This window comes from Aquarana catesbeiana, linkage group LG03 (genome assembly GCF_042186555.1).
Source record: "Aquarana catesbeiana isolate 2022-GZ linkage group LG03, ASM4218655v1, whole genome shotgun sequence".
NCBI lineage: Eukaryota > Metazoa > Chordata > Amphibia > Anura > Ranidae > Aquarana > Aquarana catesbeiana.
The window spans coordinates 450,380,148-450,452,236 of NC_133326.1; the positions used below are offsets into that span (position 1 = coordinate 450,380,148).

The following is a 72,089-nucleotide window of genomic DNA, read 5'->3' on the forward strand; positions in this document are numbered from 1 at the left end:
CAGTACCTGCTTGCTGATCGGTTGAAGTGGATGAGGAAATCTCCCTAGATCGCTACCCAGGTGGTAATCACAGAAGCCGGCAGGCTAATGCAACAAGCCCATTAGATCTCTATGACTTAAGATCCATCTGATCCAGTAAGCGGTCAATTTTACCATATCTTTAGCGAGAGGATCATCGATTTATCCATAATTAGAAGATGTATGATTCATCATCAACATAATATATCTCTATGTGGACCTTTTAGTTTAAAATAATTTTTTACACAGGATAATTAACAGGAGTTTTACTTTTAATTTCATGGTATAGATGTTTAAAAGCTCTCACTGATAGATTATTTTTAAACAGCACGAGTTTGATGTGTTGAGTGGGTGCGATATTGTTGCTGGTTAGAATTCAGCAACATTGTGGTTTGTATCACATTAACACATTATTAGGTGGTCACAATAGTATATATATATATATATGTATTTTCTGTTCTAACAACAGCGCTTGAAGCTTGTTGGTATACTTGTAAGAGTGGATACAAATACAACATCTTTTTCACCAATTTTTACTTATAAACTGATGTCACAGTAACTGCGTTGAAAACACAGTTTTTGTTCACATACATTGTATCACTATATAGTTTGGCTGCGCGCTTGTCACTTTATATGAATTAATGATTATTTACAACATATTGGTGCCGTCCAACTGACCAGAAGGAGCACTGAGGTTTAAGTACTAGAAGTCAGTGGTGGCAATAGCCCTGCATGGTGATAGAAGACATGTGAGGACCCAGAAGCTGTGACTTTGGAGTCTGATCCACAAAATGAAAACATTTGGAACCCCAGAGCTGTAATCTGGAGATTGGAAGACTAAACGGAAAAATGTGCTTTGGACCAGAAGACCTGAATGGTGTATTGCAGGAAAAATTTCAAGATTGATCCTCAAATGCGGTAAGTAAACAAAAATAGGATTTTTAAATACAGCTTACCTGTAAAATCCTTTTCTTAAGAGTACATCACGGGACACAGAGTATTCATTACATAGTGAGTTAGATAGGCACCATCGGTGATTGGACACTGGTTAAACCCAATTAAGGAGAATTCCTCCCCTATATAACCCCTCCCATACGGGGAGGACCTTAGTTTTGTAGCAAAGCAATAGGTAACCACGTAAAACCCATAGAAGGGCTGGAGCTCTGTGTCCCGTGATGTACTCTCAAGAAAAGGATTTTACAGATAAGCTGTATTTAAAAATCCTATTTTCTTGATCATACATCACAGGACACACAGTATTCATTACATAGTGGGACGTCCCAAAGCAATGCTCATTTGAGGGGAGGGAGACACAGATCAGAAAATATAGACCGTAAACGGACCAGAGGAACTAAACTGCAGCCTAAAGTACACTGCGCCCAAAGGCGGTATCCTCTTGCCCTCTTACATCCACCTGATAGAATCTGGTGAATGTATGGACTGAAGACCAGGTCGCAGCCTTACAGATCTGAGCCATGGAGGCCTGGTGATGCACTGCCCAAGAAGCACTAACAGCCCTAGTTGAGTGCGCTTTCAAATGAAAAGGAGGAGTCTTCCTCTTTATATCATAAGGCCCCTTTCACACGAACGATCCGTTCGGGTCCCCCTGTCAGTTTTTTAGGCGGACCTGAACGGACTCCCTCCATAGACCTCTATGGAGCATCGGATGTCAGCAGTGACTTGTCCGCTGCCATCCGACCCGCTCCGATCCGGAAAAGTGTAACGGAGTAAAAACCTACTTTTCCATCTGTTTTCGGATCGGATCGGGTGACGACGGACTCTACGGTCCGTCGTCATCCAATCCCCTATAGGGGAGAGCGGCGCTCTGACAGGTCCGTCGCTGCAAAGTGAGCAGCGAAGGACCTGTCATCTGCCTGCTGATGTGGCGGGTGTTCACGGGGCGGATCATCGTGGATCCGTCCCGTGTGAAAGAGGCCTTAGCCTGAAAAATAACCTGTCTAATCCATCTAGAAAGAGTGGATTTAGACGCTGCTTGGCCTTTCTTATGGCCATCTGGCAGAATAAACAAACAATCAGTTTTCCGTATCTGAGCGGTTGCCTGCAGATAGACACTGACTGCTCTAACCACATCAAGAGTGTGCCAAGATTCTTCCTCCGCGGACTGCGGATCTGGAAAAAAGGATGGTAGGATTACATCTTGATTCAAATGGAATCCTGAAACCACCTTAGGTAAGAAAGAACGATTAGGATGCATAACAATCCTGTCCTTGTGAATAATTAAATATGGCTCTTTACAAGAAAAAGCTGCCAATTCTGATACTAGCAGAGGATATGGCTACCAGGAAGACTAATTTTTTAGTCAAAAGCGCTAAAGGAGCCAGGTGCAGTGGCTCAAATGGTTGTCCCTGTAAAGCCGACAACACCAAATTCAAATCCCATGGGCATACTGGAGGTTTGACTGGCGGATTCAACCGCAGTGCCCCCTGAATAAAGGCCCGGACCAGGGAATGTGAAGCAATTGGCTTCTGAAAAATAGAGACAAAGCCAAAATTTGGACTTTGATAGTGTTCAAAGCCAATCTCATTTCTAGGCCTGACTGAAGAAAGGTCAAGATTCTGCTAATCATATACCTTCTAGGATGCCATCCCCTGGGTTCACACCAGGAAACATATGCCTTCTAAATTTTGTAGTAAATAAACCTGGAGGCCGGCTTTCTGGCATTGACCAGAGTGGAAAGGACTGACTCCGAGAGCCCACGGTCTTTTAAAATGTGGGTTTCAGCAGCCAAGTCGTCAAATTTAGACTTCGTAAAGCAGGGTGGCAAATCAGACCCTGTGTGAGCAGATCTGTCCGGAATGGGAGGACCCAAGGCCTGCCCACTGCCATCTTTACGATCTCTACATACCAAGGTCATCTGGGCCAAGCCGGGGCTACTAAAAGGACCGACTTTGCTTCCCTTTTGACCCTTCCTAGGAACCGCGGAAGAAGTGGGTTCGGAGGGAAGGCATACATTAGATTGTACTGATCCCATGGGATTGTCAGAGCATCTGACCCCTGAGCAAGTACATCCCTTGTTCTGGACACAAATTTGTCCAGCTTCCTGTTGAATCTGGATGCGAATAGATCCACATCTGGTGTTCCCCACCTTTGACATATGGTTTGGAATATGTCGGGGTGTAGGGACCATTCTCCTGGGCATAATTGCCGGCAGCTTAAGAAATCCGCTTGCCAATTTTCCACTCCTGGGATGAATACTGCAGACAGACAGGGAACATGGCTTTCTGCCCATGCAAGAATGCGATTCACCTCCCTTTTGGCATCCAGACTTCTGGTGCCTCCTTGGTGATTGAGGTAAGCCACAGCCATGGCATTGTCAGATTGTATCTGAATAGGTTGACCCTGTAGCCTGTAGCAAAGAGAGGACACAAGGAGAGGAGGGAAAGTGCTGCTCACCCCTAGAGTTGCATAAAAAAAGAGAAGGGTTTCCCCAGAATGGGGTTTTTAGGCAGCAAAGTGAAGAGATTTGAGTCAATGGAGTATGAAAAAGGTAACGTATTTATTTTTACAAAATTGGTATAATATAAAATTTAAAAGAAAATGAGCTCCAGTTGGAGGCACTTTCAAACTTGATAAGCTAGACATACATTTGCAGACAGAATTCCATAGCAACATTGAATAAAAGTTGTTGACAATATGAAAAGTGAAACTGACGCATTTCAACCCATATACCAAGGGTCTTCTTCAGAGGAACAGTCTGCTAGAAAATATATATAGAAACATATGTACACATGTAACAATTTACATACACAAAGTACAAATTAGTATATAGTGCATATATGTACTATAATTACCCAACAATGTGTGTCCAGCAAGGAAAAAAGGCTCCTGTGTGGAGATCCCTTTAAAAACTACTTCTTCTCCTTTCCCAACGGGTCCCAGGGCACCTCCACCGCCACAGTAACCGAACATGGGGCAGTAGTCCAATGATGCGACTTACGAGAAGACACACTTAGAGTCGCCCCCAGCCAAGTCACACGATCGGTCGGGGAAAAAGCCACATGTGATGGTGCATAATTACAAAATGCCTAAGGTATCCTTCACCGCACTCGATCGAATTCATATACCGGACCGAGGCGGTGATTGGAACAAAGTTTTATTGCAACACGAACAGAGATAGATATTTAAATTGGATGCCACCTCCTTTCCAGGATTAAATGAGGCCATATATTTCGCCCCATTTTTAAAGGACTTTGCTTCTGGGAAAACACAAACATAATTTTCCCAGAATATCTGTTCAATAATAAAGATTTTTTGGCCATTTCCCATTTCTCTCTCCTTCTCCCCTCTCTCTCCCCCCCTCCCCTGGCTTACTCTTTATAGTTACAATTATATTTATTCATTTTTTTTGATTCCTATCATTATTATTACCATTTTCTGTCTTTTGCTTTGGTTTTTGTTTTGGTTTGTTTTGATTTTGCAGATGTATTAAGGTATGCGATGGATGCTACTTACGTATATTGATGTCTCAGGTATATACTGTATGTGATGCCTCAGCAGCATCGCTGTTGAGGCTCAATGCTTATTATGTTTACGTAATACTTATGACTTATGCAAGTCTGGGTGAACATACCCATGCATGTTATATACCATTTTATTATCACGTTTCTGTTTGCCCTTATGTTTCAAACTAAACAGCTCTTTCCCTTTTCCCTTTGTGAACTTGGCGCTTCGGCCGCTGCCGCCTCTGGATTGGGGGTTTTCCTGTTGATGTGCCTTCCCGGCAAGGGGGGGGAACCAGGAATCCGTCTAGCGGCCCCTCCCTTTTTTGCCCATCAGGCACCCAGGCTGGCACCGGCTGCCAAATTGAGGATCATTGGACTACTGCCCCGTGTTCAGTTACTGTGGCGGTGGAGGTGCTCTGGGACCCGTTGGGAAAGGAGAAGAAGTAGTTTTTTAAAGGGATCTCCACACATTGTTGGGTAATTATAGTACATATGTGCACTATATACTAATTTGTACTTTGTGTATGTAAATTCTTACATGTGTACCTATGTTTCTATATATATTTTCTAGCAGACTGACCCTCTGAAGAAGACCCTTGGTATATGGGTTGAAATGCGTCAGTTTCACTTTTCATATTGTCAACAACTTTTATTCAATGTTGCTATGGAATTTTGTCTGCAAATGTATGTCTAGCTTATCAAGTTTGAAAGTGCTTCCTACTGGAGCTCATTTTCTTTTAAATTTTATATTATACCAATTTTGTAAAAATAAATACGTTACCTTTTTCATACTCCATTGACTCAAATCTCTTCACTTTGCTGCCTAAAAACCCCATTCTGGGGAAACCCTTCTCTTTTTTATGACCCTGTAGCCTGTAAGACCAGTCCATGAGGGCCAAGTAAATTGCCCGAATTTCTAGAATATTGATGGGCAAGCGTCTCTAGGTTGCAGACCATCTTCCCTGCATGCATGTTTCTTCCAGAACTGCTCCCCAGCCTGTCAGACTGGCATCTGTGGTTACGATCTTCCATTGTAGTGGAAGAAAGGCTTTGCCTTTCAAAAGATTTTTGGTTCGTAACCAATTGAGGCTTTTGCGTATCCTTGGGGATAGGCACATTGGAAGATCCAAGGCATGAGTCTTTTTGTTCCAAGCTGCGAGAATGCTTCTCTGCAGGGGCCTTGAGTGAAACTGGGCAAATGGAGCAGCCTCGAAAGTGGCAACCATCTTTCCTAACAGTCTTATACATAGCCGAATGGATGGACTCTTTTTGCTGAATAATAAGCGGACTAGAGCTCTTACGGCCTTGACCTTTGGCTCTGGTAGAAACACCCTGTCTTGAGCGGTGTCTATGATTATGCCTAGATACTCCAACCTTGTTAGAAACTGATTCAGATCCTTTAGATCTAGGATGGGTCTGACATCTCCATTTGGCTTTGGAACGGTGAAGAGATTCGAGTAGAACCCTGAACCCTGATCTTTTGGGTTCATTTCTACTATCACTCCCTGGGATAGTAAGCGATCTAAGGCCAGTAGCAGCGGTTCTCGCTTTACTGGATCTTTGGGAACTCTTGACCTTAGAAAATGAGCTGGTGGAAGCTCTAGGAACTCTATTTTGTAACCTAGAGAAACTGAAGAGACCACCCACTTGTCTTGAACCTCTTCCCTCCAGGCTCCTGAAAACTGTAGGAGCCTTCCCCCCACTCGGCCGAGTGGGGGCGCCCCTTCACAGGGATGTTTTGGGGCTCTGCTTGGCAGTCTTTCGTCCCCAAGCCTTTTTCTGCCCTTGGGTGTGACCCTGGGCCCTTCCTCTGAATATAGATTGGGAAGGCCGTTGCCACTGCTTAGAGCCTGACGTTCCAGGGGAAGGGAAAAGAGACCGTTTGAATGGTGGAAGTTTACTCCTCTTAACTGGTAGGAGTGTAGATTTACCACCTGTAATTTTTTGGATAAAATTATCTAGGTCATCCCCAAATAGGCGTTCCCCTTTGAATGGGAAGCCAGCTAAATATATTTTGCATGAAAGCTCTCCTGCCCAACTTGTAAGCCAAAGGGACCTGCGCATGTGTACCAACAGGAGAGACAAACGAGATGCTTGCTGGGCAGAATCCAGAATGGCATCAATCATAAAACACAGCACCTGTGGAAGGTCTGCATAGTTCTCCACTTCCTCACTGGGAAGGAGGCCAAGCATCTACTTAACCTGTTCCTTGAGGAATTGACACAAACCCACAGTTGCGACTGTAGGTTGGACTACAGCGCCAGCCATGGAGAAGGAGGCTTTTAATAAAGTTTCCAGCTTTTTATCAGTTGGATCTTTAAACACCTGAGCATTGTCCAAGGGACAGGTCAGGTTTTATTCACACAAGAGACAGCCGCATCCACGGATGGGACCTCCCACTTCTTGGTGAAGCTTTCCTCCAGAGGATAAAGCATAGAAAACCTTTTAGGAGGAGTAAACAGTTTATCGGGCTGTCCCCAGTCCTCGTACAACAATTTATCCATTAAAGGATGAATTGGAAAGGAAAAGGCAGTCTGTGAGATCCTTCTGACCCCCAGGGAAGAAACAGAGGATGTAGCGGCCTCAGCAGAGGGCATTTTAAATGTAGAACACACTAGTTTAGTATAATACTATACCTGCTTCTTGAGTGCCTGAGAGGAAGAAGCTCTCTCCTCTTCCTCTGCATCCTCAGACTGCTCTTGATCCCTATCTCTGGATAGGGATCTCTCCTCATTGTCAGAAGAATCATCTGAAAGAGAAAGTGCAGCAGAGGGAGGGGATGTACCCCTTTTTCTGCTATCTTTTAAGGAAGCTGAAATAAAATTCATAATTCTTCCCTCAAAACCCTCCAATGTAGCCCTAAGGGAATCCTCTGTGACATACGCTGGGGCTGTAACATTAGGAGAGGCTGCAAAACTGACTCATCCTGTGATGCTGGCTCCAGTCTTGCAGGGGGGGATGGTAATCTGCAGGCATCTTTAGGACCCCTAGACACAGGCGGTGACTTTCTTGTGCCTTTGTTACCTCCCCCCGAGACCCTCTTACAAGGAGACATAGTCCCAAGCTACAAAGCAGAGGTACTAGTACATATGCAATCACTGTTGTGCTAAAAGTCTCACAATATACATATATGCTTATTACCGCACAACCTGATGCCGAGTAGGTGTCTTAGGTTTAACCTGGATCTGACCACTTTAAGATGCTCACTGCCCACACTCTGTGTCCATCTGTTTACAGAGCTCTGAACGCTCTGGGCTTTTAAATTAGCCACCTGCACACCTGCAATGGAGGAAGTGAGCGGATTGGACACCAGCTTCACTGAGTGTGTATCTGAAAAGCACGTAAGTTTGCTCCTAAGACATGCAACTACTCATTGAAGAAAATCCATTTGTAATATAAATATATATATATAGGATTAACTTCTCTTACCTGTCCCCACCGCAAGAACTGCTGAGAACAGACAGTTTGCAGCCTTTACCCATCACGGCGGGTAGCGTTGTGCCAACCTTCAGGGTTTTTTGGGTTCCTACTCAGAGAAACCTCTTACCTGGACCTGTAAAAGACTCTGCCAGAAACTTTCGTGCCACTGTTTTAATAGTACACCAAGCCTGGTTTTCTCAGAGCCCAGTCCTCCAAAGAGAGACTTACAGGCAAAACCTTGCTTCTTTGGATGACGAGGCCCAGGTACCATACCATCTTGGGAGTCAAAATATCGGCCCGAGATATGGATCCGGTCAGCATAGCCCTTTAAGCCCCCGCAGGAACCAAATTGGAGCTTTCTTCATAGCACTTGTTTTACGTGACCAACCACCTTAGACACTGGTGAAAAAACTGAGGTCCTCCCCGTATGGGAGGGGTTAAATAGGGGAGGAATTCTCCTTAAATCGGGGGTCCACCTATCTATCGTTTTTTTTTTTTGGAGTTCATTCACAAACTTTTCTTCTCATGATTATCTACTCACATGTTCTGTGTAATAAGTCCGCCTGTGTCCGATTTCGTTGTAAAGAATAACATAAAATTCACTGAAGGCGGTTTCCATCTTCATTGTGGGCATTTGAAGCCCACAAGCATGTATTTCCTGGATGCTGTGAATGCTGGGAGCAGAGATGTTGTGATGACGCTGTTGCACAATGCATGCTGGGAAGCCTGAGACTAGCTCCCAGGGACTGTGGGAGGTCTGGGAGAGGCTAGAAACACGCCTACTCCCATGGGAGGAAAACCAGGAAGTGCAAAGAAGATTAGAAAAAAAAAGGTAATTACGGCGATTTAAATTTTTTTACACAGCATGTCAGCATCTAGGCAAGGAAGAGAATGCATAGAGATAATGTTCAAAATTTGGGTGGAACCCCGCTTTAATTGGGGTTAACCAGTGTCCAATCACCGATGGTGCCTATCTAACCCACTATGTAATGAATACTCTGTGTCCTGTGAAATTTTCTTTTGTGAAATTATTCGTAAGATAGAATACTTACCAAGTGTGAAGATAGTGTCTTTTCTGACATAGTGAACAGATAGTTGTTAAAATGTATTAAATGGCATGATGGTCCTTATGGTTTTACAGAAAAATGTAAGCAAGCATGATCCTTAATGAGAGAATTTTTAGAGAATTTTTTTTTTTTCAGAAAGTAAGAGAAAACTCTGTTTTCTGACAGGCTCCATGGCAGCATATGTTTGGGTAGCCCCGCCTCCATAACTACCCAATAGGACCCCTCTCCCATAAATCTTTGCTCTAGGCTGCTATCCATGTTCCTTTTTTGTCCTCCTCCGTAGGACCAGGTGTTGGTTCTCCTACCTGAAGATAACCTCCCTACGATCGAATCAGCCAAGTGCCAAATTTATTCCTCTGATAGGCCCTGTTAAGCAGAGTATGGAGTGTATAGCAGATTAGCGCTGAAGATTGGGATTGGTTCATCTATGTGCACACGGTCTGTTTGCCTAATGTTCCAGGCGACCATTATCTGCTACCAAGTCCGGTGTGTGTGTGGCGGTTCCTCGGCCCAGGCGATCGTAGGTGGAGGGGTACGTTTTTATATTCATATACACATGGTAGCAGTGTTTATGTGTTGTTTGTACCTTTTCCCTGTGTGTTTCTCCCTCATCACTGGTGTCCTAGTTGGCGCTGACGTTTCCTGCATTCCAGCAGCCGCTCTCTCTATCACTTCCGGGTACCGGCGTGCGCTCTGCGCATGCGCGGACCCGATACGAAGTCGAGGCTTGGTTCATGCATGCGCGCGAGCGTCTCGCGTCTGGCGCCGTCGATGACATCACGGGCGCCACTTTTAAAAACTGTGGAAAGCTTACAGAGCCCCAGGAATGTTCGTGGGTGATACTGCGACTTCCCGGGGCAACTATCTTGGCGGTTCAAGGTAAGACAAGCTCTATTGTCTGGGGGTTGAGGTCTTTTGTCAGCCAGCTGATGTGTGAATCTGTCTCTGCAGTTTCCTATTGTGTTGACACCATGGACTCCTCACTGCCCCCTAGTGGCCAGCCCGCTTGTAGCAGGTATGTTTGCAATTATGCTTTTCTACCTGTACAAGGATTGAGAGTAGGATTTTAGGACACTAGCTCATTCCTGTCCCTATCTTTTTTGTGCTTCTTTCCTTACAGCCCTTCTAGGTCTGATCCACACCGTAGTTCCCATAAAGGAAGTGGATCATCAAAATCACACCACTGGCAATCTTCCTCCATGTCTAGCCATCATAAATCTCCTTCCAGATCTGAACAGCGCAGTAAAAATCCTTCTCACCCCCCTTCATCTCACTCTAGCAAGAGATCAGAAAAATCATGCTGGGGGTGCAGGATGCCTGTTCCAGTAAACAAATCTCTCTGTGATCACTGCTTCTCTAAAGCCGCAAATGAGAGGGATGGTGCAGACCTGCGTTTAGAATCTATGGTGAGACGGGTTGTGAAAGAATCTCTACAGGAAAGATAAGCTCAACAGTCCCGTGATTCCCCATCAGACCCATTATGCCCTCCAGTGGGAGAAGGTTCAGTACATGAGACATGGGAGTCTTCCCAGCCAAGTCGCCATTCTGCTCCTATTTCAGACAGCGAATCGGATCTGGAAGATCCTGGCGTGGGGTTTGAATACGCTTTAGTCCCTTCTTTGGTGAAAGCAGTAAGAGAGGCTTTGAAGTGGGAAGACCCTGTTACTTCCCCCCCCCCAAAACAGAGTGAACTTTTTAAGCAGCTCAATAAGGAGCGACAATATTTTCCTTTTCTCTCTGAACTGGGCGACATCATATCTGATGAATGGAGCAAGATGAACAAAAAGAGTTCCATGCAATCAAGTAAGAGAGGCTTTGAAGTGGGAAGACCCTGTCCCCCCCCCCCCCCCCCCCAAAACAGAGGGAACTTTTTAAGCAGCTCAATAAAGAGCGACAATATTTTCCTTTCCTCTCTGAACTGGGCAACATCATATCTGATGAATGGAGCAAGATGGACAAAAAGAGTTCCATGCAATCAAGTAAGAGAGGCTTTGAAGTGGGAAGACCCTGTTTCTCCCCCCCCCCCCCCCAAAACAGAGGGAACCCTTTAAGCAGCTCAATAAGGAGCGACAATATTTTCCTTTCCTCTCTGAACTGGGCGACATCATATCTGATGAATGGAGCAAGATGGACAAAAAGAGTTCCATGCAATCAAAGGTCTTGAAACTGTATCATTTTAAGGAAGAGGAAGTAAAACACCTTGAGTCAGCTCCTTTGGTGGATGCAGCATTGATGAGACTAGTAAGATATGTAACTCTTCCCTTAGAAGACACTGTATCTTTTAAAGATCATCTGGAAAGACAAATTGATTCAGATCTAAAAAGGATTTACCTGACGTAAGGAATGGCATGCAAGCCAGTACTTGCGATAGCTGCAGTATCCAAAGCTTTAGAATCTTGGTCTGATAATGTGGATGGGTTCCTAAGAGGTATCTCTATTGAAACAGCTAAAGATTCTCCTATCCAGGAGATCAGGCTGGCGTCCGCCTTTCTTGGGATGTCATCCGCCTGATGTCCCGGGTTATGTTGGCGGCTGTTTCAGAACATCGTGCCTTATGGGCTCCATCCATGGTTGGCGGATCCGGCTTCCAAACAAGCTTGGTGCCGAATCCCTTTTGAAGGAACTTCACTATTTGGCAACAAGCTGGATAGTGCCATAACCCGGGCCACAGGCGGTAAGTCTGGTTACCTCCCTCAAGATCGGCGCCTACAAAATCAGAAACGCTCTTTTCCTAGAAGACAAAATTCTGATCGCGCTAGGGAAGCGCGCAGCTATAGGCCTGGTCGGGAGTTTTCAAGGTCCTGGAAATATAGGCAGTTCTCTTTCAAAAAACCCACAAAAGTTGGTTCCCCTGGCAACCAGGACTCCACTAAGTCCTTTTGAGATTGGGCCCGCTCAGGCATGCCAGGTGGGGGCTCGTCTTCGCCACTTCAGGCATGTCTGGGCGGCCTCAATCTGGGATTACTGGACCGTCAAGACGGTCTCCTCCGGTCACAAGTGGGTCTCCAACAACGCCCCAAGACTCAGATTTGTTCCTACAACTCTTCCAGGTTCAGAAGAGAAAAAGCAGGTCCTGTTAACCTACGTGAATTGTTTATTGGTCCAAGGCACAGCCATCCCTGTTCCAGAAGATGAAAGAGGCAAAGGCATGTATTCGCCTCTGTTCATGATACAGAAGAAAAACAGTACATGGAGACCAGTAATAGACTTAACCCATCTCCCAATTCCTTTATCCGAAAGGAAAAGTTCAAAATGGAATCCTTACAATTCAACAGTCAGTACATCTGGGAGACTGGTTGATTTCAATCAATCTAAAAGACGCTTACTTTCACGTACCGGTGGCAACGGATTTCCAACAATTCCTCCTCTTTGCGGTAGGCGATCAGCATCTGCAATTCACGTGTCTACCTTTCGGTCTAACGACGTCACCTCGGGTCTTTTCCAAGGTCCTATTATCTGTTGTAGCTCTGCTTCGCATCAAGGGGGTTCATCTCTATCTAGACGACCTACTTCTCCTAGCTCAAAACAAAGACCAACTTTTAGAGCACAAGAGCTTAGTCATTTTCACCCTGCAAGAATTTGGGTGGCTTCTGAATTTAGAGAAGAGCCCTCTAGAGCCGACACAATCCCTGGTGTTTCTAGGGGCTCACTTCAACACAATGGAAGGCACCATCTCCCTTCCAGAGGAAAAAATTGGAGTGATTCAGAACAGAATACACGTAGCCCTTGCGTCATCTCACCTCTCCGCTCTCCAATGCCTGAAAGTAATTGGCACAATGACAGCCACCATTCCTATGGTGAAGTGGGCCCAATGGCATACACGGCCCTTCCAAAAAGGGTTCCTTCAACAATGGAATTCTTCCAGCCAAATCCAGCGCATACACCTTACTCCAACCATGAGAACGCCTCTCCTTTGGTGGCTTCAAGAGAAAAATCTGCGCAATCACCATTCAATCATTCCCATCTCATGGGTCACAATAACATCGGATGCCAGCAGTCGGGGATGGGGCGCTCACTGCCTTTCACAAGTGGCTCAGGGCAGATGGAATTCCCCTTCTCGAGGGATTGTCTCCAACATACTGGAGCTGAGGGCCGCCTTTCAGGCACTCCTGTCATTTCACCATCTAATAATGAATTCATCAGTAATGTTAAGGTTGGACAATATAACTGCGGTGGCTTACATAAAGAAGCAAGGTGGATCTCGCAGCTGGTCCCTGATACAGGAAGTAGAGCCAGTAATGAGCTGAGCTCAGAAGAATTTGTCCAACATCTCCGCGGTTTACATTCCATGGATTCAGAATGTACAGGCAGACTTCCTCTCTTGGGTTCAGATGGACAACGAGTGGTCTCTCCACAGAGAGGTGTTCGAGTGGCTTCTGACCCTGGGAGTATTTCCAGAGGTCGATCTGTTTGCTTCCCCATGCAATCACAAAATTCCCAAATATTATTCGAGGTTCAGAGACCCTCAGGCATATGGAATAGATGCTCTCTCAGATCAGTGGAGGTTTCAGAAGGCTTATGCCTTCCCTCCGGTACCGGTGATTCTTCAATTTCTCCGGAGGCTCAGAACAGAGAAGGTGGAGATCATTGCAGTGATTCCTTTCTGGCCCAACAGGCTGTGGTTCCCTCTGTTATCACTCCTCAGCTATCAAGACCCAGTTCCCCTACCTCTCAGGACGGATCTACTGTCTCAAGGCACGACATTACACCCATATCCATCCTGCCTACACCCCAGGGTGTGGTTCTTGAGAGGGGAAGGCTCGAAGCTCTAGGTTGTCCTGAAGAAGCTATTCCAACTCTTCTCAGTGCCAGAAGGAGAAGTACTAATAGGGTATATGAGCGTATATGGTCTAGATTCACTGATCATATGTCTTCCAGGTCGAATCCTTGTAACTCTCCAGCAGTACAAGACATACTGAGTTTTCTTCAATCAGGACTTGACCTGTCCTTAGCAGTCAGCTCACTAAGAGTTCAAGTTTCAGCCATCTTGGTCTTCTTTAAAGGAGCTATCAGGCTTAGACCTCAAAGAAGACCTAGGTTCCCCAAATGAGACCTCCGTCTTCTATTGGATTTTCTCTCCAATCTCGGATCAGATCCTGACAAACCTCTTTCCGCGAGAGACCTCACGCATAAGACCACTTTTTTAGTAGCTGTGACTTCGGCTAAAAGAGTGTCAGAAATTAGAAATTTAGGTTCAGAAGTGCCTTTTCTGACCTTTTTCCCAGACAGAGCAGTGTTTATTCCCATGTTAGGGTCAAACCCTAAAGTGACCTCAGTCTTTCATGAAAACCAAGAGATTGTGCTTCCTACTTTTAAAACAACAGATAATCAAGATGTTCATCCTCTTGATGTAGGCCACACTCTAAAACAATATCTGGAGGTCACGGTTCCCTTCAGACAAACAGAATTTCTTTTTGTCCTTCTCCATGGTAAAAACAAGGGAATGCGAGCTTCGGTCAGATCAATTTCTTCCTGGATTGTGCAGACCATTCAGAGGGCATACAAGGCAAAGGGCTTGGCTCCTTTCAGAGGCAGTAACGGCTCATTCGACCCTGAGTATCTCGACCTCTTGGACAGCTTCTCGGCATGTCGCACCTGAAATCATTTGTAGAGCGGCCTCTTGGTCTTCTATTAACACATTTGTCTCTCACTACTGTGTTGAACCTGCTGCTCTGTCATCCATTAATTTTGGTTTACAAGTATTGTCGATTGACAATGTTGAATAAATTTTGGTTTCTTTGCTCAAACATTTTTGCCCACCCGGGTGTGTTTGGCGAGTTATTTCCCACACGTATGCTGCCATGGAGCCTGTCAGGAAAACGGAAAATTTATATCAAATACTTACTGTAATTTTCCTTTCCTGATAGGCTCCATGGCAGCAGGAGTCCCTCCCATATGTCTGGAGTAGGCTAGTTAAGGAACATGGATAGCAGCCTAGAGCAAAGATTTATGGGAGAGGGGTCCTATTGGGTAGTTATGGAGGCGGGGCTACCCACACGTATGCTGCCATGGAGCCTATCAGGAAAGGAAAATTACGGTAAGTATTTGATATAAATTTTCCGTTTTTGTGCAGGGCTTGTTGTCTTGTTTAGCTTTAGAAGATTCCATTAGGGGTAAGGACAATGAAATCGCCAAGTTGTGAGATGTAACAAAACCAATCAGAAACCAATAATGTTGATTTAAAATTGCATGCAGTTACTATTGGAGAAGCATTGATTGAGAAATCCAAAACAGTGCGATCGGTTATCAGAGGAAAATAAGAAACTGGAATTAAGGAATTAGAGGGGGAAAAAAGAAGAATGCAGATATGAATCAACTAAACAATTCTGCAATCTACAGGAAAAGACAAACTCAAACTATTAAATGGAAACAATTCTCTTAAATGTGAGATGGATGAAATGCTTAACCACTTCAATACTGGGCACTTTTACCCCCTTCCTGCCCAGGCCAATTTTCAGCGCTGACGCACTTTGAATGGGAATTGCGCAGTCATGCAACACTGTACCCATACTAAATTATCATTTTTGAAGTTGTAATGTTTTTGTCATTAATATTTAGAAAGATTAAAAAATTATTTTCACAATTTTTTATACAGCATCATCATATAACTGGTGTGGTGGTGACCAGGGACACGGACAGTACAAAAAAAAAAAAAAGTGTTTGTTTTTCTCTGTTTTTTTTTTTTTTTACGTTTTATTTGTTTGTTTGTTTTTTTAAACTGTGACCAGAGCAATATAACATTGCCATAGTAATCTTGTACTACTCTAGGGAAGTGATCAGGATTTTTTGTTTTTTACACTTTTTTGCTTATAGCAATCAGTTACTTTCCTATAAGCAAGCATTTTACTGAATGAAACTGAATCATTCAGTTTGTTTTGTTGTGATTAGCTGTGAATGGTCAAAGCTAATCGCAGGGTACAGATGGGCTGTGATTGGCCCTGTCTGTACCATTTGATCAAATTGACCAATCACAGCTAGCAACACAATTGTACACAATAGATGGCATGAAAGGAAGCTATCCATTTTGTATAACTGTCATGTGACCTACTGTGATTGGTCACGGCGGTCACATGTGAGCTGGTACTCTGATCAGTCATCGGCTGTGTCAATGCACGATCAACGCTTCCTGACAGGATGTCATATGGCGTCCAGTCAGGATAGGAAAGCCACCGCCCAGCCGTCAATTGTCTATTGGCTGGGTGGGAAGTGGTTAAAGAATTACAGGTTCCTTACCAAGATGTTAAAGTGTTTGTTAACCCCCCCCCAAAAAATAGAGATCCTAGTCCCTTAAAGCAGATTAAACAGCACAGTGCTTGTGCTGTGTAATCTGCCCCTCTCTAAACTGTAAAAAACACCTGGCTGATCCTGCCACTTCCATTATCCCCGTCTCTGCGCTGACCATGATAATCAGGGTTGCTGAGCCCTGACCACCATGGTCAGCGTATGTCCCTCTGTCATCCACAGCCCTGCTCTCCTCTCCTCCTCACCGCTCCCTGCCTGCCTACCTGTCAGCTCTATGTTCTTTGTCTCTGCCCCCTCCCCTATTAGTAAAAAATAAAAAATTATAAGTGGTCACTGCCAACCCCTCTATTATAGACAAGCAGTGGTGTCACTAGGGGGTGGCTATTGAGGCTATAGCCCTAAATCTGAGGCCCATAGCCCCGAGTCCAGGGCTGGCCCTACCATGAGAGTGTCCTGGGCTGCCTGACACAGCGCTTCCCTTCCTGCACAGCCGCGGCACTCTCACTGGCACTCTGTCCGTGCTTCAGTGACAGCCAGAGAAGGGAGATGAGTGTGAGAGCGAGTCTCCTCCTTGCTCCGCCCATATCATAGAGTCAGGAGGAAGTTTCTCACACTGAGCTCCAGAGCAGGTGAGTGCAGACCATGGAGGTGGGGGAGGGGGGAAACTCTGTACTACCCTAGCCTATCTTCTGTTTACCCAGCCTCTCTGTATTCCCCAGCCTCTCTGTATTCCCCAGCCTCTCTGTATATACACGAGCCTCTCTGTATACCCAGCCTCTCTGTATATACTTAGCATCTCTGTATATACCCAGCCTCTCTGTATATACACTAGCCTCTCTGTATACCCAACCTCTCTGTATATATACTAGCCTCTCTGTATATACACTAGCCTCTCTGTATATACCTAGCCTCTCCTTATATACCCAGTAGGGATGAGCCGAACACCTCCCGGTTCGGTTCGCACCAGAACCTGCGAATGGACTGAAACTTCACACGAACGTTAGAACCCCATTGACGTCTATGGGACTCGAACGTTCGAAATCAAAAGTGCTCATTTTAAAGGCTAATTTGCATGGTATTGTCCTAAAAAGGGTTTGGGGACCTGGGTCGGGTCCTGCCCCACGGGACATGTATCAATGCAAAAAAAGTTTTAAAAACAGCCGTTTTTTCGGGAGCAGTGATTTTAATGATGCTTAAAGTGAAAAAAAAATGAAATATTCCTTTACATATCGTACCTGGGGGGTGTCTATAGTATGCCTGTAAAGTGGCGCGCGTTTTCCGTGCAGCAGTATACAGGCGGTGCAAACAAGACAGGGACTGTAGATTTCTTGTTAAGTAGAGTATGTTTGTAATTTTGAACTGGTACATTTTTAAAGTGTAGCTCCAGCCAAAAAAATGTATTTTTAAGCTTTTTGGAAAACATAGGGAAGGGTTATCACCCCTGTGACATTTGTTTTGCTGTCTGTGCTCCTCTTCAGAAGAGTTCACCTCACTTTCTGTCACAATGACAAATGTTTTTAGAAAATTTGGGGTTTTTAGTAAAACAATGATTGGTGATAAAGCATCAGTGGAAAGGAGAAACGTTTTTCCCATATTAACTCTTACAGGAGAGAATTTCCCTTTCTAGGGGTAGATTTCATCTCACTTCCTGTTGTCTCCTTCCGTTTGCAAGTAGGAGTCGTTTGTAAGTTGAATGTTTGAAAGTAGAGGCCTGCCCTATATACTCTGCAGAAATTGTGGCCTTAGGTGTTGGTGTTGCCACAACACTGTAAGCCCTCACAGGGCCCTGCTGTGAAATATTAGATCAAGAATTGTAATTACATGCCCCTGTTGAATAGGGGCAGAAAAATTGGGCCTTTGGTGGTGGTGGTGGTGCCACAACACTGTAAGTCTTCACAGTTACTCTTGGTGGGCACTGGAACGGGTCCTGCTGTGAAATATTAGATCAAGAATTGTAATTACACGCACCTGTTGAACAGGGGCAGAAAAATTGGTGTGATCCATCCTCAAGACCCAGTAACCCAGAGGATTTTCAGCGGGAAAGGTGTCCAAGTCAGATCTTGCCCCTAGGTATTCCTGCACCATGTAAAACAGACGCTGGCGATGGTTGCTGGAACCGATCATACCTTGGGGCTGTGGACTAAAAAATTGTCTGAACGCATCGGTCAGATGGCCACCTTCTCTACCGCTCCTTCTTTGACTGACCGAAGCCTCGGCAACACGTTGTCCAGGAACAGGAGTTTGTAACCTCCCAGTCTCTGGGAACGCGGTACACAGATCTTTCTGCAAGGCCTCCCGAAGATGTTTCATCCTCTGCGATGGCAAAATAAGGTCTGCAACCTTACTCTTCTAACGTGGATCAAGGAGGGTTGCCAGCCAGTAACGATCCCTCTCCTTGATACCACGAATACGAGAATCCTTCCGCAGGCTTTGCAAGATCAGGGAGGCCATGCAGCGTAGGTTTGCTGAGGCATTCGGTCCGGAGTCCTCTGGGTCACTAAGGATGACATGATCCGCTGCCACCTCCTCCCAGCCACGTACAAGTCCATAGGTTTCTTGGGACTGTAAATGATCCCTTAAAGACTGCTGCTGATGCTGAGCGCCAGGCTCCACCTCCATGCTGACACAATCCTCCTCCTCCTCGTCCTCTTCCTGTGTGATCGGCGGGCACGCAGGAACACTGGATAAAGGGGGCCTTGAGAGCTAAGGAAGTCCTCTTCCTGCTTCTGTTCTGCCTCACGTGCCCTGTCCATTATTCCACGCAGCGTGTGCTCCAACAGGTGGACAAGAGGAACAGTGTCACTGATGCATGCGCTGTCACTGCTCACCATCCTCGTGGCCTCCTCAAATGGTGACAGGACAGTGCATGCATCCCTGATCATGGCCCACTGGCGTGGGGAAAAAAAACAAGCTCCCCTGACCCTGTCCTGGTGCCATAGTCGCACAGGTACTCATTGATGGCCCTCTGCTGCGTGTGCAGCCGCTGCAGCATGGCCAACGTTGAGTTCCACCTGGTGGGCATGTCACAGATTAGGCGGTTCTTGGGCAGGTTAAATTCCTTTTGGAGGTCTGCCAGCCGAGCACTGGCATTATATGACTGGCGGAAATGCACACAGACTTTCCTGGCCTGCCTCAGGACATCCTGTAAGCCCGAGCACCTGCTCAAGAACCGCTGCACCACCAAATTAAGTACATGAGCCAAACAGGGCACATGGGTCAGTTGTCCCTGTCGGAGGGCGGAGAGGAGATTGGTGCCATTGTCGCAAACCACCATTCCTGGCTTAAGTTGGCCTGGCGTCAACCACCTCTGAACCTGCCCCTGCAGAGCTGACAGAATCTCTGCCCCAGTGTGGCTCCTGTCCCCCAAGCACACCAGCTCAAGCACCACATGGCATCTTTTGGCCTGCGTACTTGCGTAGCCCCTTGAACGCCTACGGAACACCGCTGGTTCCGAGGACAAAGCACAGGAAGAGGCCATGGAGGAAGAAGAAGAGTGCCAGAATCACCAGTACTGGCATTTTGGAGGCGTGGTGGCGGAACAACCACCAACACTACTGCACCTTGTCCTACATCCTTCCCAGCTGCCAGCAGATTCACCCAATGCGCCATGAAACTTAGGTAACGTCCCTGTCCATGCCTGCTGGACCATGAGTCAGCAGTAATATGCACCTTACCGATGACTGCCCTGTCCAGCGAGGCCAAGACATTGCCTTCCACATGCCGGTAGAGAGCCGGATTCGCCTTCCGTGAGAAAAAGTGGCGTTTGGGAACCTGCCACTGAGGAACCGCACATTCCACAAACTCACGGAAGGGGGCAGAGTCTACCAACTGAAAAGGTAGCAGTTGAAGTGCTAGCAATTTTGCCAAGCTAGCATTCAACCGCTGGGCGCAAACTTCTTTCTGCGGTGCAACAGCTGGGGCAGGGAAATTTGCCTGGTACAATCTGACGTCGGAGTACCGATAGCGGATTACCCACAAGTACTTGGCTGTGACACACCTAATGCTACACCTTCATTCCTCTCAGTGCAGGTCTCAGAGGACTGAAGGTATAGTGGGGTTGGAGATCCCAGTTGATGAGGAGCAAGGAGAGGTCCTCTTTGTTCTTTGGTGTGGGTCTTTTAGGTACGCTTGCCAACAAACTGCATGGCAGGTCAACATATGTCTGGTCAAGCATGTGGTGCTCAAGCGGGAGATGTTTTGGCCACGCGAGATACGCTTGAGACATATGTTGCAAATAGCAGCGGTGGGATCTGATGCACTCGTCTCAAAAAAGGCCCACACCAAAGAACTTTTGGAATAACGTGCAGAGACAGCAGCGCCCTGCACATGCGGAGCAGTGTGCTGCCCTTAGGCTGGCCCCTGGAGGGCATCCTGCCTCGTTGGTGATGTGCCTCCTCCTCCTCCTCTCTCCTATCAGGCACCCACGTGGAGTCAGTGACCTCATCATCCCCTCCCTTCTCATTACTGGAGCAAATCTGGCAGTATGCTGCAGCAGGGGGAACATGACTGCCAGATTGCTGTCCTTCTTGGGCACCCCCTCTGTCTGGGCTCACGTTACTGCCTTCCTCAAGCTGAGTACCATCATCGGAGCCTTCAAAACGCTGGGCATCCTCCTGGAGCATGTACCCAACACTGTGGTCAACTCCTCAGGAGGACATGGTGGGGCTAGGGAAGGAGTGACTGATGCCATTGAGCCGAGGGAAGAGGCCATGTTGGCAGCTGCTTTGTCAGACAAAGTACCCTGAGCCTGGATGAGAGAGGATGAGGAGGATGAGGATGGCTTGGTCATCCACTCGACCAAGTCTTCCCCATGTTGCGGCTCAACACGGCCAGCTGCCGAAAAAAAGGCCAAGCGTGTCCCACGGCCATGTGCTGATGAGGATGCACCGTGTCCACGACCAGCACTGTTGCCTCTAGACACAGAGCCTGCTTGCCATCTTTTATTGGCTTGTGACTGTCTGCCTCTCCTTGTTGGCCTTCCAGACATACTATTGACCTGCAGCGAGATGTAGCTGCACAAAACTGGGATGTATATATATACCGATTATACTGCAGCTAACAGAATTACTGCCTGCCTGTAGTATTATTAGTATGAGAACACCTGCACTTGTCTTCAGGTAGCTATACTGTAGGTGCAACTGTGCAGGGTACACAGTACAGTAACTGGAAATACGTCAAGAGCCTACACAAGCACCTGGCTTCAGGTAGCTATACTGTAGGTGCAACTGTGCAGGGTACACAGTACAGTAACTGGAATACGTCAAGAGCCCACACAAGCACCTGGCTTCAGGTAGTTATACTGTAGGTACAACTGTGCAGGGTACACAGTACAGTAACTTGAAATACGTCAAGAGCCTACACAAGCACCTGGCTTCAGGTAGGTATACTGTAGGTGCAACTGTGCAGGGTACACAGTACAGTAACTGGAAATACTGTAAAAACACCTGCCTGCCTGTCAGTATATTAGGATCTAGCTAAACCGAATACAGTATATATATATATATATATATATATATATATATATATATATATATATATACACACATACATACATACACATACAACACCTGGGATGCATATATATATGCACAATACACTGTAAGTGCAGCTAACTGACTCGACCTGCCTGCTCTATCTAACTTAAATCAAATGACACTGTCTCTCTGTCTGTCTATCTCTCTCCAGTCTCCACCGCAACACACTACACAAGGCCGCCATGGAGGCGGCCTTATATAGTGTGGGGAGTGTACTAAACCCCCTGAGCCATAATTGGCCAAAGCCTCCTTGGTTTTGGCCAATTACGGCTCTCTGTACACACAGCGCTGTGATTCGCCAAACATGCGGGTCATAGTGCATGCTTGGCCAATCATCAGCCAGCAATGCACTGCGATGCCGCAGTTAATTATGGGCCGTGACGCGCCACTCGAATTTGGCGCGAACGGCCCATATCGTTCACAACTCGGCAAACAACCGAACACACGATTTTCGAGTCGAACATGTGTTCGACTCAAACACGATGCTCATCCCTAATACCCAGCCTCTCTGTATGCGCAGCCTCTGTGTATACCAAGCCTCTCTGTATATACCCAGCCTCTCCGTATATACCCAGCCTCTCTGTATATACCCAGAATCTCTGTATACCAGCCTCTCTGTATATACACCCAACCTCTCTGTATATACACTAACCTCTCTGTATGCCCAGCATCTCTGTATATACACCCAACCTCTCTGTATATACACTAGCCTCTCTGTATGCCCAGCATCTCTGTATATACCCATCATCTCTGTATATACACTAGCTTCTCTGTATACTATAACCTCTCTGTATACCTAGACTCTCTGTATACCCAGCCTCTCTGTATACTGTATACACTAACCTGTCTGTATACACTAGCCTCTCTTCTATATACCTGTCAGAGAGGATCTCGGTTCAGGACACTTGCTGGGCACTCTGGAGTGCGCCGCGTCATGCTGGCTCCGCGGGTGCGCACCTGGGCGTGCCGACACGGTCACGGTGTTTGGCGCCGGTTGCCCTATTTAGGTTGCTGGGATGCTGTGCTTGGTGCTGTCCGATCATCAGCTTCCTGTTCCAGTGCTTCCTGTTTCCTGTGTACTGTTTGATCTCTCTGTGACCCGGCTTGTTTACTGGACTCTGCTCTGCTATCCGCCTGCATCTGACCCCTGGCCTGCCTCCGACTTTGAACCTGCCTGACCCCTTTGTACCGTGCCGACCGCCTGCTGCCAAACCTGCTTGTGACCTGGACTTTGTATCTGCCTGCTCCTTTTGTACCGTGCTGACTGCCTGTTGCCAACCTTGCTTGTGTTCGGATCTGCCTGCTCCTGCTCTGCACCTGTAGCTGACCTACAGCCTACCTATCATCTCCTGCCAGCTTGCATCAGGACTTTGGGCCTCATCCCTGCTAACCACCCGCCAGGCTCTCATACCATTCTGTGCTCCCGTGCCTTCTGTGTGCTCTATCAGGGGCCGGGAACCAGATACGTACGGGAGGCCATCCTCTGCTATATCGGGTTCGTCAGTCTGATACGGGTAAGTCTGACAATACCCTAGCCTCTCTATATTTAACAATCCGCATCTGGTGGTAGGTGACGTGGCAAGTGACAATCTGCATCGTGTGGCAGGTAATGTGATAAGCTCTCTGGTGATCCCAATGTAAGGGGGAGGCTCTTTGGGGAACCTGTTGTAATGATTACATATAATGTTTTATATATATATATATATATAAATCATTATATATCTTCAGGCCGGTCACGTGACTCTCAGCTGGTTTCCAGGGCTACTGCAGGATGGGCTGAGTGGCCATGTGACCGCCCCAGCTGACGTCAGAGGGAGATCTCGGTCCCTCACAGCAGAAGCCATGTATCAGATATACAGCGGCTGCGAGTCATGTGAACGGCCTGAAGATCGCACTAAAAAGGTATTTACATGCCTCTTTTTTTATAAAAGACATGTACAGTGTGTTATGCCTAGCTCTAATAGAGGGGCTGGCAGTGATTTTGATATCTGGTTAAAATCAGAATATAGGGGATGGCGCTGTGTAAAACAAAGAGTGTGAAAGTGAGTGTTTTTAAAGTGACAAGTGCTTTGGTGCGTGATACAATCCTACATAAAAAGAAAAATTAAATAATAAAATATAAAAAATAAATGATATAAAATGACAGAAATAAATTATATAAAAAATAAAAATGTGAATGGACCAAAAACTAATATATATTGTAAAGTGATAAATCCTTATTGAAATTCAAGTAAATATATATATTGAGCAACCACAATCCTTATTTTTCTAAATAGTAAGGCATGTGTTAATCAACTGCAAAGTGACAGGTGTTAAAGCTGAAAAGATTTAGTAGTGCACCACACACACTACAATTATGTGAAAAACCGTTGAAAATTAAAACCAATCCATAAAGCAAGTGTATAAAAAAAATGTGTATCAGAGATATATCAAAAATATATATATATATAAAAATGTGTATCAAAAATTATGTGAAAATATATGTAGTCCCAAATAGTTCATCTAGTGATACAATATACAGTGCAATAGCGCATTTCCCAGAAGATTCTTCTTTATCAATGGAGATCCATGCAATACTTTTAGCAATTTCCCCCCAATCTGATTGCACTCACCGGAGCTCCCTGCCCCTGCAGGGGTATGAGCGTGTGATGTCTGCCTTTAATCGCTCCAATCCCACCGGTGCCAGTATCCTTCCACTTAGCCCAGTTCAGGTGAACCACTCGTTGAGGAGGGGAGGGGGACTCACTGCCCCTTACTGCAGCACATATCCCAACCAGGCATCCACTTGGCTCCAGCAATGTGATGTCCTGGAGGATCTCCCCACCAGACACGGACATCTGTTGATCTGTCTCAGAGTACCGAGGCTGCCAGTCTCACATTTACATTTCTTGCACGTTTCTTGCACACCAACAACTAATGCCCAGTACACACAATCAGAAAATTGTACGAAAAATACAGATTTTGGAGCGATCGTACAATAATCTGATCGTTAGTGCAGAGCTTTCGAGAGCTGATCAGGACAGTTCATCCAAAAGTATTTGATCAGACATGCACAAATGTTTTTTTTCGTACGATGGCAAATCATACGATTTTCGTTTAATCAGTACAGCTGTCATTTGAAAATGTAATACAAATGTATTACAACACATGACATCACTTCCAAATTTTTATTCTGTCGTACGCACATTTTTGTGACTTTAGTAAACTCATCAGATTCAATCTGAGATTGGCATGAAAAAAAAAAACGGACGATCATTCGTCCGATAATCACATCATGTGTACCGGGCATAAGGCTCAGTCTAGGGACGGGATGTCTTTTTAGTATTTATTGCTGAAGAACCTTAACAGGCGAGGGGGTTTAGGGTCACAGGATACTTCAAAACAATCAATATCAATAATGAGAGGACAAACTTCTCACTAATCTTTTAACAACAGCTTTTCTGGAGGTAGCAGGGAATGACCAGTATTATCTAGGATAATACAGCAGAAGTCCATACAGCAATCTCTGGCACTTTGTTCCCTCCCCGCACTCGCACAGTTATTAGTCTCCAACAAGTGTTCCAGGTGCTGTCTGCTACCTAGTATCCGCATGTAAATCCCAAGTGAGGGAGATTAACTAGATCATTTTCCAGACCCAGGACTTAAAGCGGACCTTCAGTCATTTTTTCAGCTTTCCATCTATTACATCTTCTGCCCTTGTTGTTTTAACTTTGGATAGTAAAACATTTTTTTATGCCAGTAAATACAATATACAGCCCACTTCCTTTTCTTTCTGGTAAAAAGCCTAAGCTTATGACATCATGCACAGCTCTCTCACTCACGTGAGAGTTTGCCAGGAAGGGATGGGGGATGAGTCATAAGAGGGCCAATAAGATCTGCAGAGCTGGAGGTGTGCCTTTGTGTGTTTATAAATCCAGGAAGTGAACAGGCAGCAGCTTCAGCTGCCCACAGTTAAAATGGCTGCAGCCAGACTTAGTGGAGGGAGATTTCTGCAGCATATTTGGCAAGTACAGAATCACAGTGTATATAAAATATGCAAAGTGGTTGGAGGGAAGCTTCAGAATGGCAAAGATGTTTTTATTACAAATGTGAGCAGACTACAGTTCCTCTTTTAGTGCAGCGCCCTCAAGCAAAGGTAATTCTTAGGCAGTCTATCCTAGGCCATCAGCCCAGCAGCTGCTGAGGCTCAAACTGCAGTATCTTGTCTCTATGGCAATCTTCCAGGGGTAATAGCCACCAGGAGAACTGAAAACCCTCTCTAAAGAGTAAACAAGCTATTCTGGCCTCTTGCAAATTTATTCCCTGCCCAGCCACCTTCTGGACACTTTTTCCCTGGGATTGGCTGGGGTATAATAAATATTTAACTGATTATTTGAATCACCTAGCCCTATGTTCTGGAGACTCCGTTCAGGAAACCCAGAGCAGAACTACACAGTTATTCACTACAATGAAGCCAAAATCTAAATTTACCCAGCAGCCTAACTAGAGAATGGTGCTACACATGGGAAGACCAGGAGGTGCAACCGAGTGCACGCGCTTTTGCATGTTCCCACGCATCACACTTTTTTAAATGAGCTGTTCTATGAGTGTGAAACGTGCACAAGGGCATGATGTTTGCGTGCGCGGTACCCCGTATTATTAGCAGGCTCAAACGTATGCGCATTTGCTAGATGCATGGGGGTGTCATTAGGAATTATTGGCACCCACGCGCATTTGCACAAGGCAGCACATTTCTTTAATCATACATCACGGGACACAGAGCCATAGTAGTTACTATGTGGGTTATAGGCCACCTTCAGGTGCTGGACACTGACACACCCTAAACAGGAATTTGCCTCCCTATATAACCCCTCCCACTACCGAAAGCACCTCAGTTTTTTCGCCAGTGTCTAAGATGTTGGTCATGAGGGTAGATGTGCTGTGCTGAGCTCCACTGGAGCAATCCTTGCTGGGGCTAGCTATGCAGCCGGATCCATTCAAAGTGTCTTTTAGGCCGAATTGAATGGTACCCGGGCCTCGTGGCAGAAGAAACTAGGTTTTGCCTGTAACGCTTCTCTTTTTAGAGAGCTGGACCCCGGGATCCAGTACTTTGGTATTTTAAGCCATAAAGTTTTACTGGTGGGGTGCTATTACAGGTCCAGGAGTGAAAGTGTGGCTTCCCCCGAGGGTCCCGGGTTCCTGAAGGTTTGTTAATGGAACCCACGTGAAGGGTGAAGATTGGGGCTGTTGGTTTTACCACAGAAAACCCTGCGGCAGGAAAAGTAAGTAGAGTTTTTCTAAGAAATGTTTTAATTTTTCTTATGAAATGTCTCAGCCTCGTTTTGGATTTTAGGTGTTTACATGTTTAAAACAGGTTTTTCTGCTAGAAAATTACTTAGAACCCCCAAACATTATATATGGTTTTTCTTCTAACACCCTAGAGAATAAAATGGCGGTCATTGCAATACTTTTTTTTGCACCGTATTTGCGCAGCGGTCTTAAAAGCGCACTTTTTTTGGAAAAAAATCACTTTTTTGAATAAAAAAATAAGACAACAGTAAAGTTAGCCCAATTTTTTTTTATATTGTGAAATATAATGTTACGCCAAGTAAATTGATACCCAACATGTCACGCTTGAAAATTGCGCCCGCTCGTGGAATGGCGTCAAACTTTTACCCTCAAAAATCTCCATAGGCGACGTTTAAAAAAATTCTACAGGTTGCATATTTTGCGCTACAGAGGAGATCTAGGGCTAGAATTATTGCTCTCGCTCTACCGGTCGCGATACCTCACATGTGTGGTTTGACCACCGTTTTCATATGCGGGCGCTACTCACGTATGCGTTCGCTTTTGCGCGCGAGATCGTCGGGACAGGGGGGTTTAAAAAATTTTTTTTTTTTTTTTTTTTTTTATTATTTATTTTACAATATTTTATTTATTTTTACACTGTTTTTTTAAAAAAAAAAAATGGTGTCACTTTTATTCCTATTACAAGGAATGTAAACATCCCTTGTAATAGAAAAAAGCATGGCAGGACCTCTTAAATATGAGATCTGGGGTCAAAAAGACCTCAGATCTCATATTTACACTAAAATGCAATTAAAAAAAAAAAAAAAAAGTCATTTAGAAAAATGACATTTGAAAAAATGTGCCTTTTATGAGGCGTGGACGGAAGTGACGTATTGACGTCGCTTCCGCCCAGCAGTGTATTGGAGATGAGTGAGCGCCATCTTGGCCTCACTTGTCTCCAGACACACCACAGGATAGGACGTGATTGCCTCCGCCGCTACCGACGGCTCCGGTAAGCAGAGGAGGGCACCGGATCACGGCGGGAGGGGGGGGGGGGGGGCCCTCTCCCGCCACCGATAAAAGTGATCTCGCGTCAAATCCGCCGCAGGGACCACTTTTATCTGACAGCCGGCCGCCGCACGAAAATGGGGATACCGGGGTTATGGCAGCTAGCTGCTGCCATAACAACGATATCCCCGTTCAAAGTTTGGACGTACATCGTCGTGCGACGGTCTTGAAGTGGTTAAAAAAAAAAAAAGTAAAATGTTGTTATGCCTAAGTGTCACCACTGGGGGCTGTATGGAGCACATACCTTCTCATGCTTTCCTCAGAGATCAGGCTGTATCAGGAAGCAGCAGGCTCTTTTCCTCCGGCGAGCAGCTCAGACCTCCGGTTAGTTTGGGGGGGTTTTTGTTTCCACCAGACACCCCCCACCTGGGCTAAGCTCTCCCCCTCTTCACAGGGAAGGGGAGAGCTAAAATGATCGACGATGACGTTTTCTTCCACTACCCCTGCACGGCGGCGGCTCTCAGGTTTCCTCCTCGCATCCCTCCCTCATACACAAGCCGATCCCGTCGGATAAAAGGCCTGCGCTCGCGCGGGAAATCTCTCTTTTGAAAGAGAGGAGGGGGCGGGCTTAGCGCGGCATTGGCGTCCTCCAACGTCCAGCGTGGGAGTATGTTTTAAAAAACTCCATTTATGCTGGCTGCAAGTTGCCGCAGGGACACAAGAGCAAAGCAGGGCATGTAAGAGGTTTGGTGACACAGGCATTCCTATTTATACACATTTACTATTCGCATCAGGCTGAGCATTAATAGCAGCGCCAGTGGCTGGACTATTGCGCAAGCAGTGAATGCGAACCTTCTAGTAGTACCTCTGCTTTTGTGCATCGGGCTATGGTCAGAAGGGGGATAGAAACATCCCAAAAGAGGGCTAAAAGGGATCTCCCTCAAGCTCTGAAAGCCTAAAACTTATCTCTGCAATGGTTTCTCCCCTGAGAGGGGGTGGCTGGTCAGAGTGAGCCTTCAGGGGCCATGGAATGTTTGCAACTGTTTACAACACTGCAGCCCCTACCTATATTTCTAAAAAGGGTTTTCTCAGCCATGATAGGATGAGAAAAAGGTTAGGGACTTTAATCGCATCCCAGATTGGGATAAAATGTGACAGATTCCATTCCATCACTCTAGGACCCTCAAACTGAGGATCTGGGGGCGGGAGAAGATGTTTTCTCTCAGAGGACCATGAACAGGCTGACTCCTCTTCTGAGGGGTCATATGCGGAAGATCAGCTTCACATTGTGGATGCAATTTCTTACTGAAATAGTCCGCTCCACATTTTATGCTACCCTTAACTGAGTATCCACTTCTTGTTTTGGGTTCGCTAAAGCCTCCTCAAAGCTGTGCATGTCTTTCCTGTCCATTCATTGTTGGGAAAGTTCATGTATTCTGAGTGGGATCACCCAGATAAGCAATTTTTCCCTCCTAAAAAGTTTTTCACACTTTATTCTATGGAAAAAAAAAAACTTTCTAAAAGGTGGAAGATACCAGCAATTGATGCTGCTATATCTTCTGATTAAAAGTTTGACTTGTCCGGCAGACAATGCTCAAATACTTAGGGATCGTATAAAGTTGGAATTCCTATTAAAAAAAAAAAAAAACACATATATTGTTTTCCTGACAGGTTGAGTGTCTCAGCCTGTGCTGACAGTAATTGGTATATGTCAAATTCTTGAGAGACCAGTTTTAAACAGGTGCTCAAAGTTATCCCTGTTCAGCAGGCCCAGGTCCCGGCAAGCTCCTAGTAGATTTATGTTGGCAATAGACGCTATGAGTGATTCTATCTTCAGGTCTCACACCTTTTGCTGGGCTGGTACATATGTATAGAATACTATGGTTGAAAAGTTGGTCAGCCGAAGCGTCATATATAAAAAAAAGAAAAAAAAAAACAAAACTCCTGGCTGGTTTTCCTTTTTGCGGTGAACAGCTGTTTGGGATATCTTGGATAATTCATCCAAAGAATTTCTAGTGGAAAGGTACCCCTTTGCTATTTAAGAAAAGGAATAAATGTATTTTATTTAAACAAGCTCCTTCTCCAGTGCCAGGGGCATCAGCCTCCAGGCAGTCACGAGGGCTTCAGCCATCAAGTTCAAGAGGTAATCCTCAGGGACAAAAGAAACCTACAAACAAGATACTAAAGCCTCCTTATGAGGGGGTGCCCCTGCTTGCTCGGGGGGGGGGGGGGGGGGGGACTTCTGCAGTTCTCAAGGGTCTGGCAGAAAGAATGTTGAGACAGATGAGTGGCTTCTTCAATAGCTCTAGAGTACAATCTGGGGTTTCAAGAGTTCCTGTCTCCTCGTTTTCCTAGATCAAACGTTCCAATATGCAGAGGAAAAAAAAAGTCTCTTCTAGCATTCGACCATACTTTAGCAAAGAGTGGTCATGCTGGTCCCCATGAAAGAGCTGGAGTTGGTTTTATTCAAACCATTTTTCACGGCAAAATCGAATGGAGATGTCCAACCCATTTTGGATCTCAGGAATCAAAACCGGTTCCTGAATATCCGCTCTTTTTCGCATGGAGTCAATCCAATCAGTTGTCTCCATCTTACAAGGAGGAGAGCTTTTTAGGTTTTTTTTCAAGGTTGGCGTATGTTGTTACCACTTCCCAGGTAACTGTAGGAAGGATTTTTCCCTTTGGAATTTTTTGGTTATTAACCATAAACTGAGGCTCCGGAGTGCTCCAAAGGTGCAAAGGCTCAAGAGCTTGAACCTTCTTGTTCCAAGCTAAGATACCGTTTTGCAGCAGTCTCGAATGAAACTGAGCATAAGGAATGGCCTCGAATGAAGCCACCATCTCATACGCCAACTTAGAAAAACTGCAGAGATCGTAAGGTTTGGTGGTAGGGGTCCCCTGGACCCTACCACCACTTCCAGACCTTCTCTCGCAAGATCCAGTATTCCATCTTACCTTTCAAATGCTAAATTTAACAGTTTGGCTATTGAGACCCACATTCTGAGGAAACATGGGCTGTCAGGTTCAGCGGTATCTACCTTGGTTAATGCAAGGAAGCCTGCCTCCATAATCATATATTATGGAGTCTGGAAAACATATGTCTCCTGGTATGAAACCAGGGGTTGGCAACCCAGGAAATAGGTCATAGGTAGAATCCTTGACCTTCTGCAGATGGGGTTAGAAATAAAGCTGGCCTTGAGTACTTTCAAAGGACAGGTCTCGGCCTTATCGGTATTTTTTCAATGACCACTTGCTTCGCATTCTCTGGTTTGTAGCTTTATTCAGGGAGTAACGAGGCTTAATTCTCCGGTTAGGTCACCCCTGGGACTTGAATTTAGTTTTGTCGGCATTACAAAAACAGCTTTTTTTGAGCCGATACAACATATTCCTTTGGTCTTTTTTTTTGACAAGGAAACTAGTTTTTCTGGTAACCATATCTTCTGCAAGAAGGGTATCAGAGTTGGCTGCTCTTTCTTGTAAAGAGCCATATTATTATTATTCACAAGAATAAGGTAGTATTGCATCCTCATCCTAACTTTTTACCAAAGGTAGTATCAGGTTTTTATCTAAACCAGGATATTGTTCTACCTTCATTTTTTTTCCAGAACCCTGTTCTAGGGAAGAAAAATCACTACATTCTCTTGATGTGGTGAGAGCAGTCTACTTAAAGGCGACTGATCAGATTCAGAAAACTGATATTTTGTTTGTATTGCCTGAAGGTCCTAAAAAAGGACAGGCAGTATCAAAATCTACTATTTCTAAATGGATTCAACAAGTAATCGTTCAAGCTTATGGTTTAAAGAGGTAGATTCCACCCTCTCAAATCAAAACGCACTCCTCTAGGGCTGTTAGTGCTCCATGGGCAGTGCATCACTAAGCCTCCATGGCTCAAATCTGCAAGACTACAACTTGGTCTTCAATCCATACATTTAACAGATTCTATCAGGTGAATGTAAAAAGGCATGAGGATATCGCCTTTGGGGCGTAGTGTGCTGCAGGCAGCAGTATAACTCCTCTAGTCTCATGTTGCCCTAATTCTGTTGTGTCTCCCTCAGTTGGCATATGATTTTTATAACCGCTTACTTGTAAAATCCTTTTCTTTTGAAGTACATCACGGGATACAGAGGTCCTGCCCCTCTTTCTAGTATACACATGTATTGCTTTGCTACAAAACTGAGGTACGCCCGGTATGGGAGGGGTTAGATAGGGAGGCAACTTCCCGTTTAGGGTGTGCCAGTGTCCAGCACCTGAAGGTGGCCTATAACCCACATAGTAACTACTATGGCTCTGTGTCTCGTGATGTACTTCAAAAGAAAAAGATTTTACAGGTAAGCTGTTATAAAAATCCTATTTTTTGTGCAGTACGGGAAAACACAATTTTGCACGTTACAACATTGCACCTAATGTGAACAAGCCCTAAAATGTCCTCTTGATTTACATGACATATTGTTTCAAAGCAGATTATTTATGGAGTAAATCAAATAAGGAGGCTGCAAGAGTTGATGTAGCAATATTGTTTAGAACAGATGTTGACTACAAAGATCAGCAGATCTTATCAACCTTATCCAAATAACCAGGGGAGAGTTAACAGGTCAAAGACCTATTGTAATGTGCTCAAAAAAATAATATCCAAGACCTGGATACCATTTTCTCAGTTAAAACAGGAATATGCCCATCTGAAAATTGAATATGATAAAATGGAGATAGATTGTGATAATTTAATTGAAGAAAATGTAAATCTTCTCAAACAGTTGATGAGATTACAGGGTCCCATAGATGCACAGACAGCAGAAGGTGGAGGTCCTTCAGATCCGTTTTTGAATGCAAATAAAACATTTATGGCAGTGGAGTGAATTGCCTTTAAAACTAATTTTTTTCTTTTCAAATATTAATTTGTTTTTTATATTCAAATACAATGCTAATGAATAAGATTTTTTTTGTCTTTGAGGTTTATTGAAGACATGTGAATCTATGCAGCCATAAATACTCTTTAGCAAGTTAATTACAGAAGCATGAGAAGTCTACACATGTTGCCTGAACATTGTTTGCTAGTGGGGCAGATAACGGTATATTGTTGACAGACAAACCAATGTTTATCTAACTATAAAACAAATTACAAGGACTTTCAGAATTATGAACTCTCTCAATATTCATCAAGCAAAGGACTCATTGCACACTGCAGCTCAAAAAGCTGCTCCTACAGGCTTTTGAGCTTTTTTTCAGTTCTTATTTTTTCTGTCTGGAAACTCAGCTCCATGTTAGCCAGTGTCCATGCACACTATGGCTTTTTTAGGGGTTTACAAGCATATGCTCTTACAGGCAGAGAAAAAAAACAAACACCAAACTCACATTTTTGAGAGGAGCTTTTGAGTAGAAAAGACGCCTTGTGCACAAAAACGCACAAGCATGAGAAAGCTCAAACACACAAAACAAATAAGAAAATGAGCTGGGGGGGGGGGGGTTGTGAAGAAAAAAATTTTTATGCTCAAAAAAAGCTCAATAAAAAACGTGCAAAGTACAAGCTTCGTCAAGCTGAACTAAAAGCTCAAATGCCTGTAAAAGCATATTTTTTTGAGCTGCAGTGTGCTTGAGCCCATAGACTGCACATTGTAATTTTTTTTCTTTTGTTTCCTCTTTTGTGGCTTTTCTTTTTCCTCAATCTATTTTTGCCTTAATCAGAGAGATGCGTTTAAATCTATTAATCATTATCAACTGTATATGTGACATCTGAGATGAGATGCTATACAATGACTATGTATAGCATTAGGCGTCATACAAACTGGACGTTTTTACAGCTGCTGTTTTGGGCATCAGACATTTTTTAAGTAGAACTATAGGCAAAATATTTGTATTTTTATTTTGGATAGAGCAAGAGAGGGTTTTAATCCCTGTCAGATTTTTGTTTCGCCATTGTTGTCCCATTGTGGACAACTTTTCACTTTCTGTCCCATAACCAAAACAGGAAGTGAGAGAAAATCCCTGCAAATTAAGGGAATTCCTTGGGGACCCCCAGTTAACCAGAACTAGTGACTCAATTGGAAAACTTCCCATCTATTACTTCTCTGCGGACAACCCAAAATTTGGGCTTTTATTTTACTTTTCACTGTTAATGATAATGATAATGATAAACAGGACAAATAGTGAGGGTGAATCTCCTTAATGGGGGGACAGACAGCACTAAAGACAGGTGTTCTAAACCCTCTCCACTCTGTCCAAAAAAAAATAAATAATAAAATTAACCACCATAGACTTTATCAGTGTTTAGTGGCAGAAAAAAAACCCCCTCTGCCAGCACATTCTGGAGCAGCAGCGCTTTGGCAGAAAAAACGCTGACAGCTCCTAAACGGTGTCCAGCATTCAGCAGGAGGTTTTGTTTTTTTTTTTTTGAAGCAGAGGCTGCTGACATCCTTAACCAATTTAATACTGGGCACTTTCACCCCCTTGCTGCCCAGCCAAATGTTCATCTTTCAGCGCTGTCACATTTTGAATGACAATTGCATGATCATGTAACACTGTACCCAAACTAAATTTCTATCATTTTTTTCCCACAAATAGAGCTTTCTTTTGACAGTATTTGATCACCACTGGGGTTATTTTTTGTGCTACAAATAAAAAAAAAAAAAAAAAAAAAAAAAAAGACAAAATTTTGAAAAATATTTTTCTTCCTTTCGGTTACAAAACTTTGTAAATAAATAAGTTTTCTTTTTCACCGATGAGGCAGTACTGATTGGCACTGATATACTCTCATAGGTGGCACTAATGGGCATGTATAGGCAGCACTGATTAGGAGGCACCGGCAGACACCACTAATGGGCACAGAGTGCCATCCCTAATGGACACTAATTGGCACTGATTAGCATCTCTGGTGGGCTCTAGTGAGCATAGCTGGTGGTCTCCAGTGGGCATCCTCGATGGGTCTGCTCTGATAGGAGAGCAGCCAATCGGCTCTCCTCTACTCGCGCCTGTCAGCCCACGTCATAGGCTCTTTACCAGGATTGGAGATGCAGTGTTTTAGACCGACACACCACTGATCGCCATGCTGTGCACGGGCGTGCGCTAGTGGCTTATCGTGCTGAACATCATATGACACCCAGTCAGGATAATACAACCACTTTCCGTCATTCTGCGGGGCCAGGAATCGGCTGTCATGTCCTTAACAACAGATGAGTCATCATCTGTCAGCGGTGTTCCCTGCTGACAGCTAAATGTTAAAAAAAAAAAAAAAAAAAAACACACATCATTGGCACTGTTCTATCGAATCGTGCCCTCCGGCAAAAAGTGCCTGCGCATGCACGGAAGGGCACTCCAGCTGATTTCTCGATCAGCTGGCGTGACGTCACCATGGCCCATGTGCAAATCGTAGGAGGCATTTTTTCAACAGGAGATACCATTTGACGGCACAATTTAAAGCTACGCAAACAGCGGAGGGAGATCGTAGTTGTCAGATTGTGCCTCACTGTTGCAGGGTTGGTTTACAGTGTGCTGAAGGTCCGGTTTTGTGTGTGTTGAATGGCGGGTTTTGCCTGCGTCTATGGGCGGGTTGCAACACAGACAAGGCCCCCCCTGCAACAGCGAGGCACAATCTAACAACTACGGTGTCCCACTGCTGTTTGCATAGCTTTAAATTGTGCTCATCAAATGGTATCCCCTGTAGAAAAATGCCTCCTATGATGTGCGCCATGGTGACGCCACACCAACGGATCTGGAAATCAGCTTGAGTTCCCTTCCATACTGCACAATGCGCGGGCAACTTTTTGATAGAACACTGGCAATATAAAAAAAAAAAAAAAAAAAAAAAAAATGTGAAAAGCAAAAATGGCATGGGGGAACCCCCTCACTCCATACATGGCCCTTTGGGTCTGTATGAATTTTAAGGGCAGCAGATGCTGGAGATTGGGAAATTTTTCCCTCGGTCCTGGAGGTTTCTGATGGTGGACATCCGCTTGGTGAGTTCGGGACAATCATTCAGTCCAAGGGACTATCAACATGCTAGAACTGAGGGCAGTTTGCCTTGCCCTGCTGCATTGGTCAGTGCCACTGAAGGCCACTATAAGGTTTCAGCTGGACAATGCCATGGTGGCCCAGAAAAAACAGACAATGCCATGGTGATGGCATACATGAAATTATCCACGAGGCAACAGAAGTTAGGGCTTGTTTACACCGGACTACATTTTTTGATGCTCAAACGCCTCTATATCATTTGTTTGGTGTTAGCATGGTTGTGAGACAGGCGTCAATGTTTATTCGAATGGGGCGTTTTATAAGTGTTAAAATTGCTCCCTAAACGCACTTTCCCACAATGGAAAGTGACAGCAATAAACTAATTTTAAACGCGCTGCAACTGCGATGAAAATGACTGGCAGAGTGTTTGCGGAGCGTTACCAAAGACTTGAATGGGAGGCGTTGAAAGGCTTCAAATGCCTCCTGGCTCGACATGAGGCTTCAATTTTGAAGCGAAGCTTAGTGTGAACAGCGCAATGTGCTGTCTATTATATCTTGTGCATAGGCATTTGAACTGCATTTTTAACGCCTGTGCTTAATGCCAGCATGAACTCAGCCTTAGGCTGCTCAGAAAGAAGTGGATTTCCTCTTTGGCAGAAAATCTTGTGTCCACATTCCAAGCTTTAAAAATTGGCTGGTAGATTTTAAACAACAGTCTCCAGGGGAGTTGGGCTCTTTACTTTCAAGGAACAGAGGCAAAGTGAGTCTCTTGAAATTTTTTATTTTTTTTTGCAAATCCAAAAAGGAGCTACCCGACTACCTCCTGTATCATTAGAGGCCACCGAGTCCCAGGACCGTAGAAATCCACAAACAGACCACACCTTGGAAAGCAGATCTATATCAAGGTTATTTAAATCACAGGGAGTGTTTTTTTTTTTTTTAAGATTTATTTTTTGCCACATTTTTGGAAAATATGGTATTTTTTTTTTTTCCCCTTTAACTAAAATGTCAATAATATATTTTTAATGCATAGTATGAGCATATTTAGAGGTACAACCTGATCTGACTGTGAAGTCTCCCTGCTGCTCTCTTCTGTCATACTCAAAATTTGAAAGACCTCATCACTAGTGTGTATATAGGTTTTTTTTTTTAAAAAAAATTTTTAGGCAGTGGCTGTGCTGGTTGATGATCAGGACACCAGCTAACGATAATTTTAGATGACATTGCACTGGTGTGGCTAGCATTATGGACTCTGTTGTTGGCTTCACTGTCTCTGATGTAGCAGTGATATCAGGACAATGGCATGGTGGTGAACAGGAACACTGTTGCTGGCTACCCTGGTTCTATAAAAACTGGCACACTATTGCTGATTTACACTGGTGATGGTGAACAGAAACATTGTTAGTTTACACTGGTCTGGTAACACAGGGAGTGGTGTTGCTAGTGATAAGGAACAGTGCTTCCAGCTTACACTGGGTCTGGTGGCACCAAGACAGATGGGGATAGTAATCATGAACAGTGTCGCTGGCTTTCATTGGGAATGACTGGTGTCTAGTGACATTGGGACTAGTGTTGCAGCAATCGGGAACACTGTTGCTAGCTCACACTTGATTTGGCACTGGTGTGGCAGCGAGGAAGGGAAAACGTGGCTGGCTGTACTGGTCTTGTGACACTATGACTGGCTCTGCAAGTTTTAAAGAAAAGCTGATTCTGATCACGGTAGAAGACACTCTGTAAATTGCAGACTGTTTAAATGCGTAATCTGTCACAGAAACCACATGGTACAGGGCCTGTATTATTCTAATTTTGAGATCCGCTGTATCCAATAGACAAAACGAGCATGGAGTAATGCTCTTCTGTGCGCTGGATGGCACCCTTGAACTGCAAATGGAAGGCCATTTTAAAATATGCCTCCTAGCCTCAGGAAAGAGCAGTGCAGCTATATATGAACAATAGCCAGATGGCAAGTGGCTAAATAGGACCTGTCAACGTAAAAGATTAACTGCACAGTTAAGCACATAAAACAAATTTTGGAATACTTACTTGCATTGTTTTCCTTTTCTATAAAGGTTTTTTTCACTTGTAATTGAGTTGAGCCTGCTAGAAAGACTAGTAACGTTATAGGTTTGTCTAAATCCATTTCTGATATGCCACTTTGTACAATAACAGTGTAATGTTTCATAGAATTCCTGCACCTATACACACTTTGTGCGGACAAAGGTATACTATCCAGTACCGCTGTAGTTAAATCTGTCATACAGTATACTTATCAGTATTAATGTTCCACAGACTTCTTGTGTTCTGAGCATTCATCCCTGGGTGCGTATTGTCCTCAATATTAGTATAAATCTGGTGCTCACTCCAGCCACAGCAGCTGTCAGCCTCTTGCGTTTGACAGACTGCCAGGAACAGGGCTGGGGTGCACCTGTGCCATCTCCCACAACTAAAGGGTGGAGCCTCAAGCATTGGAGCTAAAGGCCCACTGTGCATGGGGGAGCTTAAATTAAATTGATAGTAAAGCCTTTTTCTTAAAGCAGAGTTCCACCCAAAAATGGAACTTCCACTTTAAGTACTGGTGACCTCCCACAATGACATGATTTGTTGCAGCCATGAGTATTTTATTATATCACCCCCAGTATGTACACAAGGCAGGAAGATTAATAGCTCCGTACACAATCTGAAAATAGTACAGAAAATACCGCTTTCAACACGATCGTACGATAAAATCAGAGCCAATCATGACAGTTCATCCGATAAGACAAGCACGGAAACTTTCATTGTATGATACAAGATCGTACGATTTTCATTCAGTTTGTATTGTATTTTTGGATGACAACTGTACTAATAATAAAATTAGATCTGAAGGCGAAATTTTGATAGAGTAATGGCCTGTACGTACGATAAAAAAAAAAAAAAAAAAACCACACGATTGTTTGAAAATCGTATTGTTAGTACAGATCTTTCAAGAGCCGATCACAACAATTCATCTGATATTATTTGACCGGACAAGCACGAAAATTTTCCTTTCACAAGATCGTATGATTTTCATTTAGTCAGTACAGTTGTCATCCAAAAATACAATACAAATACATAACACATGACATCACTTCCGATTTTTTTTTTTTTCGGTCGTACAAGAATGTGACTTTAGTAACCAATTTCTACTTGCGACCAGTAAGCAAAAAAAGTCGGACAATCTGTCGTCAGATTTTCGGATTGTGTGTATGGGGCATTAGGTATATAGTTATGTCAGAAGTATTGTGAGCGGAGATGTAAAAAATACCCACAAATACTACAGTTACACATTGGAAGGGGGAAAAAAAAAAATCCACACACACCAAGTTCTTTTCAATACATTTATTGAAAGGTACATTGCTTAATTAACAGGCACTCTGTTACTGCATGGTTTTAGCCCTCCAAAATGTGCAGACCTACCACTGAGCAGCTTATCTAGTGATGGGTAATATGCTATTCACCATTGGTTTAACTCAAATTACACATTGCCTGTCTGAGCTTAACACATAGCATTTCCCATACTGTACATATGCTACAACAGGGACACTTTAGGGTTAAACTACATAATTAATTGTACCAAGTGGTCACTTAAATGACTTGTAGTTTAAAAAAAAAAAAAAAAAAAAAAAAAAAACACACATCCTCATTATATCAGGCTACATCAGAGCATAGGTGTGTATATAAGGGGGTGGAAGTGGCAGTTAATACCAGTTAGCACATACATGCTGCATTAGAGCCACCATACCCAAAACTCAGAGTGCATTGTACAGCAAGTAACTGGCCAAGCTTTCCAACCTGGGATTAAAGCACAAACCTCTCCCTCCTGATATTGCCTTGCTATTGGTTAGTAAGAGTGCTCATAGTACAACTGTGGACACTTTCAATGCAACACATCTTGCATGGCAATGTGATGCCATTAAAAAATGAATGGCAATGCATCAATAGTGGGTACAGTGCATTTGCCCACTGTGCTGTGGGCAAGAGGCCAAAGCTTATCAGAAAGGCATAAGTCTAGCGCCACCAATCAGAAAGGATTCCTATTCATTTGCAGTATAAAGCACTCCAAATTTTAGGAGTCCTGAGCGGCTATATAGACTGCCAACTGGTCGAGCTTTCTAACTGCCGTAGGAGCCAATCGCACCCCCCCATGTTTTGCCACATACATACGCTAACCCTAAACACCTAGCTAATAAAAATTACACTTTTTGTGAAAGATACGTATACATAAAAATGTGAGTAGCAAAACTGATATACAAAAGAATGCCATAGTTGCATCTGCATGTTGTTTTTGCCCTAAAGATTCACAGGTGACATTTGGTACATCTACTCAGCGCATTTACTTTAGTTCCAAATATTCCCTAGTTACAATAATCTGTCACAAATGACAGTACCAGAAAGGCCTTTTAACACCGTTTTTCTTCCTGTCACCCTTTTGGCATTGGAAGGGTGTCAGGTCATGTACAGAAACTAGTCTTCATCAAGGCAATGGAGTGCAAGGAGATCTTGTCCTATTCACTTATTGCCTAGCAGACCATGGCTTCACTAAACCAGGTGTGATGCAAAGGATATCGGAGAACAAAACTTGTGGGGAAAAGAACAAAAGCCCAAAAACCTCTCACTGAAAACCTTAAACATGCCTTAGACTTAAAAGTCAAGCCTAAAGGCCATTTTGTCCTTTTTAACAAGTGTGAAAAAAAGTTTGTGCCTAAAATCCTACACAAGCCCTTAAACAGCAAAAGTTACCCTTTACTAGGAGTAGACAGTTGTGTTTAGAAGTTTAATCTGCCTTGTTCAGAAACAAGTGCCATACATTTTTCAACTGTGCAAAAGGTTTGAACGCCAAACTAGCACAGGCAGATCTATATTAAATATTCAGCAATGCAATGTCACAATAAAACATTAATTCAAAAAGTAAAGTGCATTTTTCTTTGAGAAATACAGGACTTAGGTTTACATTTTAGATCAAAGATGGCAAACATTCTGTACTCATTTTGCATTGCTGGATTCTTTTGGAGTTGAGTAACCCGGATGTTATCAATCCTTGATTTAAATAGTAGTGTATTTTTCTTGACCCGATTTTAAATCAGGGCCCATTCACACTTAAGCATTCTAATGGGGTGCATTAATGCAGGTTATAGCAGCTATTGATGTGCATTGCATTAAGGCAGTCCTTTTTTATGAATGGGCTGCCAGTATAATACAATGGATAAAAACCATGCAGACTGCCACCAATGTTTAAGTGTGAATGGGTCTCCTCAAGCTAAAAACACAGTAGTACACTCATTTTATATTTCGGTCTGCTCAGCTATAAAGTGGGAAGAGTACAAGTCACTGCAAGCAATCGACTGTATATGCTTACTAAGTTTTCTGAATTTTAAAATAACTAAAGCTGAACTGCAAAGTTGACTTTGCATAATGGAAACATATCCATGAATTAGCCTTGAAGCAACTTTTTTTTTTAAGATTACAAGTACAAGCGATACTGTAACTAAAAAGTGAACCTCTACATTAGTTCCATCTGTATAGCAACACAGAGGGATCCATCAGTTTTCACTTTGTTGCTTATAAAAAGACTTATAATTATATGCAACACTGCTGAAGGAAAAACTGAGAATTGCAGGGGAGTTGGGGAGACTACCTCAATGCATTGGCTCGAGATGCCTGTACTATTTCTAATTGCTAATATTAGAAGGCATGCGATAAGGCATGTATAGAGGAAGAAACTGCAGCAGCCCTTTGATGCCTCCATCTCATCGCAAAGCATGTATGTAGATTAGTTACTCTTAAGTTTTGCTTATACAGACTCACTAAAAACAGTGCACTTTCACATTTTCTATTACAGTATATTCATTAGTAAGGTCTTCAAACTGTAACTATTTCCTCTACTTAAAACTTGCTCTAAGTTTTATGCTAAAGAAAAATGTAAACTAGCTGCCATTTTCTCTTTAGGCTTCACAGTTGTGCTTTTCAAACAAGTGCTCCAAAGTCCATAAAATTATAATCACACCATTCGTATGCCTTTTTTAATTTGTATAACCTGTGAAGATAAAAAAGTACATACAATCAATGTGTTGGCATGTACTAAAATAAACACCACATGTTAAAGTGTCTCATCTATATGCCAATGAATTGCACAACACTAATAAATCACTTAATGTGTTTGCACTTTTGTGCTTTTAGCTTGCAGTAGTTTATTACTTAAGTGAAAATAGGGCAACTACTCAAGTCTGTCATAAATGGCTTGAATTTTTGGTCAATTCCTGCCATCAGTGCTCTGTCGGCACCAGCCGGCTCAATAAGTTGATTTGAGCAACTTTTGTAGAAGGAGCCGGGTGGAAAAAGTTGTCAGCTGAACAGCGATTGCATTGAATTGTTTACAGGCACTGTTCGGGTATTCAATAGTCAACAGGGGACTGTGTTCTCATGAGAGGAGGAATCTGCATGGCTAACTTTATGCTGGCCACAAATACTCAGATGTGTTCCATCAGCCTAAACCTTTATAACAGCTCAATATGAGGATCCTCCTGACTGGAGGAAACAGGAAAAGTTTTAAAAAAATTCTCCCCCCACCCCCCCTTTTTATGTACGTCCTCATTCTACATGGGTAAGTTGAGAATGTAATAGTGTACGTTTGGCATATCATACCTTTAAACGCTACTGTAATTGTTAGGACCTCTTCCTTATATGGATGGTGGGGGGGGGTGGTAAAAATCTTTAAAGAAGCTAAAAGAGTAATAACAATTACCTTCAACATCAAGAGCCAGTTTCTGGAATTGTGGGTAAATGTTCAATCCTGTAGTAACTGTGCTTCAGTTGTCTTGCTGTGCGACCCGATACAATCCATTTTAGCTTTTGTACATTTGGCTTTGAACATTTGCTTGAAGCATACTCTGCAAGGCACTTTGATACAAACTCTTTCCAACAAAACAAGTCTCTGATGCTGATCTGGGGGGAAAAAAAAAATATCTATCTATAGATATTTTTCCATGGCTTAACTACAAGTAGAATGTAGTAATGAGGCACCAATTGTGCTAAAGCAAACATGTAAGCAGCTATCAGGCAAGATTTCACAGATTTCTGTTCAGAAAAAAAAAAAAGTTACTTGGCTGTCCTCAAAATTACAAAAACACACATATATATTTTATCTCAGTTGCCAGAAAATTAAAAGGATTACACCAGATGCCAGGCAAACTGATTTTTAGGCCAACTGTATATAGCAGCCTCTCAACAGGGGTTCTGTGAAACCCCAGGGTTCCTCCAGAAGTGTTAGGGGTTCCTTGAGCTGTTGCTAATTGATCTCCCATCTGATGGTGCACGCATAGTTCCAGGCTCAACTTTGCTTGCAAAACTCTTGCATAAGGCACATCCATATACTGCAAGTTACATAAACACTGGTATTTTGATCCATTTGTGAACAATTTCTGAGGGTGGGTTTTCTCCACATCCAATTCGCATAGCAGGCGATTGGGTCTATGAAGCCTGTTCACACATCTCCACAGCAGCTCTGGTGTGAATTGCACAGGAGCCCTGTGTGTCTTTTGGTCTGTTTCAGGTCTGAATTCAGCCAAAAATTCGGACCTGAAACGGTGATGGGGACACACCGGACTCCTGCTGTGAGCTGATGCGTGTTCACAATCACTTTAAGGCTGGGTTAAGGTTTGATTTTTGTTTTTAAACATACATGTTATACACAGAGCAGCCCCGATCCTCTTTTTGGGGTGCCCTGGCATCGCTCCTCCTGGCCCCTCTTCATCAGGTGCCCCCGCACTCACAAGTCCCGCTGCTGCGTCCATTGACACAGACAGGACTCTGCCCTTTCCCCAGCTCCTGTGTAACTGGATTCAATGGACAGCAGCCACTGGGCTCATGCTCATTAGGGGTGCGCATCTTCACTGGTCTCACAATTCGATGATTATCTGGTCAACGATTCGATTCCGCGATGCATCACGATTACCGACGAGCTCCCACTTCCGCTTGGGCCGCCTAGGCAGCCCTTCCACCCTGCAATCTTCTGGGACACATCAGTTCCCAAAAGATTGCCTGGCTATGCAGGAAAGCACAGCGAGACATGCGCACCCGGCTGTGAAGCTGCAAGCTGTCACAGCTGGATACCCACAGTAGTATTGCCAGCGCTGTGGACAGGCGGGGGAGAGAATGGAGGGTTTGGGTGGCCACGTCGCTGGATTGTGGGACAGGTGAGTGTGTTTTTATTAAGTCAGAAGATACACTTTTTTGTAGCTGCTGACTTTTAATAAACAAAGAATTGACTGGAACTCCGCTTTGAATTAAAAATAACCTCACTCCCTTAAAAAGTGCACTAATCCGATGCACTGCAGGGTACAGGCATTCACACACACCTGCTGCTGGGAGGTCAGGAGGTGTTACAATCCACATTTGACAAACAGCCCTGTAAAGTTCCCTGTACTGTCTGTGCTGACCAGTGGCAGCTGGTGCTCAAAATTTTTTTGGGGGCGCAAACAAACTGAAAAATACTAAACCTCCCCCGTCAAATGCAGCCTCTGTGCACGCCAGACGCAGCCCCCTGTGCCTGCCAGACGCAGCCACTTGTGCCCATTAAAATGCAGCCATCACTAACCCCCCCCCCCCACACAATGCACGGGCCAGCACTGGTTCTGACAGTTCCCTGGAATTCCTGTTTGCACATTCCAGCACACTAGGAATTAACAGTGGAATGTGCACAGGATAGCCAGGGACCTGTCAGCATGGAGCCAGAGGTGTAAGGTTACTGTTAAAATTAACAGTAAACTGTAAAATTATTTTTTAATAAATTCTGTGTTACAATGGATGTGCCCCGCTGTACTGTGTATGTGCTTTTTAAATAACGATGTCACTTCATAACAAATTTCACTGCAGTACGATATATCCCCGTCATGTGACTCCCGGCCCGCCCCTCTCCTCTCCCCACTCAGGTCTCACGTCTCCTGAGTCCTGACATCAGCGGGGAATTCTCAGCCCCGCCCGCTGACTATAGCTATCATAACAGAAGAGAGGCGGGCGGGGCTGGGAATTCCCTGCTGACGTCAGGACTGAGGAGAGAGGAGAGGGGAGAGAGGAGAGTCACATGACCGGGATATATCATACTACAGGAAAATTCGGTATGAAGTCACATAATTTTTAAAAAACACAGCGGGGGCACATCATTCATTGTAACAGAATTTATTAAAAGAAAGTAAAAATACAGTCCAAGTGCTTTCCTGGGAGGGGCGGGGCTAGTTGCCATGACGTCACCCGCAATCGATTTTCCGGTCCCTATGCATCGATGCAGCATCGGGGACACCCGAATCGCGATGCATCGATTAATTTCAGCACCCCTAATGCTCATCGCTGGAACAAGCAGGTTCAGGTAAGAAGCACAGGTTTTTCATCAAAAAGGAAGGAGGAGAAGTCCAACCTGAGCCCATTTGGCTGGGCTTGTCCCAAGGGTCACAGGAGTGCAATGACCCATTTTCCGCCCTCTGCTGACATCACAGAGATCAATCCAGGCACCGTGTCATCCCGACTCTGGGAGTCTGGATCCGCCAGTCTCCCCGCCCCTCCAAAGCTTGACGCTCCAGTGAGCATGGAGGAGCAGAGCAAGAGAGCTGTAATTGATAGGCCGAAGCTCTCCACTCGGGGATCTGTGAGAACCGAGCCATTGGCGATATTCGATGGCTCGGTTCTCAGTGCAGAGATGCCAGGGGACAGATGCACCATCAGACTGATGGTGCATCCACCCAAGTATAAAAACAGAAGGGAAAAAAAAAAAAAAAAAAAAAAAAAAAAAACCAAACACCAGCATATCCTGATTAAATGCTACTCCAGTGCTGGTCACAAAATCCTTTGAAAGCTGAGAATCAACCAATCAGAACATACTAGGTTTCTCTCAGTGTTGTGACACACACACACACACACACACACACACCTCTACTTCTTGGTTTAGCTAAACTTCACTTGTCTGCTGGTTGAAAAGGGATACTGCTCATTAGTCCAGTAGGCAGGGTAGAGACAGATGCTACTGGAAACCACAGAGCTAAACCAAAAACAAGACTGCTCACTTGGCCTAACTTGAAAAACTTAAACACACCAACTTAAAATATATTATATAAATATATTATATAAATAAATATAATATTATATAAATATAATATATATTTTTTTTTTAACTGGCCCAATGAAAAGACCACCAATATTTCCCAGAGTACCTTCCTGCTTACAAGACAATACATTAGTGGCTAACTAGTGGCTAATCCAATTCAGTTTTTAGTTAACAAACAGGTGACGTGACACCAGGGGGATGTTAGGGCGGAGCAGCAAATGCCCGTTTACACAGTATGTCAAAGTGGTTGGTTCACAAAACTAAGTTAAAAGTGGTTGTAAACCTCAAAAACATGAGCAAAGCATATTCTTCTATATAGTGTGTACTTGTCTCAATCCAAGACACCATGTGTCATTTTTTGTCTGCTGCCTCATACCTCTACTATCAGCCTGAATCACTTCTGACAAGTTTTCCTGACAGCAAGAGAAAACTGGTGACAGGGGAGGGATCTCCAGCCAGTTGACAGCCTCGGATCTGTTCCTGTGTAAACAGGGTGTGTCCCTTACCTCCAATTCACTGTCAGAACTTTCCTTACCGAGCTCTGCAGAGTAATTTCAGCTCTGTCCCCTTTGACAGCGCAAACAAGTCATCTAAATTCTGCACTTTAAATGGATGTAGAAAAAGAAGACTGCAGATAGACAGGTCTGTAGATTTGTTTCATCTGTTTCACTTGAGGCTAGGTCACTTCACTGGGTATATTTAAGGGTTAACAACCCTGGGACCAAGTCCTCCTATACTTTTCAGCCAAGGAAGCAAACATATTAGCTTCCATTTGATCTGCAACTGCCACAATGCTGCACATGTGATCATCCATGTCACCAGCCATTTGATGGTTTGTCAGTTTGGTTGCGTGCACAAGCAAATGTGACAGCATTTACAGCATGCTGGGAATGTTAAGTTTTTTTCAACTGTAAATCAACGGGTTTAGTTCTGCTTTGAAATTAAAGCCACTGGTGTTCACCCCCGCTTCAAATTTTTTTATTCTTTGTCTTTTTTTAAATTTTACCCCCCCTTCACATAACTTTATTGCCATTATATGAAGAACAAAAAGCCCCTGTGACAGCAGAGGATACAGGTTCTCTTTATGGGGACATCCAGGGTCTATTCTGGACGTTTCCTGTGTACGCCATTGCAGCCACCAGAACACACACCACGTTACTTCCCCAGGCAGAGATCCCAGGGAATGACCACATTGCGCCAAGAAGCGACATCATTTCCTGGTCCATTCAGAGGAAGGCAGATTTATGAAAGGGCAGGAGGTTGCACATTGTTGCAAAAGCGTTCAGGTGGCTTCATATCACTTCCATATAACAGCCAACAGTTGGACACACTAAGACTTTTTTTTTTTTTTTTTTTTTTAAAAAAAGGACCTGTCCCCAGTGCAGTTTTAAAAATTGTGCCAAGGCTAAAGGAATTAAAAAGCTTAGCAAGACTGTTCATATACTGTATACATTACAACTGCATATTTTGCAGTTGGCCTGGAGTTTAGCAGCTTTAGTCTAAATCTTACCTTGGAATGTTTCTGTAGAAACTCCACCACATCTGTCAGTTCATGCAACTTTTGTTCCTGAACTTCAACCGCCAAAATTGACAAGGCCAACACAGAGGGCTGAGCAAGAGAAAAAGAAGCTGGATCTGTAAAATGTGTTGTATATCATATGTTTGACAGCCATATTTCTGCATGGACTTTTAGTTAAGTTAAAAAAGAAAGCTTATTTTTCTGATAACCAGTATTCAGCCAAGGAGTTCAATATAAGTCACTGACAAAAAGGTGTGATCTATAAGTTATATGTATATGATACTGTATGTCCCACCTCTTCAATAACTCACCTTTGCTTTGGAGAATCCAATCTTACAATGACATGCTTTCAGATTTGTTTCAAGTCTCTCTAATGTAAATAGCCTTTGCCTAGAATGAACAAAAAACAAACACATGCATAAAGGAAGCTACACAAAACATGGTGACAGTGCTTAATCAGAATAGGCGACAACCCTCATGCCAACAGAACACGAATTGTGGGTATGCACAATGCCCACTACTGTACTCTGACACTGGGAACTTCTATTTAAACCCTATATAGTACCTTATTGTGACAAGTTCCCCTTTTTAAAAACAGTCTACATATTTGGACTGCTAAACATCATTAGATTCTGAAACACTGGTTGATCCTGCCTGTTCCTGTGTCCCCCCTTAGTGTGCTGACCATGGTAATCATGGCTACAGATTCAGGTTATGTGCCTCCGTCATCCTGCTGCTCTACTCCCCCCCCCTCCCTTCCAGCTTCTGTGTGTGAGCTGATCTCTTCCCAAGCCCTCCCACCGCTATTAGTAGCTGGCAGTAAAGTTAAAGATCACTGCCAGCCCCTCTGTTCTATAAAACTGCCTGTAAAATATTTTCAGTTCGTTTCTAGCTGGTCATGTGACCTCCTGCCACTCTCCTCCCCCAATCAAAGGGCTACCACAGGAGGGGCTGAGCAGACAGCACAGTGGTCACGTGACCTCCCAGCTGATGCCAGAAGGTGATGTAGCGCAGCTGGAGGTCACGTGACCAGCCAGAATGGAAAAGAAAGGTATTTACAGGCACAATTTAACACAAACGTGTACACATTGTATTATGGCTTAGTAGAACAGAGGGGCTGGTAGTAATCCAAGTTTACAACCACTTAAATAATCAATGTAGAAGTGTACCTATACAATCAGAATATTTTAGGCAGTGTAATCAAACTGCTATAAGCACCAAGAGTATGGGTTAGATTATGAAAATTGTCCACCCATATCCAACTAAACACAATCGTAAAATGTTTTTTTAAACAAAGCAATGCTTACCTTTCACTAGGCAGGTTCTCATAAATGAGGGAATGGTATAGGTGTAACAGGTTTAATGCAGTTGTAGCTTTCACTTTCCAGCTCAGCTTTTCTAACACAATCTTCTCCATCCGCATCATGTCAAACACAGTGAACTTATACTGGCTTATTCTGATTAAATCTGTTGCCAGGGGGACATTTCTCTCCTCTTCCGTGGCTTTTACAGCTAGATAGAAGCAGGTGAGGCCAACACAACCTAGATGTTTTGGCTGCACCTACAAAAATTAGGGAAAGAAGATTATTAAGTGCATTTCTGGGCTCAATTAGATCTCTTCAAGCAGTAACAATTTTTCCCTTCACACCATTCATAGCATTCCAAAGTTTGCTTGAGCCAAGCTGGCCCAAATTAACCAATGTGTCCGCTGTGTGCAATATAATGTACTGTAGTAGCATTGGCTACATACAGTAATCAACACCGTTCCAGAAGCAGACTGGCCGACTTCCCATTAACTGCTGGATATAAAGAGTCAGGTTAAGCAACATCATTCACCCACCTCAGCCAATCAGAGGAACCTTTGCATTCATTGACTAAAAAGGCAAGGCTTCTTCTAAATGCCAGAGCACCAAGCTTGACTAAATCCAGCAGATGGGAAGTAACCCGTACTGCTGTCAAAACACAGGCCACTTACTGTATGTACCCTAATGCTACTACAGAGCATTACAGCAAATACAACAGCCACATTGTTTTGTAATGGAAATAGTTCCATCTGGGCCAGCTTGGCCCAAACTATTAAAGTGCACCAAGACTTCTGCTTTAGGAGGTCGTAAACCTCCATTTTCAAGTTGTACCCATTAGGTAAGCCTTATATAGGCTTGCTTATTGGTACAGTAAATATCTCCTAAACATACACCTTTTGAGACATTTACTTAGTACTGCGCCAATGTCATTGGTGCATGCGCTGTGAAGGCCCTCCGTGCGGATTCTTCACTAGTTAATGCCGTGACTGGCAGCTCCTGCACGCAAGCGCAGGAGTGACGTCACACGACTCCAGCCAGTCACAGAGCTTGAGTCCAGACCCAGAAGGAAGCGTTGCACACATTGATGGGCCTCCATTTGCAGGCAATTAGCACATTATGCCTTTACTTTGCAAGGAACAAAAAGTAAAACCCATAAGGGTTTACTTCCTCTTTAAGTGCTGGCAGAGAACCCATCAATCATACCTGACTTTTTTTGCATGTGTGGCAGTGTTCTGCAAAGTGGATGCTTCCCAACTAGGGTACTAGTGCTTAGGGCTGGGGTAAACCACACGATTTAAATCTTGAATCGAGTTGAGAGGTCAAATCGATTCAAAATTTAAACAAAATCGACTTTTTTTCACCGCGCCCGTCCTGAGGCACTGCGGGCATGAGTTTTTAGGAGAGGCTGCGGCTTCGGCCTAGTCCGCGGCTTCAGCCGGACACCGCGGACTAGACCGAAGCCTCGCCTAAAAAAACTCATGCCCGCAGTGCCTCAGGACCGGTGCGGTTTCAAAAAAAGAAAAAACCCACACTCGTTTCGAATCGTGAATAGAGTTTTTTTTTTTTTTTAAAGAAAATCTCCCATCCCTACTAGTCCTTTGGCATGTCATTTAAAAATCAATAACCATTTTCCTATGCAATGCCACAAAACAGTAAAAAAGGTACAGTAAAGCAAATTCTTAACAAAAAAATAAGTCTCCAATGAGATAGCAATAAAGTGAACTGACACACACACACCTTCATTTTACATTTTTACGCATGCCTCAGTGAGGACAATATATTTCTGGGGCCATTATTTGTGGTTATTGCTAAATTAAGGATCTGTACATGACAAAGCATTGCCTATGGAATATTTTGGGTTCCAAAGTTTGTCACAGTTTCATGACACAAATGCCATTCACAGGTACCTAAAGTTTGGTGAATGCACTTGAAGTGAAATCACTTTCACTGTTAGAAATTTGAGAAAAAAAAAAAAAGTCATCCTGTTCCTTCAAATTTTCTCATCACTTCAGTCGAAAACCACCTCTGAAGTGACCCCACTTACAATCTGGCAATCAAACGAACATTTTCTAAAAATGCTACTAGTGTAGCTTAAGGCAACTACAGAGACATCAAAAACAGCAGTCCCAATACTGAGGTCTTTACAATGCATTGTTAATTTGTTTTCACAGATGCAAACTGCCTACCTTCATTTTAGCTAAAAACCGGTCCAGAAGGTTCACAGATAAGGAGAAGGTCTCTGTATTGAAACCAAAGAACTGAGTTAAGCTAAGTAAATCTTTCACTTCAAAGTCACGAAGTCTGGCAGTCATCCGGAGGCCATTGTCATGCGTCGTTTCAATCAGCCGCAAACCACAAGCTTTCGGCTGGCATTTCAGCTCCTGTTCCAAGAGCAAGTTCAGCTGGTGAAGAAGGTCCTGAGCTTCTGATGTTACAAGCGTGTCAATCATCTGAAAATGCAAAACAGAATTGTAATAAGAGTCAGCACTGTTCAGCTCTATTCAAGACTGTCTCTTCAGGACACACTAGATTCATATTGGGCCTGACTGCAAAAACTGCCTTGCTTGCAAAGCCTTTTTTTAACAAAATCCCACCATCTACTTAAAACTGAATTCCAGGTATGGATTTTTACACAGTTGCATTGGTCCAGTTTGGACCCAAGTAAGTGTCTGCCATACCTGTGGAAGCTGGAAATCACTGGACTAGGCACAGCCACTCCAGTGATTTCCACTAGCTACTGGGTCCTGTGCCAAGTGGCTGCCCTGCTGCATAGTGAACAGAGGGTGTCACTCACTCAGCCCTGTGTCATTCAGAAAACCCTGCACCTTCTCTGAATTTATGGCGCTTCCTGAATGGACAAGGTGAAGACGTGGGGCAGTAACATGATCTTCACCACATTCAATAAGAGAATGCCTTGCATTAATAGAAGCGCAAGACTTTCTGTGAATGCTGTCCATGCCAAGCAAGCAACCGCCTGTGTTCACTATGCAGCCACTCAGTAAAGGAACTAGAAGACAGCAGTGGTCATTGTAGTAGCGGAGCCTACCCTCAGGTGGATTTTTCAGCTTCCACAGGGATTGGCCAGGTATGGCACATACACATCTATAACCAAGCTAAACCAATCCAAAAAAAAAAAAAAATCATACCTAAATTTCAAGTGGTCATTTTTTTACCTTAATGCATTCCCTCCTAGCACAACAACCCCCCCCCCCCCCCCCAACAAATAGTTACCCAAGTTCTAACTCGATCCAGGAGGAGCACAGAAGACACGAGAGCTGCGGATGACGGAGGCATGTAAACTAAACAGTGTCAGGACTCAGCAGCCATCATAAACTGGTCAGTTTACAGGGGGGGAGGGCAGAATCAGCCAGGAATTTCAGGTGATAGAAAGGGCCAGATGACATAGCACAAGTACTGTGCTGTATTACATTCTTTAAAAAGGGACAGGAGCTTTGTAAAAAAAAAAAAAAAAAAAAAAAAAAAAAACACTTTAACCACTTGCCGACCGGGCCATAGTCGAAAGACGTCTACAGCGCGGTCGGCTAGTTCTGGGTGGACGTCCCTGGGACGTCCTCCCAGAATACTGCTCTCGCGCGCCCCCTGGGGCGCGCACCCGAGAACTTCCGTGACCGCCGGGTCCAGAGGACCCGGCGCATCACGGATCACGGTAAACGGCCGCTAATCGCGGCCGTTTACCATGTGATCGCTCCGTCAAATGACGGAGCGATCACATGTCAACAGACCGGCGTCATGTCATGACGCCGGTTCCTCCCTCCCCTCTCTGTACCGATCGGTACAATGTGAGGGGAGAGGGGGAGGGATCGGATGGCAGCACCGCTGTGGGCTGTATGTGTAGTGCTCACAGCGGTGCTCAGTGACAATTGCAGTCACATCCATCCATCCCTCCATGCTCAGCCATCCCCGCAATACTCTGCATTATACCCCGCAATACTCTGCATTATACCCCGCAATACTCTGCATTATACCCCGCAATACTCTGCATTATACCCCGCAATACTCTGCATTATACCCCGCAATACTCTGCATTATACCCCGCAATACTCTGCATTATACCCCGCAATTTTTAACCAGTTCCCGCCCACAGTCATACAACGTCCTTGACTTTGAGCGGGGATATCTGAATGATGGGTGCAGCTACAGGCATCATTCAGATATCAGCTTTTTCAGCCGGCGATTCCCTACACCATAAGAATGATTATAGTGGCTGTTACACTGCTTGATCGTTCTTACGGGAGGCGAGAGGGGACGCCCCCCCCTGCCCGCCACCCTCCGGTGCTTCTACCGACTCACCGCTACGATCGAAGCCAAGATCGTTTTTTTTTTTTTTAATTTCAGGCTTCCCAGCCTAGAGGTGAGATGTGGGGTCTTATTGACCCCATATGTCACTGTAAAGAGGACCTGTCATGCCATATTCCTATTACAAGGATGTTTACATTCCTTGTAATAGAAATAAAAGTGATCAAAAATTTTTTGGGGGGGGAAAAAGTGTCAAACTAAAATAAATAAAGTAAAACAAACAATAAAAAAAAAAAAAAATGTTTAAAGCGCCCACATTCGTGTGCTCACATGCAGAAGCGAACACATACGTAAGTCCCGCCCACATATGAAAACGGTGATCAAACCACACATGTGAGGTATCACTGCGAACGTTAGAGCGAGAGCAATAATTTTGGCCCTAGACCTCCTCTGTAACTCAAAACATGTAACCAGTAAAAAATTTTAAAGCGTCACCTATGGAGATTTTTAAGTAGCGACGTTTGGCACCATTCCACAAGAGTGTGCAATTTTGAAGGGTGACATGTTAGGTATCTATTTACTCGGCGTAACTTCATCTTTCACATTATGCAAAAACATTGGGCTAACTTTACTGTTTTATTTTTTTTTTAAAGCACAAAACTGTTTTTTTTCCAAAAAAAAGCGTTCGAAAAATTGCTGCGCAAATACGGTGCGAGATAAAAAGTTGCAACAACTGCCATTGTATTCTCTAGGGTCTTTGCTAAAAAAAATATATATAATGTTTTGGGGTTCTATGTAATTTTCTAGCAAATAAATTATTATTTTTACATGTAGGAGAGAAATATAAGAATTGGCCTGGGTGCTCCAGAACGCCTGGAGGTGCTCCGTGCATGTTGGGCCTCTGTATGTGGCCACGCTGTGTAAAAGTCTCACACATGTGGTATCGCCATACTCGGGAGTAATAGCAGAATGTGTTTTGGGGTGTAATTTGTGGTATGCATATGCTGTGTGTGAGAAATAACCTGCTAATATGACAATTTTGTGAAAAAAAAAAAAAAGAAAAAAAAAAATCTTGATTTTGCAAAGAATTGTGGGAAAAGATGACAATTTCAAAAAAACTCACCATGCATCTTTCTAAATACCTTGGAATGTCTTCTTTCCAAATAGGGGTCATTTGGGGGGTATTTGTACTTTTCTGGCATGTTAGGGTCTCAAGAAATTAGATAGGCCGTCAGTACTTCAGGTGTGATCAATTTTCAGATATTGGCACCATAGCATTTGGACTCTCTAACATTCACAAAGACCAAATAATATACACCAAGTTGTACTTATTTTTACCAAAGATATGTAGCAGTATAAATTTAGGCCAAAATTTACAAAGAAAAATTACTAATTTGCTAAATTTTATAACAGACACAAAGAAAAATTCATTTTTTTACCAAATTTTCAGTCTTTTTTCTTTTATAGCGCAAAAAATAAAAAACCCAACGGTGATTAAATACCACCAAAAGAAAGCTCTATTTGTGTGAAAAAAAGGACAAAAATTTCATATGGGTACAGTATTGTATGACTGAGTAATTGTCATTCAAAGTGTGAGAGCACCGAAAGCTGAAAATTGGTCTGGTTAGGAAGGGGGTTTAAGTGCCCAGTGGTCAAGTGGTTAAGTAAAAAGAATCTATTAGCACTTAGGGCAAGGCATCATTAAAACATTATTGCGCTATATAGGATCACCTGTTATTTGCTCTGGAATCATTGGAGATCTGACCATTTTGGAAGCGTTGGCTGTGCATTAAAGTAAAAGTATAGGTCAAACTTTCTCTATTTTGGATAGCGCAAGGTAGGGTCATAACCCTTGTAAGTTTTTTTTTTTTTTTTTTTTTTTTTTAACAGGGGTTAAGACAAATTTATGTTGGGTACAGCAAAAAAATTTACACACTGCTGCTGACTTCTAGTATTAGGACGCTTACCTGTGCTGGAGTCCAGCGATTTCGGCACCACAGCCGATGTTTCCATCAGTTGTCGGGTGCTGCCCCCGCTATTGCAGGTAAGGGAACTCGGCAGTGTAGCCTTTCAGCTTCATGGCCGGGTCCATACAGTGCATGCGTGAAGCGTGGCTGCGCTCTCCTACTGGCCCGACAGTAGGGGGAAGGAGGAGGCCAGATTTCTGACATGCCTCGCCACGCTAGGCTTGACGGAAGTGGGGACAGGGTACCTGTCAAAAAACAGGTACCCACTACCCCCCTGAAAAGGTGCCAAATGTAGCGGGGGAAGGGGGTGGTGGCACGGATTAAACAGACAAGCGAAAGTTCCACTTTTGGGTGGAACTCTGCTTTAAGTGTGTTTGTTTTGCTCGAATAGATTTACTTTTTGGCAATGCAATATTTTGTATAGTTTGGGTATCATGTTCTATTTTGGATACATAGTGGAGGAATCTCATAAGTGAATAGCTTTGTATTTTGAGTATAGTAAAGATGCTAGGGGCTGTGCGCCCCCGCCCCCCAATACACGGTTCTGACTGACTAGTCTGCAGCATATGATCAGGCTCTATTGAAAAGCACTAAGGCATGAACAGCTGGAGCTGCTGACACCGCAGTCCTGTGCTGGGCCCCGCCTCCCCTCCTCCATAGCACTGATCAAAGCCCGTCACTCCGCAGCCACGCCTCCCGGGCGACAGATCAGGCGACCCGTCAGATCTGGTAACGGAAGTGACGTTCTGTCTCGGCTATCTTAGTACACCCGCACTCATAGGTGACAAACCACGCCCAGCCCTGAGCTCAGACACCTAATAGGTCAGATCTGTCAGCCACACCCCCTTTTCTCCAGCTACAGAGGACAAGCCTAGACATGTTCCCTTACTGCCAATACCGATCACTATAGAGGCCTCATCACACAAACCACCGACTAGACTCCTGATAGATCACATCACAGAAAGATCATTCCGAGTCTTTTTATAGCAGTTGTCCGCCATAGAGACACAAAGCACCCAGCTGTCAGGTCACATATCGTATCTATGAGAACATTTACAGTCACATCATCATAGTACGAAGGGAATCACTTCTACTACATAGAATGTACACACAGCAGAGGGAATTCAGCACTGCCTAGTCTACAAAACCATCACAATGCTGCTCTCTGTTCCCAAGAGCTTGCAGTCTACAACAAAGACCGTTGGTAATAGAAAAGAAAACCCATCAGAAGTCTAATCCCCAAGAGCTTGCAATCTACGAGCAGGCACTAAAACCCCCTTACACATGGTGAAGCCCAAGCACCCATACAAAGCAACGTATAGTGATGAATTGGGGGGTCCCCCATAGTACACTACGCAGAGCGCTGATCGTTGAATCAGAAGGCCCGGCTCACCTTCTGTGGGGTGCGGGGAGGTCGGTCTCTTGAGAAGTTCCTGTCCAATCTTGTCCGACGTTCTATAAGAATACTTTCTTCATCTACTACTAGAAATCAGGACGGTAGCTTGATGAAGCGTCCCCCACCCCAGCCAATCGTTCCCCTCCGGAGCCGCCGTACTCAGCTGACTGAGGTGCCCGCCCACCGCTGACCTTTATATATGCCGGCACAGAGCCAACCCCCTTCCCTCTGCTATTGGTCCGCACTACAGCGCTGTCATGCCAGTAGTCCTCAGACTTCGGCTGACATAGCGCGCCACCTGCTGGCACTTGTGTATACTGTCCTTAGAAAGAAAGATGTTGCTTCCATTCAGAGGCTGATTTTGGCTGTCTGGATCCTTCACCCAAGAAAAACACTTCCTCTCTTCTGCCTCCTCCCCCTCTTCTCTTATATTAGATAAAATAAATAAATAAATAGAATTAGATCTGAAGACGAAACTTTTTTTGATAGAGTAATGGCCTGTACACACGATCCAAAAATCGGACAAAAAATACCACCTTTGACGCGATCGTACGATAATCGTATCGTTAGTACAGAGCTTTCGAGAGCCGATCACGACAATTCATCCAATATTATTCGACCGGACAAGCACGAAAATTTTCCTTATACGATTTTTGTTTAGTCAGTACAGTTGTCGTCTGAAAATACAATACAAATACATTACAACACATGACATCACTTCCGATTTTTTTTTCTGTCGTCCGAGAATTTTCGGGACTTTAGTAACCTATTCAATTTCTACTTGAAGTGAAAAAAGTGAAAAAAGTCGTACGATCTGTCGTCCGATATTCAGATCGTCTGTACGGGCCATAAGGCAGGTTCAGTTTTTGCCATCTGTGCCCCATTGATAAGATTTTCTATCACTTCCTGTCAAGCAGAAGTGAAAGAAAATCTCTTCAAAGTGAGGGAAATCCCTTATAGTCACCAGAACTGTTGCCCCATTTTAAGAGAGAAGAGCCAGATCACATCACATGCAGTCCAGTGCTTTTTTTTTCTGCATCAAAAAACACATGAAAAGTAGGTTATATGGTACCAATGGCATAGTTCAGTTCCAGAAAAAAAAAAAAATAAAGCATGCTGCATTTTTCCTGCACTGGACTGTACTGGAACGCAGTAAAACACATAAAAAAACGCTCTAGAATGCACTGGGACGCATAAAAAACGCACTGTACCCTAGTACAGTAAAAAAAAAAAAAAAAGGAAAAAAAAAATCTGGAATGCATCCGGAAACGCATTAAAACAAATAAAAAAGCACCGGAACACATCAAAAACACATTTAAAATGCATATGCAGAAACGCAGTGTGGAGTGTGCTTTTGTGGTGTGAACCAGCGCTAAAGCCTCGTACACATGATCAGATTGTTGACAGGGGATTATCTGTTGACAGACTTTTGTCCTAAAATCCCACCGTTTGTAAGCTCCTTCAGACAATTGTTGTCCAACTAGTACATTTTCAGTGGATAAAGGTATGTTATCAGATTTTTGTATCGTCTAAACACAAGCCCATAGCTCCCAACTGTCCCTGATTTAGAGGGATTGTCCCTGATCTGCAGCAATGTCCCTCTGTCCCTCATTTTGGTCTGATCCATATAGTTGTATATAAAATGCACAGTGCCAGCAAGGGACCCAAAAAGAGGAGGAGGATCTGGGATGCTCTATGCAAAACTATTACACAGAGCAGGTAAGTATAACATGTTTGTTATTTTTAACCACTTGCCGACCAGCCGCCGCAGTTATACTGAGGCAGGTTGGCTCGGCTGCCCAAATCGCCATAGGTGTACATCGGGCTCGTATACGGCGATCTGTGGGCGCTTCCATTGGCCAGCAGGGGAGCCAATCAGCGGGTCCAGCAGACTCGTTGTCCGCCGGCCACCTGCAATCGTTCCCCCGCAGTGACAGAACCCGTTGTGTAAACAGGGGAGATCACACAGATCCTCTCTTTCTGCTAAGCAGGAAGACGGGTCTGTGTTATCCCAGTGCGTTAGTAAACACACAGAGGGAACACAGTTAACCCCTTGATTGCCCCTGATGTTAACCCCTTCCCTGCCAGTATCAGTAGTACAATGTCAGTGCATATTTTTAGTACAGATTACTGTAGTAATGTCTCTGGTACCCAAAAAATTGTCAAAAAATGTCAGTTAGGTATCCGATCTGTCTGCCGCAATGTCGCAGTCACGCTAAAAATCACTATTTGATGCCATTACAAGAAAAAAAAAAAGTAACTTTTGAGCAAACCAATCAATATATGTTTATTGGGATTTTTTTTACCAAAAATATGTAGCAGAATACTTATTGGTCTAAATTGATGAATACATTTTTTTTTTTTAGATGTTTTATAGCAGAAAGTAAAAAATTTTGGGTTTTTTCCAAAATTGTCGCTCTTTTTTTTTGTTTACAGCATAAAAAATAAAAACTGCAGAGGTGATCAAATACCACCAAAAGAAAGCTCTATTTGTAGATTTGAAAAAAAGGACATCACTTTTGTTTGGGTAGAGCGTCACACGACCATGCAATTGTAAGTTAAAGCGACGCAGTGCAGTATCGCAAAAAATGGCCTGGTCATTAGGGGGTAAATCCTTCCAGGGCTGAAGTGGTTAAAGTAAAAAAAAAAACAAAACACAAGACTTTAGTATCACTTTAACCACTTGCCGCCCGCCATATGACGGCGGCAAAGTGGTTTCAATAACCTGACTGGGCTACATATGATGTCCTCAGGATAATAAGCCACGCACCGCGGCGATCGTTGTTGCGGTGTGTCAGTTTGACACACCGCAACTCCGATCTAGGTAAAGAGTCTCTGATGCAGACTCTTTACCACGTGATCAACCGTGTCCCATCACGGCTGATCATGATGTAAATAGGAAGAGCCGGTGATCGGCTTTTCCTCACTCACGTCTGACAGACGCGAGTAGAGGAGAGCCGATCGGCTGCTCTCCTGACAGGGGGGGTCTGTGCTGATTGTTTATCCCACCCAGGACCACCAGGATGGCCATCCACACTAGACCACCTGGTATGCCCCCCTTAGACCCCCAGGGAAATACCAATCTGTGCCCAGGCAGCTGCCAATCAATGCCCAGGCAGGTGCCAATCAGTGCCCACTCACAATGCCTACCACTGCCAGTGCCACCAGGGATGCCTATCAGTGCCGCGTATCGTTGCCCATCAGTGCCACGTATCAATGCCCATCGGTGCTGCCTATCAGTGCCCAGCAGTGCAGCCTATCAGTGCCACCCATAAGAACCCATCTTTGCAGCCTTTCAGTGCCCAGTGTCGCCTATCAGTGCCCACCAGTGCCACCCATGAGTGCCCAGTGCCGCCTATCAATGCCTATCAGTGCTGCATATCAGTGCCACCCATCAGTGCTGCCTACCAGTGCCCATCAGTGCCGCATAGCAGTGCCCATTGTCAGTGCCCGCTCATTGGTGCCGCCTTATCAGTGCCTGTCAGTGCCGCCTTATCAGTGCCCATCAGTGAAAGAGAAAACTTGCTTATTTACAAAATTTTAGAATCGAAACAAAAGCAAAACTTTTATTTTTTTCAAAATGTTCGGTCTTTTTTTTTATTTGTTTAGCAAAAAATAAAAACTGCAGAGGTGATCAAATACCACCAAAAGAAAGCTCTATTTGTGGGAACAAAATGATAAAAATCAGGGTTGTCCTGATACCACTTTTTTAAGACAGAGTACAAGTACCAATACTTTTTTTCAAGTACTCACCGATAACCGATACTTTTTTCTAATGTCACGAGACAGTGTTTTTTTGGGTTTTTTTTACAATTTTTTTACAATTTTTTTTTGTTTTTTTACAATGCTTTCTTTTTTTTCTTTTTTTTTTTTTTTAGGGAGGGAGGGGTTGGATGGTGTCTGTGTGTTTTTTATTTTATTTTTTTATTATTTTTTACAATAATTTTTTTTTATTATTTATTGCAAAACTTTTTTTTTTAATCAGCCCTGTTGGGGGGCTTTGTGAGATATCAGGGGTCTTAATAGACCCCTGAAATCTCCCCCTTAAGACAGAGAAAGAGACAATTCCCCAGTTCCATTCTCTGCAGCCTCAGCTGCACTGAAAATGAATGGAGAGAAGACAGCGGCTCCTCTCCATTCATAAACTGAGACATCGTAATCACAGGAGGTTACAATGTTTCATTTATGTGAATGGACAGAGTGAGCTGACTCTGTTCATACATCAAAGGAAGGAGGAGGACATGAAGAGGGACAGCAGACAGGAGGGGGACACGGAGGAAAACTGGAAGGGGACAGCAGCAGAAAGGAGGGGACAGCAGCAGAACGGTGGGGGACACGGAGGAAGAAAGAAGGGGGACAGCAGAACAGAGAGGGACACCAGCAGGACGGAGGGGGACATGGAGGAAGAAAGGAGGGGGACAGCAGAATGGAGAGGGATAGCAGCAGGACGGAGGGGGACACAGAGGAAGAAAGGAGGGGGACAGCAGAATGGAGAGGGACAGCAGCAGGATGGAGGGGGACACAGAGGAAGAAAGGAGTGGGACAGCAGAATGGAGGGGGCATGGAGGGGGACTGGAGGAGGATGTGGTGACAGTCAGCGGTGATCGTTTGTGGGAGAGTTACAAGCACGATCACCGCTGTATAGATTTCACTAAAGCAGCTGAAAGGGGGGGAAGCTTGTAACTCCCCCACTCACCGATCACCGCTGACTGTACAGGTATCGGGTGAAGTATCGGGAGCATTTGCCCGAGTACAAGTACTCCGGCAAATGCTTGGTATCGGTGCCGATACCGATACTAGTATCGGTATCGGGACAACCCTAATAAAAATTTACTTTGGGTACAGTGTAGCATGACCGCGCAATTGTCATTCAAACTGCGACAGCACTAAAAGCTGAAAATTGGTCTTGGCAGGAAGGTGTCTAAGTGCCCTGTATTGAAGTGGTTAACAATATCCCAAATGCCGGTGGTGGCAAATGCAGTGCAGTTTGCCTGCAACATATCGCATGGTACAAAAGGACCAAGCGATCCTGTTGCAGCTGCGGCTTCAAAAAAGGTGCCTGCACATCCTTGGTGCAATGGGTTGCGATTTGAAGCCCATTCAAAATGAAGTTTCATGTGAATTAGCAGGAATGCAGTACAGTTACTACACGGCCCACAAGTGGTTCATAGCGTGAGCTGAGGCTAAAACAAAAAAAAAGCTATATACTTTAAAGCCGCCATACATGGATCGAAGCAGGAACCGGGCGAATTTCGATCTATGTATGGGCACTGAGGTCATACAGAAATTGATCTGCCGATCCGCCCTGTCAGATTTTCCTCAGTGTCAGAATACATAGTGTGGATGGGGGAAAGGAGTTTTTTTTTTTTCATTCAACCATCTAGTTGAACGAAAAAGAACTAAAAAACAAAAAACACTATGAGCTGCCCAATGCAGGTCTCTGCACATACACAGAGGATCTTGTGGGATCTGTGAGTCCCTGCCTGGACTCCTAGACCCGACAGAGAAATGTAGTGCGTTTACGCATGCATGGGATCTTGTTTCAAGATGGCTGTGCAGGAGCACAGTGCCAAAAGAGAACTTTAGCTGCAAATAAGACAGCTCTGGACTCCATGGACTTGGAAATATGTGTTTTTTTTTTTTTGTATACAGGGTCAGTTATTAGATATTTGAAATTCAATTGAAAGGGGTTGTAAACAACCCCTGCATTAAGATGAAAAACCTTCTGTGATACAGCAGCCCCCCAAAGCCCCACTTTTACTTACTGTACCTGAACCTGGTGTTTCGTCAGATTAGGCGACCTGTCAGATTTTGTAACGGAAGTTGCATTCCGTCGCCATCTTGCTACATCCTGCACTCGTCCACTGTAAAGGATACATCTTGTTACACCCACCGGAGTCTTGCATTTCACACTTATTTTTAACAGTAAACTCAGCTTATATAGTAAAATTTAGTATTTTGAAATCCGTCAGACTGATTTTTCAAAGCAGCCGTGTTCTGTTATATTAACCAACCCTGCACTATCCCCATCTAGTTCGCGGGCAACGCTTTCTCCGGGAGGCGGGTGGCGTCTCCTCCTCCTGGTGCTTCAGGGCAGCTTCCCCTGCGTCTCCTCCCTTCCTCTCCTCCTCCGTGGCCAAAAGGATAATTTCTCCAATCAGCCAATCGGGTGACGGGTCTCAGGACACGCTTTCTGATTGGCCGGAAGGAGAATCACGAAGACAATAGGGAATATTAATTTGCTATTGTCACATAACTGGGTAAGCTCTGTGCCCCAAGCTCACCCTTTTTTGAATTAGAGCCTCTGGCTCTAATCACATGCTTCAAAAAAAACCAAAAAAACAAAACCATTGGAATCCATGCACCCGGCAGCTCGCATGTAGTTTAGGGGGCCGGATACATGGATTAGGGAGGCAACGCCCCTGTGCTCTGCATTACGAGCCACCACAGGATTGGTCTGGGCAGAAAATTTACCTATATTAGACCAAATCAATCTTTAATTTATTGCGTTGAATGATAGAGAGTCCCATAGCTAAGGTGAAACAATGGGCGCAGGGATGGCATGACAGTGCTGGACAGCACAGATGCCACTTTAAGAGGAGGTTTCCCCTTTTAGAAAAAGCGGAGGTCGTAGTGCAGGGGATGTGGATCAGTTAGGGGGAAGTGACGTCAGTCGGAGAGCGGTGGAGGAAGAGATTAGTCACCACACATCACCGCTCTTCTTTCCCCCTCATTATATCAGATTAATGGCGGCGATGGAGGGATTTTTGGAACAATTGAGAGTGGCGGTTGCCGCTCAGGGTGCAGACTGGCTGCAGCAGCAGTTGACGGCCATAACGGACGGCAGGTTGGCGGCGAGCGGGGGGGGGGGGGCAGCAACACCTCGTGCGCGGCAGTCCTGGCCGCCTGAGAGATTCAGCCCTGAATCAGGCCCTGGAGCGTCCCGTGCGGAGCGGCGGCAAGAGGCTACAGGTGATCCCCGGACCCCCAGCATACCAGGGACACAGGGGAGCAGGCATGGAGAGGTGAGGGGGAACCATCACAGGGGCAGAGGGACGGTGGAAAGGGTGCCTGGCACAGCACGCGGCTCTTCCCCCCCTGCCCGTTGCAGATGTATCGAACAGGTGGATGGGTCTGCAGGGGAGGAGCGGAGTAGCCGGGACACACAAGAGCGGGGCTCAGCATTACGCGAGACTGCACAGACGGCAGGGTCAGTCAGTAGTTCAGCGCAGTACAGGAGGGGGTCGGCGAGGAACACGAGGTCCAGTGTGAGTGAAGGAAGCAGCCAAGTGACACACACCCCACAAGGTGGTAGACGCAGGAGTCCGTCACGAGGGGCATTGAACGGGTCTGGCGGTAATACGGAGAGAGAAGGTCGGTCTCATCTGGGGTGCAGCAGTCGGTCAGCAGGAACGAGAGCAGCAACGATCGATCTGAGGGAGAACTGTCCGGGTCGGATGGAGGCGAAGACCAGGGACTTCCAGCGGCGGTGGTTCCATGAGTGGCGGCTGATGGGCCCAGTCCTGGGCAGCCCGGTGAGTGCGATTCTTCAATTTCCATTTCAACTTTATTGCATAGCCTGTTGGGGCGGGGTAAGCAGACTAGGCATGCAGGGCTGGGGGGGAGGGACATCAAGGGCGGGGGGGTTGAGACTAATCCGGCTCCGCTGCTAGCAGTGGTGCCCCAGACAGGGAACGAGGGCCTATGGGAACTGTTGGTGGGGCTAAAAGAACTGGTAGCACGCGTTGAGTCAGGGACAGGAAGCAGTCCGGCGCGTGCATGGACAACGGCGCAAGCTCCCCCGCTGACAGTGGATGCCATGCGAGTCGCGGGCGATATACCTGTGACGCCTGTGGTAGCTGCTACTGCTGTTGGAGAGTCTCTCAGCCCGACAGCTGTGGTTACGACTCCTGGGGATCAAGGGAAGACGGGTGATAAGAAGACGGAGTCAGTTAGGTTGGCAGACTCAAGAAGCGAAGCTTATGTCTGCTTTGAGGGCCCTTTGGGTACCCATCTGAAGACAGAGGTAAAAGAGAAAATTTGGAAGGGCGAATACGTGGAGATATTCACGTTATTGCCGTTGGAGAAATTCAACCTGGATAGGTTGAAATCGGTTGAAGGCAAGAAGGAAGATGAGGAAAAACGGAGGTATCGTTAAATTCCGCGTACATTTTCCAATTGGTTACAGGCATTTGCCATTTTGGCAAGCGTAGTAGGTGAAAAGGCCCCCGAACACTGCTCAGCGCTGTTTGTTTATCTGGAAGCCATTAGCGAAGCTCACAGGACGTATGGCGGCATGGCTTGGCTCCGGTACAATGAACAATTTCGGCAACGGATGGCAGTACAACCGACTCTGCGCTGGGATCATAAGGACATAAGTCTATGGATGAGGTTGATGACGGCGGGGAGGGCCCCTAATCAGTTTTTTCAGGCAGGAGTCGGAGGTTCGGCAGCTCCAGGACAACAGACTGAAAAGAGATGGGGTTATTGTTGGCAGTTCAAAGAGGGCACCTGTAGATTTGGCTCCAACTGTCGATTCAAACACTTGTGTTCAGGCTGCGGGGGATATCATGCACTGTCCAAGTGTTTTAAAAAAGGAAAGGGTCATGCCGGAGATTCTGCGGGTAAGAGGGAGGACTCCGGTGTGGGTGGAAAGGATGCTCCCTTTCCTCAGTAGATACCCTGACCGGGCAATGGCTGCTACGTTGGAAGCAGGCTTTACGAGTGGTTTTCGTATACCTTGTTCTTTGGCGACAATACCGCCCGAGGCTAAGAATCTACTGTCAGCATTGCTGCACTCAGTGGTGGTTTCCGATAAATTGGGAAAAGAGGTTTAGTTAGGGCGCATGGCTGGCCCTTTTAAGGAGGTGCCGCTTCCGGATTTAGTGGTCTCTCCACTGGGGGTGGTTCCCAAAAAAGAGCCCAACAAGTTTAGACTCATACACCACCTCTCCTTTCCAAAAGGGTGGGGGGGGGGGTCGGTCAATGACTCCATTGCATCGGAGGAATGTGCGGTTACGTACACCTCTTTCGACGCAGCGGTTGCATAGGTTAGGAGGTACGGGCAGGGGTCCTTAATGGCAAAATTGGATATTGAATCGGCTTTCCGGCTACTGCCGGTACATCCGGACAGCTTTCGGCTGCTAGACTGTACTTGGAATGGGGATTATTACGTTGATCGATGCCTGCCAATGGGGTGCTCTATCTCATGTGCCCTCTTTGAGACGTTCAGCACATTCCTGGAATGGGCAGTTCGAGATGTTGCGGGAATCAACTCTGTCATTCATTATTTGGATGATTTCTTATGTGTTGGCCCGGTGGGCTCCAATATCTGTGCGGTGCTGTTAGGGACGTTGCAACATCTGGTGGAACGGTTTGGGGTTCCGCTAGCTCCAGAAAAAATGGAAGGTCCAGCGGTGACAATTATGTTTCTTGGAATTGAGATAGACTCCACGAGGATGGAGTGCCAGCTTCCGAGGGACAAATTGGAGATGTTGAAAGAGGAGGTGCGTGGGACCATTGGGGTGAGAAAATTACAGCTACGCCAACTACAATCCTTACTGGGCAAACTGAATTTTGCTTGCTGTATCATCCCGATGGGAAGGATCTTTTGCTGGCGGCTGGCGGCCGCCACCGCGGGAATCAGGGCGCCAACACATTTTGTGAGTCTTACCCCAGAACATAGGGAGGATTTGCGGGTGTGGCAAGTTTTCTTAGAGTCTTTTTATGGGCGGGCTCTTTGGATGTCTGGCCCCATTAGCAACTGTGACCTGGAGCTATTCACGGATGCTGCGGGCTCCACAGGGTTTGGGGCTTTCTGCAAGGGACAATGGTGTGCTGCCAGATGGCCTGTGGCATGGCAGGAGGCCGGGTTTTTGCGGAACCTGGTTCTGTTAGAATTGTTCCCAATTGTTGTGGCTATGGAACTTTGGGGGGAATCTTTCAGAAATTTGAAGGTCCGCTTTAATTGCGACAATCTCGGGGTGGTCCAAGTGGTTAACCGTCTGCCGGTGGTCAGGTTGTTGTGACATTTGGTACTACGCTGCTTACAAGTGAATGCATTCATCTATGCTGTACACCTACCCGGGATAGACAACACTTTGACTGACGCTTTGTCTCCTTTTCAGTGGGACAGGTTCCGGAAGTTGGCGCCAGAAGCGGAACAACAAGGGGTCGCCTGTCCCGACTGGATGTGGAACATTGCTTTGGGACCGCAGCAAAGTGGATACAGCAATCCGTGAGTACGGCTACTTGGAATGCCTACTCAAAGGTATGGAGAGAATGGTTTGCTTGTTTGAACGAGCTGGGCATGGCCCCGGATGATCCGGACGTGGAGCAAGCCGTCCTTTATTTCATCATTGGGGGATTTGAAAAGGGTATCTAGGCAGCTGCCATGGCCATAGACCATGCCATAGACACTGAGGAAGCATTGTATTACCTCTTTATCATCTGTTTTAATCCCCTAAAGACTGAACAACCATGCCACAACCATGTGTTTGTGGGGATGTTGCAGAGTGGCCCTATTCATTTGAATGGGTTATGCTCGGCAGGCAGCACCACTCGACACTGGGAATAATTCATGCCACAGCCACAAAGCAAAGCAAGTCGCGAAGCAAAAATGGGGAGTGGTTGAGGGGTGGTGAAAACGCGACTCAACCACAGGTATTTATTGCCCTCCAATCACATGTGTAAGCAAGCCCTTTGTGTTGAAAATAATTTGAAACGATTAAACTCATGATTAACTCATGGCGAGCATATTATTTGCCAGGTTATAAATATGGAGAATGTTACTGAGGCTGATAAATCCAGCTCTGGTAAATGACAATGAATGTCTGTTAGTTAAGTAAGGGCCAGTTCACACCAGAACACGGTGTGGGAAACCCCTGTTCTGTGTGTTGGAAGAACAACAGGAGAGTTGCTTTTATAAACTGACAATATATACCGTATGCATTATACCTTTCTATCCAGCAGGTGGCACTGCAGTGTTTTAATATGTGTATTTTATGGTAATGTAGTCAGAGGAAGTACCTTCCTTATTGTATTATATGCACTTGTTGTTTGTTGTTCAGTTCCTGTTTTTCATGCTGTAAAGACATGGATAGCTAATCCTCCATTAAAGCAAAGCTATTGCTGCAAACAAGAAGCTTCCAGTGCATGATTTTAATACTCTGACAACAGGTTATGGGCCCAGCACACCCAGCAGGCAGAGAGGCACTGGAGCAAAGAATTCTGCAAGTCGGTGAGTACTATATACATAAGCTACTGAAAGAAGGCAAGCAGTTCAGATGTGAAGTTTTCAATAGCAAAACTGAACAATGCCAATTACCATCTGTGGGAATTTAAACTAGAAATGATTCTAAGCAAGGATGACTTGTGGCAATTGCTGAATACAGAGAGACCCACAAATGGAGAGACAGAGGAATGAGACAGGAAAGATAGACAGGAAAAAGTGACCATAAGCTTACTAGTGTAAGATGACCAGCTTATCCACATAAGAACAGAGAAAATGGCCAAAGGTATGTGGACTTCATTACAAAAACTGCATGAGCGTACAAGCCTCAACAGTAAACTGTTTCTACTAAGAAAGATGTATAAAATAAGACTAGAAGATGGCCAGTAAATGTGTAACCATGTGAAAGCTATGCTAGAGCAGCTACACACCATCTGAGAGAACATCAAAGATAACTATATTGTTGCCTCTGCAGCCTTCCAGAGACATATACTGCTCTTATTAACGCTTTAGAAACCAGACCCGAGCAGGAGCTGACACTGGAATATGTCAAAGGCAAATTAATTGATTAATATGATAGAAGGAAAGAAAATGTACATCTTAAGAGCTTTGTCATCACGGTGCATAAAGGCACAAAGCACAACAAAGAAAGCAGAGCTTGTTTTTTGCTGTAAAAGGACCAGTCAATTAAGAAAGTGGAGCAGCAAAAGCTAGAGCTATCCACAAAAGAAAGAGTCAAAGCAGCCGCAAAGGAAACTGAAGATACTGTACATCATGGAGTGGCACCTTTGAACTAACACAGAGCAGCAAGCCACATGGCTGGTGCATAGGATTCAGGTGCGACAAGCCACATGACTAGCAATGAGACCTTCTTCACAAACACTGATTACAGTGCAAAAAACAAAGTTTTCCTAGCAAACGGGAAAAGCATCACTGCAGAAGGTAAAGGCCAGGGCTTCCTGAACTGCATTATACCACAAGGCAGGAGTATCCTTGTAAAGAAAGTTCTGTATGTTCCAGAACTAGAAAGCAGCCTTCTATCAGTGAAAAGTCTTGCAGACAACAGTCTCACAGTTACGTTTCAGGGTGATGAATGCACAATTCACAATAATAAGCAATTCATCTCAAAAGGAAAAAGTAAAACTGAATGATCACCTATACAGGCTCATCACCACAGACCAGCAAGCCAATATGGTCTCTAATGACACAACAATTGTATTCACTTATGGCACATGCGGATGGGGCACAGAAGTCAAGAAGCTATACAGGACATTATAAAGATAGGTTTATCAGAAGATTTGACAATAGCACCTTGCAAAGTGCTCATAAAATGCAAGAACTGTATTGAAGCAAAAGCCACACGTGCTCCCCTTCCACAGGCATCTCAAAGAAAAAAATACCCACACCCTGTAGCTCATATACAGTGACGTATGCGGTCCAATAAAGAAACTCCCATGTCAAGCAGGAACAGATATCTACTGACTTTCATTGATGATTATTCCAGGTACACAACTACTTATCTGATGAAACAAGAATGAAACTTCAAGAGTCCGTTGCTATGTCTAGCAACAAATTCCAACGGAAACCAGGAATAATATGCACCGACAGTGGGGGGAGAATACAAAAGCAAAGAAGTGGCCTCATACCTGAGGAGACAAGGAATAGTACACCAGACAACCACACCATACACTCCTGAACAAAACGATGTAGCAGAAAGGAAAAATAGCACTCTTATAGAAATGGCCAGGTGCATGTTGTCGGATGCCAACCTACCTCACAATTACTGGGGAGAAACAGTCATGACTGCAACTTACCTACGGAACAGACTACCCTCAAGAGCCATTAAAAATACTCCATTCGAAATGTGGCACCGATCAAAGCCCAGCATAGGGCACATCAGAGTGTTTAGATATAAAGCATTTGCCTATATTCCAAGTCAGAAATGGTCCAAGCTGGGGAACAGAGCCATATAGGGCATTCTAGTAGGCTACTGTGAGCAAACTAAGGGTTACAGAATCCTACACCCAAAGACTGACAGAATGACAATAGTCCATAGTGTTTATTTTGATGTGAGCCCATCATCAGAAACACCAATCCCTTAAAGCTGTGAGGTTAATATGCCAAGCAAACCAGAAAAAAAAAAAGGGTCGACTAAAGTGAATCTGTGCAAGACTCAGAACAAGAGGTGGAACACACATTGCCTAAATGAAGTTCCACACCAGATCCTGCTGAACTGCCTGAAGAAGTCAGAACATCCACTCGGACCACAAAGGGTATACCACCCTGCAAGCTGTCATACACTGTCAAAACACACAGCGTACTTGAACAAAAATCCTGGGAAGACATAGAAAAACTGCCAAAATATGAAGCCAATAAATGGAGAAAGGCAGCAGAAGAAGAATTAAAGTCACTTCAAGAAAATAAAACCTGGACACTCACAGAGCTCCCTCCTAACCACAAAACTATAGGAAGTAAGGGGACTTTCAAAGTAAAGTCAGACGCAGAAGGGAATATCAACAAATACAAAGCCAGACTAGTTGCCAAGAGTTACTCCCAGAAATTTGGAGAAGATTACGATGATTAAGACTTGTCGTAAAACACTCCACCATCAGAGCGCTTCTTAGCCCCGGTTCACACTGGGACGACTTGTCAGGCGACCTAGTCGCCTGACAAGTAGCGTCCCATTCTGTGCAATGGAACCGTTCTAATCGGAGCAATGCAAGTCGCTCCAACATAGAAAAAGGTTCCTGTACTACTTTGGGGGTGACTTGCGGCGACTTGCATAGACTTCTATACAGAAGTCGTTTTGCAAGTCGCCGTAGCAGTCGTGTGCAGGTCGCCTTGGTGAGGCGACCTGCAAGTTGTGCCGCCCGTGTGTGAACCAGGGCTTAGTGTTGCAGCCGAGAAGGACATGCAAGTGAAACACCTAGACTGCTTTCCTATATGGAGACATTAAGGAAGATCTCCACATGGGGCAACCACCAGAGTTTTAGCAAGGAGACAACCTTGTGTGTAAACTTCAGAAGAGCATCTACAGTTTACGGTCTTAAGCAATCTGCAAGGATGTGGAATGAGAATGTGAACAAAGTACTTACCAGAGAGGGATTTTCAAGAAGTAAAGCAGACCCCCGTGTCTACTCCAGGAATCAAGAAGACAGATGGATATACAGTATCTCACAAAAGTGAGTACACCTCTCACATTTTTGTAAATATATTATAGTTTTTCATGTGACAACACTGAAGAAAAGACACTTTGCTACAATGTAAAGTAGTGAGTGTACAGCTTGTATAACAGTACAAATTTGCTGTCCCCTCAAAATAACTCACACAGCCATCAATGTCTAAACCGCTGGCAAAAAAAGTGAGTACACCCCCAAGTGAAAATGTCCAAATCGGGCCCAATTAGTCATTTTCTCTCCCCTGTGTCATGTGACTGATTAGAATTACAAGGTCTCAGGTGTGAATGGGGAGTCTTCTCACTCTCATATACTAGTCACTGGAAGTTCAACATGGCACCTCATGGCAAAGAACTCTGAGGATCTGAAAAAAAGAATTGTTGGTCTACATAAAGATGGCCTAGGCTATAAGAAGATTGCCAAGACCCTGAAACTGAGCTGCAGCTGTCCTGACTGACATCGGAGTGCAGTATACCAAAGGGTAAGCTTGCCCTGTATACGGCTGGAGGCTATGAGGCCTTGAGACTGATCTGCGAGAGATGTTCCGGCCTGACCATGCAGTTGAGGCCTTGGATCATCTGTGGACGCTGCGGAGAGTACTTATTTTAGGTTGTCTCCCCAACTCAACCTCCGCGGATACTGTAATTTGACTGGGACAGGAATGTCGCTATCCCGGCTGGGAGTGATATCCAGAGCCCACCTGCCATTACCAGGGTCGTGCAGGAAGCTGCCAAGGGAATACTGGCATCGATAAACACAGAACAGAAATGGGAATTCTTCAAAAAGACTGTTTGTAAGGCCTCATTCACACGAAGCGGACTCCACTTCCATGGAGTCCGCCTCGGTCCGCCGGCTCAGCGGGAGATCTCTCCGTTGATCTCCGCTGAGCGGACGGATGACAGGCCCCTCCCTGCTCACTGAGCGGGGAGGGGCTTGTCAGGCGCCGCTGCTGCCTATAGAGGGATCGGATGAAAACAGACAGCATGTCCGTTTTCATCAGATCTCACCCGATCCGATAGCAACGGATCCAGACCTAGGGCCATCCGTCTGCTTTCATCGGATCGGACCGGGTCGGATGTCAGCAGACATGTCTCCGCTGACATGCGTCGCTCCATAGGCTAACATGGAGCGCCCGTTCAGGTCCACCGTCAAAACTGACAGGCGGACC

At 44.7% G+C, this 72,089-nt stretch overlaps 1 protein-coding gene across 2 annotated transcripts; it reads right to left on the minus strand.

Annotated features, from left to right (window-relative positions):
• Window positions 1-39,303: 39,303 nt before the first annotated feature.
• On the minus strand, window positions 39,304-56,715 carry CCNG1 (cyclin G1). 2 transcript variants are annotated; one of them, XM_073620834.1, is made up of 7 exons: window positions 56,513-56,715; window positions 51,082-51,345; window positions 48,899-49,152; window positions 47,903-47,981; window positions 47,583-47,681; window positions 42,722-42,921; window positions 39,304-42,013 (listed from the first exon to the last, which is right to left on the minus strand). In XM_073620834.1, the coding sequence occupies exons 2-6, from the start codon at window positions 51,343-51,345 to the stop codon at window positions 42,730-42,732; spliced, it is 888 nt and encodes a 295-aa protein (XP_073476935.1). In that variant the 5' UTR covers window positions 56,513-56,715; the 3' UTR covers window positions 39,304-42,013; window positions 42,722-42,729. The 2 variants fall into 2 exon arrangements, with proteins under 2 accessions (XP_073476935.1, XP_073476937.1); XM_073620836.1 differs by lacking the exon at window positions 47,583-47,681.
• Window positions 56,716-72,089: the final 15,374 nt, after the last annotated feature.

What these genes read in the sequence shown, in the direction of transcription:
- CCNG1 (XM_073620834.1), bottom strand. Translation starts at nt 51,345, where the DNA reads ATGATTGACACGCTTGTAACATCAGAAGCTCAGGACCTTCTTCACCAG. An exon ending in GGTTTTTAGCTAAAATGAAG is followed by an intron (nt 49,153 to 51,081) that starts GTAGGCAGTTTG and finishes TAATTTTTGTAG; the next exon opens with GTGCAGCCAAAACATCTAGG. An exon ending in GAGAACCTGCCTAGTGAAAG is followed by an intron (nt 47,982 to 48,898) that starts GTAAGCATTGCT and finishes TGTTCATTCTAG; the next exon opens with GCAAAGGCTATTTACATTAG.